At 33.3% G+C, this 72,089-nt stretch overlaps 4 protein-coding genes across 4 annotated transcripts; all 4 read left to right on the plus strand.

The window, feature by feature from the left end:
• LOC18594348 (receptor-like protein 12) lies at positions 9,968–12,846 on the plus strand. The gene is made up of 2 exons (XM_018124599.1): positions 9,968–12,487; positions 12,596–12,846. The coding sequence occupies exon 1, from the start codon at positions 9,992–9,994 to the stop codon at positions 12,464–12,466; it is 2,475 nt and encodes an 824-aa protein (XP_017980088.1). The 5' UTR covers positions 9,968–9,991; the 3' UTR covers positions 12,467–12,487; positions 12,596–12,846.
• LOC18594347 (receptor-like protein 12) lies at positions 21,281–26,931 on the plus strand. Its single transcript, XM_018124865.1, has 5 exons — positions 21,281–21,534; positions 23,944–24,234; positions 24,523–24,594; positions 25,171–26,445; positions 26,555–26,931. The coding sequence occupies exons 1-5, from the start codon at positions 21,474–21,476 to the stop codon at positions 26,572–26,574; spliced, it is 1,719 nt and encodes a 572-aa protein (XP_017980354.1). The 5' UTR covers positions 21,281–21,473; the 3' UTR covers positions 26,575–26,931.
• On the plus strand, positions 29,285–37,618 carry LOC18594346 (receptor-like protein 12). Its single transcript, XM_018124311.1, has 8 exons — positions 29,285–29,621; positions 29,705–29,770; positions 35,496–36,045; positions 36,141–36,307; positions 36,389–36,655; positions 36,902–37,219; positions 37,273–37,481; positions 37,565–37,618. Exons 1-8 carry the CDS (start codon positions 29,285–29,287, stop codon positions 37,616–37,618), a joined length of 1,968 nt encoding a protein of 655 aa, XP_017979800.1.
• LOC18594342 (receptor-like protein 12) lies at positions 53,368–55,798 on the plus strand. Its single transcript, XM_018124312.1, has 2 exons — positions 53,368–53,709; positions 54,923–55,798. The coding sequence occupies exons 1-2, from the start codon at positions 53,368–53,370 to the stop codon at positions 55,796–55,798; spliced, it is 1,218 nt and encodes a 405-aa protein (XP_017979801.1).

The raw sequence follows: 72,089 nt of genomic DNA on the forward strand, positions 1-72,089 counted from the left end.
TCTTTCGGATCATCCAAATCAGGCACAGAAATGGGATCTGAGGGACTTGCTCCTCCAGTTGGCCACTGTTGGGCATAAGTCAGTGGTGGCCCGGTCGGCATTGGCATCCCAAAGTACGGATATTGACCCATTGATGGCATGGGGATAGACGCATTTTTTGTCGGTGGTGGCATAAATCTTGGTGGATATATAGGGTCTGTATTGACTTCTGATGGTTGAACATCTTCTGGTGCACCAGAACTCCCCGCCACTCTCTTCCCTTTATCTGTCGACATCAACTCTAAAATCTTTGACAATTGGCCCATAATCTCTTCTTGTTTCTTCTCAATCTTATCCATTCTCTCCGAGTGTTCGTCCCCTGTGATCTTAGAGCTATTTGTGTTGTATCTGTGTAAAGTTTGTTTTTTTTGAAATTTTATTCTTTTATAGGTCAAATGGATAAGTTAGAATTTCATGTTGATGAATGCATTATTATTTGTTATTATTTTCATATGAATCATGCAATTATGATGCAAGTGAAATGTATTGAAAAGAAAAAATAGGAAAAATATTGGCCATCCAACATTTACCATAAGAAAAACCACATCCATAAAACTAAAATATCTGATTACATCATTGTCTAAAACCATTACATAACTACCAAAAGGAAAAACCAACTTTGCCATATTGATCCCGAACCATCCTGAGGTGATCGATCAACCGCTCACTCAATTCATCCCTCGGAAGAATCTCTCACCTGAGCTCCTCAGTCTTGTCTGCCATCACCAGGGCCTTAAATGCCACTTCTCTCATCTGCCCTAGTATCCATCTCATTTTTGCTTCTTTTCTTTAAAGGCTTTGTGTACACAAATCGTTTCTTTCCCTCATCCGAAAATGCTCTTACCTTACAACTTCGTATTGTGTCTTATATCCCTCAATGGCAATCTCCATCAAGCCGTAGTCATTTCTTAACTCCTGGATCATGTGTTCTTGCCTTTGGACCTTATTCTGCAAAGTGTTATTGATGCTTTGGATTTCTTGCATTCTGGCTATCAGAGAAGAATTTTCTGCGTTTGACCCTTCAAACTTGCTTTGCCATTCATCCCGCTCTTCCAAAGCCATCCGTACCTTTCTTGCTATCTTTTTCTTCATTTCTTCCAGCTCGTCTTCATGTCTCTGTTTCATACTTGCCATCTTTTTTTCAAGTCTCTTCCTTGCCAACTCACTTTCTAACAGGACGTCTTGGGGTTCTGGGTTTATCGGATGCTTTGATGGGTTTTCTGGGGTGCACACGATGTCCTTCACCCTTTGTGCATGCCAGGCAACATATCCTGAGGTGACTTCATCGGTAACCCTTCCTTGATCCACTATGCTCGTTTTCTTCCAATCTTGTGTAATTTCCTCAATCTTCTTCAGGGTTCTCGGCTCCCCATATGTAAACTCTAACTGGTTGAGCTGGTGAGTCATAGGCACGAATTGCTCAGATCCGAATTATCTTCGTACCATTATCGGTGCATAACTAATGGCTCTCCATGGTCCCATAAGCGGCACCCACGGCTTGTCCCCGCACTTATACATCACTTGCATTTGCGGCATCCATAGGGCTCTCCAAGTCACTTCAACACTTATCAACCTCCAGAGCCTTGCGACCCACTCTTCTTTCCTCTTGCAGTCTGGCCATTCACTCTCGTAGAACTCAAGGATAGGACAACTCACAGACAGGTAAGGCTTCCGAAATTTGCTCTCCTTGCACTCGAAATGGCTATTAATCCATATGGTTAGAAGTTGGGCACACCGGATGAAAAGTCCTTCACCTTTGCGCCGACAGTAATTCAATAATTTGAAGGTTTCAACTAAGATGGATGGGGTCGGGTTGATGCTCCTTGTCACCTGATCGAAGAAGTCTATGACTGATACCTCCACGTGACCCAGAACCTTTGGAAAGATCACTAAGCCATAGATTGCCATTGCTAAAGCTAGGAGACCTTGTTCATCCTCCATGTGCTTTTTAATGTATTCGTTCAAGAAACTCCATAAAAGGCATTCTGTGTCTCCTTTCTTCTTCAAATGCTGATCAACCTCTCCAGTAGTCATTCGTAGCAACTTGGCCAACTTCCGTCGGTGTCCCATCATCTGAGCCCTCCAATATATCTTGTCAGGTTGCATGTGTTCTATCCGGAGTAGAGAGGAGTACTCTTCCATGGTAGGGGTCATGTCCACTTTGTTAAACACAAAGCAACGATATGAAGGATCCCAAAATTGGACAATGGCTCGGAGCATCTAGTCATCGACAGGTACATAGAGGAGCCATGCAATGTGTCCATACTTGCTCTGAAAGTTGTCTCGGTGAGCACGTCTCCATTGTTCCCAAATGCCTATCATCTCCGTGAAGTCATTTTGCTGAAGGTCTAAGTGAACTATTTCGGGTAAAGTCGAGATATGTCCTTGGGTCAAACAGTCTCATTTTTCTTGTTGAATCTGCCCCATCTGTAATTCTATCTCGTAGTCATTTCTGTATATGTTGAGTGGACTTGCTGATGATGATGCCATGGATGTAATCGGGATCTCTTAGGTTGGATGTTGTGTAGCCAATATTTCTCCTATATGCAATTACGATGTATGCAAATGGACATGTAAAATACATAGGACAAGCAAAATAAACTTAAGTTAGTATGGTAAAAAAAAAGTGTTAAAAATAACGAGAGAATAATAAGCAATATCATGGGTATTACTAAATGTCATTAGACATTTTTTACTCCACGATATTTTATTATCTCGCGGGGAAATTTAAAATAAAGGGAGCAGAAGAGATTCTTTCATGTGTACCTATTTATAGGGTATATCCTCGCGGGTAAGGCCCTACCTAGGGTTAAGCTGTTCTCGGTATTCTATATGTTGAGCGAGGTTTATAAACGGGGCTAAAGGTTCCCAAATCGTTCCTCACTGTCGTCCACGCGGACTAGTAAGGCACCCCGGTCCTCACCTATTATAGACTTTAAACGGACTAGGTTAGATTTGAGTAGGAGTCTTCACTAGCCCGTACGGAGGTTATTACCTCACGAGAGCGTAGCTACTAAACTCCCTCCTAAAAATGGACATAACCTAGGTGGAGGGTTTATGCATGAATGCAAAAAATGTGTCGTGTGTATGAAGAAAAACATCGAGCTCGGAGTAACAATCTCACATTCTTTTATCCTAAATCCCACAATTATTAAAAGCAAATAAAGTAATAAATGCGAAATAAACGAATGCACCAAACAAAATATGAAGAATAAATCATTAAAACTAAGGAAACATCGAATTATTTAAAGCCTTGGACAACCTATTATTTTTTTATGGTTCGACTTTCGAAATTCCCTAGTGGAGTCGCCAGTTGTCGTAACGTGCGGGTCTGGAAACCCGACAACTAAACGCAAGTGAAAACTCTAAAAATTAGGAGTCGCCACTAATCTTTTTTACTAGGTGCGATTGGCAACCTATTGACTCGATTCTAATCGACGAAGCTTTAAATTAATTTTAAGCCCACCGAAAAGAACCTTAAACTGGTCTACGTTTTTCTAGATCTAAGTTCGGGAGTACGATTACGCCCAGGAAAGGATTAGCACCCTCGGGACCCCCGTTCCATGAACAGTACTATTTTTAGATTATCCTATTAGGCTTTAATTTTTTAAGTTCACTATATTTCCTTAGTTATTATTCTTTTATTTTATCTCCTATTTAACCTAAAATGGAATGCAAATGTGAGGCAAAGTGAAATGCATGGCGTGAGATAAAAAAATATCGGACAAATGACCTTTTATAGAGGATATCCTCCGGGATCTGCCCATCATGCTGGTGGGATTCAGGGTATTCTCTCACCTAGGGAATTATCCAAGAAATTCACCTTCGCAAATTCAACGAATAATTCCCATAATCGGGATCATCATAAGTTTTTCTTTTAAAAGTAATGTTTTCATGCATGATGAACCTAATACGAGCGAAAGTTTTTTATTAAAGATGTTTCTCGAAAGTTTTTTATTAAAGATGTTTCTCGAGCCCTCCCATCATACTAATGGGACTCGAGGATATTTTTTCACCTAGGGAACTTTTCGAGAAATACTCGCCTTCGCAAGATCTCATCATCGGGGCTTAACTCGTAAACAAAAATATTTATATGCAATGATATGCACGATGCAATATATATGTTATGCTAATGCAATTAACTATTCTTATCATTATTATTATTTAATCATTATTTTATTTTTTATTATCATATCTTTTATTTATTTTCCTTTTATATTTTACATTTTTTATTCTAGGTTTTTTCCTTTGATATTTCCTATCTTATTTCTTTTATATAATGTTTATTAATCAATACCTTGTACCACTAGATACTTAATGCATAATTATTTATNTCCTTGATATTTCTTGTCTTATTACTTTTATATAATATTTATTAATCTATACCTTGTACCACTAGATACTTAATGCATAATTATTTATTGTCTTGGATTTTCTTTATTAATAGTTTTTATTATCTGTCTATTTTATGTCATGGATATTACCTTTTCACAAATTTATTATATACATATTTGAATTATCATTATTATTATTTTTTCTTCTTCTTTTTTTTATTTTATTATTTATTTATTATTTTTTTGAATGATTTTGTGTTGTTAAATTTTTACTTATAAAAATTTCGAGATCTCGAAATCAAAGCCTTCCCATCATGCTGGTGGAGCCTTAATTCGGATTATGAACCTAGGAAAATTGGCCCGGGATTGCGACTTCTCGTATCCCGACCAATCATCCCATCATCGGTATTAAATTAAACAATTTTGTTGATAATTTTTTATCTTATCCTAATTTCATTCTCTCTTCATCTATATCCCTCTCCATTTTATATAAAGCCCCCTTTTTTTAATATTTTCATATTTTTGTTTCATTACATTTTAATTCTAATTCTTCCTAATTTATTCTCATTCCTATGGTTTCTATATACATTGACATAACTATGTATCTTATGAATATATTCCACATTTCATCCTTTCCAACACTTATATTTTTTCTAAACAATATTCTAAATCAAAATATACAATCCTATTATATGTATATATTATTAATCTAAATAAATCTATTTCTACCATTCAATGTTTACTTTTCCTATACTTACTACTTAAATAAATCTATTAATCTTTTTAATAATTAAATGTTTATTTATTTCTGTATATATTTTATGCTTGGACCTATTTTTATAGTTAAATAACTATTTCACCATATTTTATTATTATTTATTATATAATCAAATATATATACTCTTATATTTTTTTATCTAATCTCATTTTTTTATCATCATTCATTCATTCATTCATCATTCATTTTTTTTTGTATCATTAAACATCCTATTTTATCCTCATCCATTATTTTTAATTTTTTTTTATTTTCTAATAATTTTTTTAATTTCCATTGCCAAGCACAACCACAGAATCAAAACAAAAAATAAGTGTATACCTTTAGTGGGTTAACAATAGCCCAACACGATTGACCTGGCCCAACAGGTCTACCTCTCAAAGCCCACCGTCTAGTCCCTGGTCTAGCAGCCCCCAAATGCCCAAAACGGCGTCGTTTCACTCTAACCCTAACTATAAAATCCTTCTTTTCTTTCATCTCTCCCCATTTTCCCTTTTTTGTTTCTCTTTCTACCTGTCGGATTCTCTCCTCTCTCTCTAAAAATCTCACCTTTCTCTCTCACACTAATCTTTCTTCACCGGCCACCGCCCAAGACCAGCATCACCGTCGACTACCCTGACTGGCCTTCCCTCCTTTCGCTGATCAGCACTAATACCCAGGCTTCCTAACCCAAAATCCCTATATCTTTCCCCAAAATAACCACCGATTTGCTCTCCCTTCATTGCCGACGGTTAACCCGAAGCAAACCTCCCTCATTTCGCTGATCAGCACTAAGACCCGGGCTTCCTAACCCAAAATCCCTATATCTTTCCCCAAAACAACCACCGATCTGCTCTCCCTTCACCGCCACCTTCCTTGCGCCGACGCCACTTCCTAACCGAACTCCTCTCTCTCATCCAACGGCGGCACAAAATCTGGCCTTCAAATCCCCCCACCAGCAGCACAAACCCCCCAATATATATCCCCTCCAAATCTCCCTAAAACAAGCTAAAGAAAATCCCCCAAAAACAACAACTACTACTTACTCTCCTTGTGTATTTTTTGATTTTTTTTGGTATTTCTTTAGTTGTGGATTGGTTGTTCTTGGTTGCTAGAAGGTCTAGGGTATTTTTTGATTGCGGCTAGGTATTTTGGTTGCTGAAATCCTAGGGTTTTTTTTTATTGCCTAGCTTGATTTTGGTTCTTGATTTCTGTGCTAAAGTGCCCCCTTTATACTTGGTTGAAGGGGGCACGCTCCCACTACTCTGCCAGACGCGAATTTTTCGCGTCTGGCAAGGTGCGGACCAGTCGTACCTTTTTTTTAATTTATTTTCATTCATTTTTTTATTTATGATTTTTTTTAATTAATAAAATTTTATTATAATTTTTATAGTGTCTACAATAATTATCAAAGACACCTGGCCCATGTCAGTATCTAATTGGCTTTTCTTGCACTAAAAGCCCATGTCACTGGATTAGTGTCACCTTTGTTTGCAATTGGATTGGTGTCACTTGCAATCTGATCATCAAAGATTCGTATCATTCTTGATCTTTCTAACATGGGTCTTATACGCACCATCCCACCTCACTTGACAGATCTATCTTTTCTTGTTCAACTTAACATACTATTTAATCATTTTCATGGCTCATTGCCTTAACATACTATTCAAAACTGGAATTTGTCGCAGGGATATTGGCCTAAGGGGGAGTAACCTGCTAGTGCAAAGCTTGTGTGTAGATTGCACAAATCTTCTATGGGCTTAAAAAGGCATTACGGAAGTGGAATTGTAAGTTCATCGAGGCAATACTACATTATGATTTTCAACAGTTGGAATCAGACTATTCTTTGTTTACTTGCACAATTAAAAATACACGTTTTTGAACTCTTCAAAAAAAAAAATACAAGTTTTTGGGGGTTTTCAAATATACTTATTAAGTTGACATATCCGACTAATTTTTCCCTCAGCAGGTATTCTTAAGTATGCTTCAACCGTGGTCTGGCAACAGTTTCTGTTTTGGAACAGCCAGAAAAAAATAATAATAATAGAGTACCTTGGAAATCGTTATGTCAATATTGATTGCCTTGACCAATAAGGGAACATTAAGAAGCTGTGTAATTACTAGTTCATTTCAGTGATGTTGCTGGTGGTTTCTTGAATTAACAATCGAAGATGCAATCCTCACTTCCACTGTTATGGATCCTACATTATTAAGAGATGGGTGAATCTTGGATATATAAACATAAATCTTCCTTCAATTTTCAGTTGAAAACGTAGATCCATGACACTCACCCCGGCCACCCAAAAGAAAAAAAAAAGTGATCACTTTCTGAAATGTGAGCTAGTTAGTAGTCACTATGTTTGATGCTTTTCTATCTAAAAAGACATTACTTATTTTTCTTTGTAACTGTTGGGAATTTCGACCACTCTTTATTGTGTTTTACGTGGAAAACCAACTATAAGTCGGTCACTCATCTCAACACCTAACTTTACTTGACAAGGAGTAACTTTTTTTTCACTCAAAAAAAAAAAGAAATTCAAATTTAACTTTTTGAATAAATAGAGATATATACTAATAAATTTGTTAAATGTTTGATTGCATTAAAAGTAACTTTAATATTTGATAAAGAATGCATTCAACCTTGTCATGGACGATAAAATTATTTATTGTTTTCATCACTTTTCAACTAATCCCTTTATTCTCCATGGTTTATGCCTCTGAAATATCAATTATAAGGATTTTCATGAGGAGATCCCACAGAACTTCCATAAATAGATTGCTCTATATGGAAAAAAAAAAGAAATTATTTGTTTTTGTTTTCTTTATTATGCGAATTACAATCTAAATATAAGGTATAAAATCTGATCTGAAAAAAAACCACTTGTAATAGTAATGGAGGATGAAGAAACTAGCAATAAGACTAGAATGCTTAAGAAATTATATACTAAGAAATCATGTCTACAGAAACATTTCTAACATTTACTTTGAAAGAGAGTCATGACTTCTTGTTGGTTTGCTAGTAACCCTTAAAGTATTAGGAAAAATAAAGCCTTAAATAATTATTAGTAAAAAAGCTTGAAGAATTAGGACCCAATTAGCGGTAAGGAGGTCTCTTCATTATTTTAACACCCAACACCTAGAAAAGAAGTCATATCAGCTGAATAGTCAAGGTAAATATATTAATTTAGCCCAAAGAAAATTAATTATTTTAGTTCGAAATAATGGGAATTCGTAGTAAATTAATTAATTAAGACCAAAGAAAAGCAAAAGGATATATACATATAATTATCAAAGAAACAAAAAATGGAAAGCAAAAGGATATCCCATACTTGAAGTAATCGGTAATTGCTGGGAAAGTTGCCGAAGACTAACTGTATATAAAGCATGAAAAATGCATACAAAGGCCATCTTTTTTGGACTATTATCTCCTGTTGAGTTCTTAAATTTAATAAAAGGAGTTAAAATATTATCGGTGGTGGAGTCAAAATTTCGTATTTTGGGTGAAGACAATGTCTATAAAATAATCAAACTAGAAGTTTAGATGGAAAAAATAAAGTAACTTAGATGAAAAAAATTCATGTGAAAAATTATACAAATAACTATAATTACGTGTTAAGTACAAAATAAATATATTTTTTAACAACTATTGCATGATAAGATTTGGCATCTTTAATTGAGCTGGATAGTCTTTCATAAAGTTAAAGACATCTATCACTGAATTAATGTCAAAGCCTCGAATGATTTCTTTTTCAATGAGATTGATTAACGAATTTTAAGAAAATTATCTAACATTCTACTATGAGTCTCGTTCGTAACGAGTTTCATATTAGAAATTGTACGCTCTAGTGTTGCAGTGGAAACTGAAAGAGTTAAGACAAGTTGGATCAATCTGTCAACAACGAAGTAAACTTTTGATATTCTCGTCTTCTTCAACACTTGACATAGTTTAAAACATATAGATGCATTTTTCAAAACTTGATTGTGAAGAATGTCAAGTTTGAGTAAATCCAATTGATAGCTTAGATGCATTTTATCATACTCAGTAAAGTTATCATCAAGGTAGTATTTATTTGCAAGGTTAGAAATACTTTCAACATCAAATGATTCAAAATCATTTTAAGTGTCCAAAGATATGTCAAGAGTGAGTAACTCCACCACATTCTCATCAAATTTGGAATCTAATTCTTGTAAGAATGAGTCAATATATAGCAACCAGAAACAAGTCAACTTAGCAATAGTGCTCAATTTTGGGTTGATCCTTTTAAAGACAACCTTTACCTAATTCATATCTAGTCCCCATGTCAGGAATCTCAATTTCAAATTTCTCACAAAACTTCTTCACTGACATAAGCAAAGGTTCCCATCCATCCTCCCTCAATTGTTGGATACGCTTTTCAATAAGCGATACTAAACAAATTGTATTTAGTATGTCTTGAGACTTAAATTGTGAAGCTTTCGAGAGGTCATTTGTTATCTCCAACAACTCCCCCATAAGTTGAATTTAATTTTTTGTTTTACAACATTCATTCTTTCAATATACTTTCTCTTGTTGTTAATCATTTTTTTTTGGAATATTTGACCAAACAAGAATCTCATATTCTCTTACTTAGAAAGAAAAAAAGAATCTCATATTTTCTAGTATTTTCATTATATTGTATTACAAGATTATTAAAATTCAGTGTTTATTTGCCAATTAAGAAAAAATCTAATCTTCCACGCAATGAAATTTAAAGAATTTTAAAGGATTTAGGAAAGACTTAAGGTTGACTTGAGAATGATATAAATAAAGGCCTCCAGGAATGCACATTTCATATATCTCTCCAAGCCTCAAATAGTTTCATCGCTTGTTTCTTAGCTTCTAGATATGGGAAGGTTAATCCGGTCGCATCAAATCCTTTGTCTCCTCTTAGTGTTAATCTTGCCTTTTGGAGTCGATTGTTCTCTGAGTTTCTCTTCCCCTTCTCTTAATTATTCAACTCCTTTATGCCTACCAGAAGACAGCTCTGCCTTGCTCCAATTCAAGAACACCATTTCTATTGATGATTCTGACGATCCTTTCTGTCGTGAGTCAATGACTTCCTCCCCCAGGACAAACTCCTGGAAGGACAGCACAAACTGCTGCTCATGGGAGGGAATCACGTGCGACAAGGTGACAGGTCATGTGATCGGTCTCGACCTTAGTTGCTCTTTGCTTGTTGGCTCTCTTCCTGCAAACAGCACCCTCTTCCTCCTTAGAGGACTCCAACAACTCAACCTTGCTCGTAACAATTTCCAGCAGTCACAACTTCCTCCCACTTTGTTCAACCTCACAGAACTTACTTATTTAGATTTATCATTCAATAGACTAGAAGGTCTCCTCCCAAATCATGTAAGTGGGCTTCAGAATCTAAAAAAATTCCGCTTAACTGACAACTTATTAAGTGGTGGAATTCCATCTTGGCTTTTTTCTCTGCCATTTTTAGAATATTTAGACCTCAGCCATAACAGGCTCACTGGTCCAATCGAGCAGATTCAAAAGTCTAATTCAATTCAACGACTTCATTTGGCAAATAATGACATACATGGTGAAATACCAAGTTCTTTCTTTGATCTAGCAAATCTTACTTATCTTGATCTTTCTTCAAACAACTTGAGTGGCAGCATCAAGTCAGATATGCTTCCAAAGCTCGAGAATCTTGAAACACTCGATCTTTCATCAAATAATTTTAGTGGTGTCATCAAGTCAGATCTTCTTTCAAAGCTCAGGAATCTTAAAACACTTCATCTTTCAAATAACAAGCTGCTATCGTTGAGTAGTGGCAGTGATGTTAACCATACTTTTCAAGAGCTGGAGACCTTATCATTCTCTTCTTGCAATGTAAATCGATTCCCGAATTTTTTAAGAACAGGGAAGAACTTGAAAGATCTTGATCTTTCCTGTAACAAAATTCGTGGCTCCATTTTCAGGTGGGAATTAGAAGGTTGGGAACAATTGACCACTTTAAATCTTTCTTACAACTTACTGACTAGTTTAGAGCAATTTCCAGGGAATAATCTTAAAACCCTTGATCTTCGTTCCAACCTACTCCAAGGTCCACTGCTAGTTCCACCCCCTTCATTGCGACAACTCTTCATTTCAAATAATAGTTTGACAGGAAAAATCCCTCCTTTGATTTGTAATATGACTTCACTTAATACTCTTGATTTGTCTATAAATAATTTGGGTGGAATTATTCCAACATGCCTCGGAAATTTTAGCTATTCTCTCTCAACCATAAACCTACGGATGAATGACTTTCATGGCAAAATCCCCGATTACTTTGTTGAGGGTAATTTGTTGACGTATCTTGACCTTAGTGACAACCAATTCGAAGGGTTACTACCACGATCCTTGATTAACTGTACTTTTTTGAGAATTTTAGATTTGGCAAATAACAAATTAAGCGATACCTTTCCCCATTGGTTAGGTGTACTTCCACAGCTGCAAGTTCTTATCCTTGGATTTAATAGATTTCATGGACCCCTGGACAACTCGATAGTTACACCTCCTTTTCTGTCATTGCAAATAATCGATCTCTCTCAAAATGAGTTTAGTGGCCTCTTGCCAACAAATTTCTTCCAAAATCTATATGCTATGAAATCTGCCCGAGAAGGTAGTCTTCCAGACATAGTCAAAAGAATTCGTTATGAAAGTCCAATCGATAGAGATGGTCAGACTTCTGTCAATGTGAGATTTAAAAGGTTAGAGATGAAGCTAGAGCTGGAAAAAACATTGCTCATTTTCTTTGCCATAGATTTTTCAAACAATCGATTATCTGGAAAAATCCCTGGGGTCATTGGAGAGCTTTGCTCATTGCGATTGCTCAACCTCTCTCACAACATCTTGACCGGTCATATCCCATCATCGCTGGGGAACTTGGTAGTGCTTGAATCATTAGATCTCTCATCAAACAAGCTTGGCGGTAGAATTCCTTCCCAAATGACAAACTTGACATTTCTTGAAGTGCTAAATGTTTCGGAAAATGATCTTGCAGGACCCATTCCCAGTGGGAACCAATTTAACACTTTTGATAATGATTCCTATAGCGGCAACATGGGATTGTGTCGCTTGCCATTGTCAAAGCAATGCGGCAACGACGAGAGATCAAAATCTCCTGCACCAAAGTTGATGGAAGATGAAGGTTCTGCAATAGCTTTCATTTGGAAACTTGCAATGATGGGTTACGGATGTGGAGTGGTGCTAGGCTTGAGCACGGGATACGTTGTGTTCACAACTGGAAGACCGTGGGGGTTGGTGAGAATGGTTGAGAGAGATTGGCAAAAGAATGTTTCAAAGTGGATTAAAAGAAGAAGAAACTAGCACTGCATCCAAAATGCTTAGGTGAGTTTTAACTAATTTAAATAAACTGAGTAGAATTGTATTTAGTTTCTCATTGCTTTCATAATCTAGACTTAATTTTCCCATTTTTGTTTCTTCTATTTGTCACAGTGGCGTTTTGAACTGAATCCGAAGGAAGATGGACCCGTGGTTCTGGGTTCATTTCCGTGGCAGTGGTTCGAATAATGGGGGTGTTCTTAGTGGATAGCTTGCTTTATTTGTTCGGCTTTGATCATATTACTTGTGTTCGAATAATGGGTGTCTTTATTTGTAAACTTTTTAACTAGATTATGAGATTATGATAAATTAATGTTTAGACTTTCTGAAATTACTTATCAGTATTTTTTGGGGTATGTTGAAGTTTTATAATAAGAATAGCACAAAAACAATATTTGATTTGAGGTGAAGTTTACTGAAAGAATGATGTTGGATTGAAATTAATTAGTTGAAATAAGTAAAAATATTATTACCTCTTATTTATTTTAATAAAACTGAATTAGGAAGGACATAGAGTTTAAGTTTTTTTTTTGGATAAAATCGGAATTTGAATCCAAATTATTTGAATAGGAAACATACACTTATTATTAAGTCAAATGCATGAACATTAATACAGAATTTAACTTTTAACACTCTCATCTTTTACCAAAATTTTATAAGAAAAGACAAACTATGACAAGTGTATTTCTTTCAAATTATAAAATTTTAAATCGAAGATGATATTGTTTCCTAGCCCCCACTACTTTTCTCCATGTTTATAAAATTTTACGTTGCCAAATGAGCTTCAAATCATGTAAGAAGGTTAAGTGGTTGACTACATTGAAACTTCAGACAAGGCTATTCAACCAAGCTGAAGACTATTGGTCTCTGCCCATGTCATACGTAAAAGCCTTGTAGATGATGGAAGAATTTTCAAAAGCTTGCCGGCCGGCCTTTGGAAAATTCCTAAGTCCAGACGCTTGAGCAAATTTAGTCTCTAGGGGACTAATCAACAATTTTCTCTCTAATCGTGGTGCAAGTTAAATTTTTTATTATTGATTATTTTCTCATATATTCATTTTCTAGCTGGTCTCTGCTTTCATTAGCTTCCACCAAACTGTTGAAAAAATATTCCTAAGAAACTTATTCCCACACGTAGATTAATTTCAAATAGTATTAAAAAGGAATATAAATGAATAAAAATGAAAGTAATTAACTACACAAAAACACATAAAATAAGAAGAAATTAAATTTTGAATAACTTAGAGAATGTATCACTATATATTTGTTTACATCATGTGTAGTTTAATTATACAAGTAAATAAAAATCTTACCAATGATAAAATTTCAAGAAAACTGCAAAAGGTCTTTATTTTTTTTAAATTTTAAAGGAAGAGATATTTTTAAAATTCCACCATTTTAAAATTTTTCAATAGATAAATTTTCATTTGCTATTAAACAAATTGATAAGTGTACAACAAAAGAAAAAAAGAAATAATAAAAGGGGAATAAAATAACCAAGGATAATAAAGCTAGGATCAAAATTAAAATTGTCGCATAAAATCTTAAAACGGGAAAATATAAAAAAAAAGGTATGAAAGTAATACATTTACATTATGCTTAATTAAAATTATTACATTTTAAGTGTTGATGATGATTCACTATATCATGCTTAGTTTTATATTTTTATAAAAATATTCGATAAAGAAAGTCTTGAAAGGAATATAAGCGTTCTAAACCTAATAGATTTCCAATCGTGTGAGATACTTTTGACTATGGGGAAAAAGAATGGTAATTTTCATACCTTTATATGCACGGTAAGTAACTTTCAAAAAGGAGCTGCCATTTTTCTTCCTTTGACAATAATTCATCTCTTGACTTTCTATCACTTCATTCATTCATTTAATAGCCAGTTACTATGAATTCCTATTTCTTAGCAATTTAAAAAAGATGACTTCCACTGACTGGGTCCTTTCAATTAGACTTTGTTAGACTTGGACAGCTTCGGGCTTGTTTTTCTTGGCAAGACAGACAAGTGTAAACACTGGAAAAATGGAAGCATTCAAATATTATTAATTACTTCATCAGCTCATTGCCCACTCTTGTACCGAAGAAGAGAGCGTTAGTCTTCGGTCTTTGTCAATGTTGGAAATTGGCAATGAAGAGGGAAAAAAAAATGTAAGATTCTTATAAGAATTAATTCTTTAATTCCTAATATAAAAATGTTATAAGAAAAGACAAACAATGAATAGTACATTTCTTTTAATTATAAAATTTTAATAATAAAATTTTCTTCCCTTCCAGCCTCCACCATTTTTCTTGATGTTTATTGGCATTACATTAGGCTTGTTATCAGTAATTATGAGAGCAATAAATTATTAAGTTCCCGTGACTTAATTCAAGCAAGCTGAAGACTATTGTTCTCTGCCCATGTAATACGAAAAAGCTTTCTAAATAATAGAGGAATTTTCAAAGGCTTGCCAGCCAGCCTTTGCAAAATTCCTAAGCCTAGACATGACATTTGTTTGCATTATGCATTATAATTATGCAATTAAATGAAAATCTTATCAATGATAGAATTTCAAGAAAATTGTAAACAATAATTTTTTTAAAAAAAAATTAAGGGAGGTGATGTTTTTAAAACTCCACAAATGTGTTGAGTGAATTTGAAAAATTTAATATAAAAATTTTCATTTGCTATTAAATAAATTGACAAGTGTTCAACAAAAGGAATAAAAAGATAATAAAAGGGAATAAAATAAAACACGTATAATAAAACTTGGATAAAATTTAAAATTATTAAATAAAATCTTAAAAAAGAGAAAAATATAAAAGAATGTGAAAATGATACATTTAGATTATGCTTAATTAAAATTATTACATTCTACGTGGTGATGATGATTCACTATATTATGTTTAACGTTTTATTTTTATTATTCATTAATATATAAAAATTGACCACACCTCGAAACGATGCCCAAAGATTTAAAATCTACAAAAACATTTGATAAAGAAAGTCTTGAAAGGAATATAAGCATTTTATATTTAGTAGGCTTTCAATCGCGTGGGATACTTTTGACTATGAGGGAAAAAATGTAATTTTCATACCTTTATATACACGGTAAGTAACTTCCATAAAGAGGTTCAAATACTAGTAAGATTTAAAATCCACATAAATATGTGATAAAGAAAGTCTTTGAAGGAATATAAGCATTATACACTTAGTAGGTCTCCAACCATGTGCAATACTTTGGACTATGAAGGACAAATGTAATTTTTGTACATTTATATACATGGTGAATAACTTCCATGAAAGGGGCTCAAATACTAGTAAGACTTAAAATCTACATAAATATCTGATAAAGAAAGTCTTGAAAGGAATATAAACATTATAGACTTTGTAGGCCTCCAATTAAGTGCAATACTTTTGACTATGGGAGACAAATGTAATTTTCATATCTTTATATACAATGTAAATAATTTTCATAAAAGGGGGCTCAAATACTAGTAAGACCTAAGATCCACATAAATATTTGATAAAAAAAGTCTTGGAAGGAGTATAAAACGTTATGGACTTAGTAGGTCTCCAACCGTGTGCAATACTTTAGACTATGAGGAAAAATGTAATTTTCGTACCTTTATATACACGATAAGTAACTTCCATAAAGGGGACTCAAATACTAGTAAGACTTAAAATCCACATAAATATCTAATAAAGAAAGTCTTGAAAGGAATGTAAGCGTTATAGGCTTTGTAGGTCTCCAATCGTGTGCAATAATTTTGACTATGAGGGACAAATGTAATTTTCACACCTTTACATACAATGTAAGTAATTTTCTTAAAAGGGACCCAAATACTAGTAAGACTTAAGATCCACATAAATATTTGATAAAGAAAGTCTTGAAAGGAGTATAAATGTTGTGGACTTAGTAGGTCTCCAACCGTGTGCAATACTTTAGACTATGAGGAAAAATGTAATTTTCGTATCTTTATATGCACGATAAGTAACTTCCATAATGGGGACTCAAATACTAGTAAGACTTAAAATCCACATAAATATCTAAAAAAGAAAGTCTTGAAAGGAATATAAGCGTTATAGACTTAATGAGTCTCCAATTGAGTGCAATAATTTTGACTATGAGAGACAAATGTAATTTTCATACTTTTATATACAATGTAAGTAATTTTCATAAAGGGGGTTCAAATACTAGTAAGACCTAAGATCCACATAAATATTTGATAAAAAAAGTCTTGAAAGGAGTATAAGCGTTATTGACTTAATAGGTCTCCAACCATGGGCAATACTTTGGACTACGAGGAAAAAATGTAATTTGCGTACCTTTATGTACATAGTAAGTAACTTCCATAGAAGGGGTTCAAATAGTAGTAAGACTTAAAATCCACATAAATATCTAATAAAGAAAGTCTTCAGAGGAATATAAGCGTTATAGAGTTAGTGGGTCTCCAATCGTGTGCAATAATTTTGACTATGAGGGACAAATGTAATTTTTGTATCTTTATATACAATGTAAGTAATTTTCATAAAGAGGGCTCAAATACTAGTACGACTTAAAATACACATAAATATATAATAATAAAAATCTTTGAAAGGAATGCAAGCGTTATAGACTTAGTAGATCTCGAACCGTGTGCAATACTTTGGACTGTGAGGGAATGATAAATAACTTCCATAAAAGGGGCTCAAATACTAATCAGATTTAAAATCTACATAAATATCTGATAAAGAAAGTCTTTAAAGGAATATACGCGTTATAGATTTGGTAAGTATCCAATCGTGTGTAATAATTTTGACTATGAGAGACAAATGTATGACTTCCACTAACTTTGTCCTTTCAATTAGACTTTGTTAGACTCGGACAGCTTAGGGCTTGTTTTCCTTGGCAAGACACAGAACTGTAAACACTGGAACAAAGGAAGCATTCAAATTTTGTTAATTACTTTATCAGCTCATTGCCTACTCTTGTACCGAAGAAGAGAACATTAGTCTTCGGTCTTTGTCAATGTTGGAAATTGGCAATGAAGAGGAAAAATATGTAAGATTCTTAAATTACTTTATCAGCCCATTGCCCACTCTTGTACCGAAGAGAAACTTTATTTTTGTTAGTCTTTGGTCTTTGTAAATGAAGAGGAAAAAAATGCAAGATTCTTGTAAGNTTAATTACTTCATCAGCTCATTGCCCACTCTTGTACCGAAGAGAAACTTTATTTTTGTTAGTCTTTGGTCTTTGTAAATGAAGAGGAAAAAAATGCAAGATTCTTGTAAGTATTAATTCTTTAATTAACAATGCTCATTATAACCTAGTACTTTTACCTTTATTATTTTTCTCTTTGACAATTTCAGAAGTTACAAAAGAGTTGCTTATGGATTGGTTGAGCTAAACAAGATTACCAGTTTCAAGTAATTTATACAAATTAGAATATACACTTTGAGTTAAATCTAAAAATTCAATTTAATTCTAACTTAATTATTAAATATTTATTTTTAATATGAGTTCTTAAAATGTAAAAGTTTTAATTTGTTACATGAAAAAGGCAGTCAATTGGAATATTTTTCCCTTTTTTTCCCATTTTTCATCATCAATTTGATGATATATGGGTAGAGGGGGCCCTCAAAAGGTTACTTTTAAGATCTATTCATTAATATAGAATTTGGTAAAAGAAAAAGTATTAATATAGAAATAAAAAATCAAATGGATGCAATAAGTATAAAACTTGATAAAATGTGGAACATTTATAATTTTGTTCTATTGGTTGACAAAAAAGCTTAAATTCTTGCCTACAAAGCTCACTTGCATTGATTATATTTAAAGGTGCTAGAATTAGTCTAAAGCCCATTGTACTAGTCCATTATAGATATTAAATTAATCTTTCCTAATATAAAAATGAGAATCAATTCATGTTTTAAAGGTTTCGTTTGGTTTGGTGTTTTTATTATCTGTCTTTAATTATTTATTTATTTATTAATTTTTATAAATTTAAGAAAAAAAACAGAAAGCGAAAATATTAACCAAAAGAGCTTAATTGAGCTCCCAAACATGAACTAGAGGGCATGCTTCACGCTTTTCCTCTCGGATGCGGCTATCTGTCCATTCTGCTTTTTGCTTTTCTTGATTTGTAGGAACTTTTTACAATCCAAAATCTATAAAAATATATTTCATTAGGTGTAATTTTCAATGAGATTATGATAAATTAATGTTTAGATTTTCTGTAATGACATGATTTGAGGTGAAGTTTATTGAAAGATGGATGTTAGATTGAAATTAATTAGTTGATATTGTTACCTATTATTCATTTTAATAAAACTGAACTAGGAGGGACATAGTCACATAGTATTTAAGTTTCATTTTTGGACAATCTAGGAATTTGAGTCTGAATTATTTGAATAGGAAATGTACACTTACTATTGAATCAAATGCTTAAACACTAATACAGAATTTAACTTTTAATCACCTCATCTTATACCAAAAAATTTTATAAGAAAGAAACAAACAATGATAAGTGTATTCCTTTCAAATTATAAAATTATAGATGTATGTCTTTAATTATAAAATTTTAATGATAAAATTTTCCTGCCCTTCCAGCCCCCACCAGTTTTCTTGATGTTTATTGGCATTGTGGATCCCAATTATATTATCAGTAATTATGAGACCAATAAATTATTAAGTTCCCATGACTTAATTCAACCAAGCTGAGTACTACTGTTCTCTGCCCATGTAATACGAAAAAGCTTTTTAAATAATAGAAGAATTTTCAAAAGCTTACCAGCCAGCCTTTGGAAAATTCCTAAGTCTAGACGTGATATTTGCTTGCATTATGCTTACAATTATGCAATTAAATGAAAATCTTATCAATGATAGAATTTCAAGACAATTGTAAACAATAATTTTTTAAAAAAATTTAAGAGAGGTGTTATTTTTAAAATTCCACAAATGTGCTGAGCGAATTCAAAAAAAATTCAATATAAAAATTTTCATTTGCTAGTAAATAAATTGACAAGTGTTCAACAAAAGAAATAAAGAGGGAAAAAAATATAACAAGGATAATAAACATTGGATAAAAAATTCAAATTATTAAATAAAATCTTTAAAAGGAGGAAAATATAAAAAAAGTAAGAAATAATACATTTACATTATGCTTAATTTAAATGATTACATTTTACGTGCTGATGATGATTCACTTTATTATGTTTAATTTTATATTTTTATAATTCATTGATAAATATAAATTGACCACACCTCAAAATGGTGCCCAAAGATTTAAAATCCACAAAAATACTTGATAAGGAAAGTCCTGAAAGGAATATAAGCGTTCTAGATTTAGTAGGCTTTCAATCATGTGGGATACTTTTGACTATGAGGGGAAAAATGTAATTTTGATATGCACGGTAAGTAACTTCCACAGAGAGGCTCAAATACTAGTAAGATTTAAAATCCACCTAAATATCTAATAAAGAAAGCCTGGAAAGGAATATGAACGTTATAGATTTAGTAGGTCTCCAATTACCTGTAATACTTTGGACTATGAGGGACAAAGGTAATTTTCATACCTTTATATATACAGTAAGTAACTTTCATAAAAGGGGCTCAAATACTAGTTAGACTTAAAATCCACATCAATATCTAATAAAGAAAGTTTTAAAAGGAATATAAGCATTATAAACTTAGTGGATCTCCAATCGTTTGCAATAATTTTGACTATGAGGGAAAAATGTAATTTTCATACTTCAACATACAATGCAAGTAATTTTCATAAAAGGGGCTCAAAGGCTAGTAAGACTTATAGACTTAGTAAGTCTCCAACCGTGTGGAATATTTTAGACTATGAGGAAAAAATGTAATTTTCGTACCTTTATAAACACGGTAAGTAACTTCCATAAAGGGGGCTCAAATACTAGTAAGACTTAAAATCCACATAAATATCTAATAAAAAAAGTCTTCAAAGGAATATAAGCGTTATAGACTTAGTGAGTCTCCAATCGTGTGCAATAACTTTGACTATGAGAGACAAATGTAATTTTCATACTTTTATATACAATGTAAGTAATTTTCATAGAGGAGGCTCAAATACTAGTAAGACACAAGATCCAAAGAAATATTTGATAAAGAAAGTCTTGAAAGAAGTATAAGCACTATAGACTTAATAGGTCTCCAAGCATGTGCAATACTTTGGACTATGAGGAAAAAATGTAATTTTCGTACCTTTATATAGACGATAAGTAACTTCCATAAAAAGGCCTCAAATACTAGCAAGACTTAAAATCCACATAAATATCTAATAAAGAAAGTCTTCAAAAGAATATATGCATTATAGAGTCAGTGGGTCTCCAATTGTGTGCAATAATTTTGACTTTGAGGGACAAATGTATTTTTTGTACCATTATATACAATGTAAGTAATTTTCATAAAGAGGGCTCAAATACTAGTAAGACTTAAAATCCACATAAATATATAAGAAAAATGGTCTTGAAAGGAATATATAAGCATTATAGACTTTGTCTCCAACCGTGTGCAATACTTTGGATTATGAGGGACAAATGTAATTTTTGTACATTTATATACACGGTAAATAACTTCCATAAAGGGGGCTACATAAATATCTGATAAAGAAAGTCTTTAAAGGAATATAAGCGTTATAGATTTAGTAAGTCTCCAATCGTGTGCAATACTTTTGACTATGAGAGACAAATGTAATTTTCATATCTTTATAAACACGGTAAGTAACTTCCATAAAAGGGCTCCCATTTTTCTTCCTTTGACACTTTATTTCTTTAACTTTCTATCACTTCATTCATTGCCCCACTACATTGGTTTGATAGCAGGTTGCTAAATGAATTCCGATTTCTTACGGTGTCTTTCATGCCTTAGCATTCGAAAAAATATGACTTCCACTAAGTGGGTCCTCTCAAATTAGACATTCTAAGACTTAGACAGCTTAGAGCTTGTTTTTCTTGGCAAGATAAACAAGTGTAAACACCGGAACAAAGGAAGAATTCATGAAACGTTGGTCTTCGGGCTTTGTCAACGATGGAAATTGGCAACGAAGAGGAGAAAACTGTAAGATTCTTGAATTTTTAAGTATTAATTCTTTAATTCTACAATCCAAAATCCATAAAAATATTGTCTTCACTGATTCAACCTATTCATAATCAGACCTTTTGTCTCGTTGGATTACTCTTTTAATGCATGTACTAGTATTAAAGTAACGAGCATCAATCAACACAACGATGCAACAAATTATCTGAGTTGTTTCTTTCTTAATCTGCTCAACCACAAATATAATCTTATGGGAAACATCAACTTCCTCCTCTCTATCATGGTTGTGGTGCTATTGAGTAACACTGTGGCTACTTTGTCTACGGAGTCACTCAACATCTTCCATGACCAATTGGCTCTTCTTGCGCTAAAAGCCCATGTCACTCATGACCCTCAAAATCTATTAGCAACAAACTGGTCTACTACTACTTCTGTTTGCAATTGGATTGGTGTCACTTGCGGATCCAATTCCAGTCATCAAAGAGTCACCGGTCTTAATCTTTCGAACATGCGTCTTGTAGGCACCATCCCGCCTCACTTGGGAAACCTCTCTTTTCTTTCTCAGCTTAACACCCAATTTAACCATTTTCATGGCTCATTGCCCGTCGACTTGGTTAATTTGTCTTGGTTGAAATATATAAACTTTGGTAACAATAACTTTGATGGGCAAATTCCATCATGGTTTGATTCCTTCACTCAACTTCAGAGCTTGTTTCTTAATGATAACAACTTCTCTGGTGTTATCCCGCCTTCTTTGGGCTCTTTGTCAAATCTCGAGAAGTTGCTCTTACAGGAGAATGGTCTGGAAGGGCTTATTCCTATTGCAATCGGAAATCTTTCTAACTTGAAATGGTTGAATTTGTCAAATAATCAACTTTCAGGTTGCGTATCTTTCTCAATCATCAGTATATCTTTTTTACAAATATTGATTTCAACACTAATAATCTCATTGTAGGTCAACTTACACCGGCTATATTTGATCACCTTCCTAAATTACAATATCTAAATTTGGAATCCAATCATCTTTCTGGTAAAATTCCAACCAGTCTATTCAAGTGCCAAGAGTTGAAAATTTTAATTTTATCTCACAATGCCTTGGAGGGAAATGTACCTCAAAAAATTGAGAATATGACTACACTAGACGAGTTGTATCTCAATGGGAACAATTTAACAGGTACGTTTACGATTGGCCTTTAGATAAGTTAAAATAATTAATTAGCTGGCAATTTATTTTTATTTTTAGTTCAGATTTATGATTTTGACAATATATTTTCATTTGTGGCAATTTATGTAAATTAGTTTTCATTTAGATTGCGTTTGAAAATCTGATATTGTGAGATCTCTATTGAGTGGTGGATCTAAAAACAGTATTATTTGATCCATGACAAAATTGCGTTAATAATTCATGATAAAAGGAATTGAAAAAAGTTTTGTGCGTGTACATGTAAACATGTTCATGGGTCAAAACTAATTAACACTTTTAAAATTCAATCCAACTCGTCCTTTTAATTTATATTTATTATTAAAATATTAAAAATATTTATATATTTTAATATATATATTTCAAAATTAAAAATAAATAAAAATAATTATTTATTAACTAATAATATCCCGAGTTAGTCTCTAACCTAAAAAGTCATGTCTAAGCATAGCTTGAGTCGGGCCAAGCTCATGAGCTTGGACAAATAGCTTGGCAAGTGGATAACTCTACTATAAATATCTATATGATATAAAAAGAATGGTAAATTATCCTTACCTCCGTAAGTTTTTAACTTAATTAGTCAAGGTAAACTCATATGAAACCGACAGCAGGCTTTTGGCATTTCCTAAAACCGTTTCTTCTTCTTCTCTCTAAAACTGTTTCTTCTCTTTGAAAATCTCGTCTTTTTCCTCCACTCTCATGGCATTTCATTTCCCTTGCCTTCCCTTCCCATCCTTCCTCCTTGTTCAAGTCCTGACAACCTCAGCTTCTCCTTAGCCATTTTTTCTTGTTTTGGATCAAAAAATTAAGTTGAAAAATTATACATCACTAGAAGTCTAGAACACTCGAATAAGGCTGGCCTTGGAATATCTGTCCAGAAACCTCTTACCATTTCATCTTCACTTTGCAGAAAATGCTTTCACTTTTACGCCTAAGTAGCTATTGAAATCTGCAACATCTCAAGCTAAGCATTTCCGTAATATATATTTTTGTTAATTCTATCTTTATATTTAGGGCTAAGATTTTATTATCTTGAGTTTAATATTTCAATATCTTTATATATATTTCAATATTTTAATAACAAATAGCTTGGAACGTGGATAACTCTAGTATAAATATCCATGTGATATAAGAAGAAGGGTAAATTACCTCTGCCTCCTCACGTTTTGACCATAAGTTTTCTATAAGAAATCTTTCTACCTTACAAAAACTACATTGGGAAATTTCAGGTCCCATTCCTTTCTCAATCTTCAACATTTCTTCACTGCAAATAATTAACCTCGGATACAACATGCTCTCTGGTCATCTCTCCTCGAATACATTTGATCAACTTGCTATGTTACAAGAGTTTTGGTTGGACAACAATCATGTTTCTGGAAGAATTCCCACGAGTTTATTCAAGTGCAAACGTTTGGAATATTTATACTTAGCGGAAAATCAATTGGAGGGGAGTGTGCCGATCGAAATTGGGAATTTGACTTTGCTTAAGTTTTTGGCTCTCCAAAACAACCGCTTCCAAGGTAAACTAAAGTTCCTATTAATTCTTACGCTTAATGCTTAGTGACCTTTTTCTATATAAAAATTTTTATTTTGATCACCTTTGTTCTAAATTAAAATTACATTTTAGTGGACATCATCTGTTAAAAAAAAACATCATCTGTTCAAAAAAACAGCAAAATACTAACAGATGAACTTTCTTGCTACAAAGTAAGTAAATCATTGTTACATGGTAGTTGACCTGAAATAGATAGTAAAATAAAAATGGGCTGCCAAAAGTAAAAATTTAAGGGGAACATTCCTATTTGCAGGTGTAATTCCATCAACTATCAGGCGCTTGACTCTTCTTACATATCTTGATTTTTCTTCAAACAAATTGACAGGTATAATCTTTCTACTGCTTTTTGTCCAATTTATGCATATAGGCAACCTTTTAAATATTTTCATAATGTCTTCATTCATCAATTCAATACATAACCAAACAATAGAACGACGAGAAAGAGGGGAAGAGAGAGAAATCAGGTAGAAGAGAGGGATGGATGATATAAGGAGATGTTTGATGCGTTGCGGTGAGGCTAGGAGAAGGAGAAGGAGAAGGCCACTGGGGAGACCAGGCAGAGTTATTCTATGTCTAACTGCGTTTAAGTGTTACATTAAGGGAGAAAAAAAAACTAGCGGTTAAATGTCACTTTAAACTTAAGAACATATCAAAATATCCGTACATTAATTAACAATGAAAAAAGAAACACAATTTCTTAATAGAGAGTTTCTTTTATTAGATAGAATAAGAATAATTGTTGACTTAAAAGAAAAAAAAAAACTAATGAAGTAATTGATTTCATTGTTTGTACTCAAATATTATTCAGTAATTTCATTGCAAATGTTTCATTTGCATTTTTATAAAACAACTTTTTTTGAAGAATATTCCAACTCCTAACTTTTGTTCTCGTGGCTCCAAGGACGGTTACGAATTCTACCGCCTTCGTTGCTTTGGTTCTTCGCTGCAAGGAACAAATTAGTTGGAAATATCCCTGCCTCAATTTGCAATGTCAGCTCCCTTAAAGATCTCGACTTGTCTGAAAATTCTTTGGGTGGAATTATTCCAAAATGCTTTTGGAATTTAAGTTTCTCTCTCATTGACCTGAATTTACAGAAGAATAACTTCCATGGTATATTATCAGCGGGAATAATATTTCCTAAAAGTTGTTTTTTGAGAAGTTTCCGCATCAATAGCAATCAATTTGAAGGGCCAGTACCACAATTTTTGGTCAACTGCAAGGACTTGGAAATTCTAGACCTCGGGCACAATAACTTCAATGATACCTTTCCTGTTTGGTTAGGAAATTCGAATAACCTACAAATTCTTGTCTTGCGATCCAATAGATTTCATGGTCAGATCATCAATTCAGAAGTTGCATCTTCCTTCTCTCACTTACGGATCATTGATATATCTCATAATGACTTCAGTGGTTGCTTGCCTTCAAAGTTTTTCGAAGGTTTGCTCGCTATAAGCAATGGGTATGAAAAGACAAGTGAACCAAGGTACATAGGCTATGAATATTCTAGCAATATTGCGTATTATGTTGACTCTTTCTTTATCACAATAAAAGGTCCTGAGTTGGAGTGTCTGAGAATCATTATCTTTTATTTGATGGCCATTAACTTTTCAAATAATCAATTTAATGGACAAATTCCCAAGATAATCGGAAAACTTCAGTCACTTACGGCCCTCAACCTCTCTCATAATAGTTTAACAGGTGCTATTCCTACATCATTAGGAAACTTGTCAAATCTTGAATCATTGGATCTCTCGTCAAACAGACTTGAAGGAAAAATTCCAGCGCAATTAATAAATCTTGTGTTCTTAGATGGATTAAACTTTTCTTGGAATAATCTCATGGGACCCATTCCTCAAGAAAATCAGTTTTCTACCTTCTCAAACGATTCCTACATCGGAAATTCAGGTTTGTGTGGATTACCATTATCAAAGATCTGCGATAATGATGAGGGTTTGGAACCACCTCCAGCAATATCGGATGGAGATGATGACATCACCAGAGCATTTGATTGGAGATTTGCTACATTGATAGGGTATGGATGTGGGCTGGTGTTTGGATTTATCATGGGATACATTGTGTTCACAACCGAAAAACCATGGTGGTTCATAAGGATGACTGAGAGAGTTGAGCAAAAATATGGTACAACGATATATACAATACACTTAATGTTCCTAGGTGAGTTTAAGTACTTGTAAAATTAGAACAGTGTTTAAGTACTATTACCTTTTTTCATTTTTACAAGATGGAAAGTCCAGCACTGACAAGTTTTAACAAATGTTCTCAGGTTGGATATGTTCCAATTAAGGATCAATACTCCCAAGGGAAGCTAATTCGTCCACTGAGACATTGGCAAAAGTAGGATTCAAGCCCTGTGTGGTACGGGTTCTATCATTCTGCATATTGTGGTGGACTTTCTCGTAGGATTTTGACAAGAAGATGAGTTTTCAAGCCCTGTGTGGTATGGGTTCTATCATTCTGCATATTGTGGTGGACTTTCTCGTAGGATTTTTACAAGCATATTCTCGTAGCTTTTGTTAGTCAATAATTTCAGTTGTGTTGGTCTTATCCTACTTGCTTATAGATGATTTTCATGTAATTTTGTTGAGATTATGGTATGTATTTTCGACATGATATATATCTTCAACTATCCTATATATAACTCCATGCATTCTCACACTTAGTTGGGTTGTTTATAACCATTTGCAACTTTTCTTAAGCACATTATATCATCAATGTTAATGCTTTAAGTCTCTTGATGCTCACCGTAGAAGAAAAAAAAATGTTTTGACAGTTAATTTCTCAAATTGGATGAATTAATTTCTGAAATTGTTTTAGCATATCTTTTCTTCCAAGAAACCAATCTTTTGCAGTCAAATTACCCACATAGTTCACAGAAAAGAACCTTATTAAAGCTTTGAATCAATTACGAAGCTGTTTCAAATTTTGTAGGTATTTTCTAGAGCAGAATAACTCACACTTCTTGAAATTAAAATTCAAGGATCCGGAAGAACTTCGGCAGGCTGAGAAGGTGTTTGAAAAGTGCTTAGCAAGAATACATACAAAAACATTGAATCAGCACCCCAAATCACCCCAATAAATCAATATGACAATCCAAAATAGTAATTCTTTTCCATTTAAATTAAAGATCCAACAGAAAAACAAGCAGGGTAAGAAGCTCCTAACCATGTAAAACTGTGTTAACTAATTGTTAAATAACAGAAAGGATTGACTGATGATAAAACTGTCTTATGCTTATAATTTCTTTCTTAATTTCCAAGTGGACTTGTAAAATATTAAGACTAATTCACAACAATAAATTTACTAGCAGCATCAGAGGACAACAACAGAGTAGAGGATTGATGGGAATTTTGCCCAGCTGAAGAAATTCAAAATTAAAATCTTAAACCGCCACACAAATTTTGCTCATTTTTTCCAAAAATAAAGCTATTTGTCCTTTGCAAACTGTACTAATAAACTCATATTTTCCTTATTTTTCCAAAAATAAAGTTTCAGGACAACCTTCTAATTATATTTTTCTCCCTTTCAAGTGATCACTTGCTTGTGCAAATTTCATTTGCATTAACAAATTGATCATAACAGGTGACAAGAGATTAAAGGAACGAAATTTTGCAAATTATATGAAAGACTGGCTTGCATGATCGTTGCTTTCTTCTGGTAAGCCCTAAGGTTGGATGATTGACCGGCAAAGACTCATTAACAGAGCCATCAATCAGGAAATGGAGAAATATTTGGTTTCACACCATATCTATGGCAGGATTACCCTGCCATAGTAAACCAAAAGTTTTATAAGAAAAGATAAACAATGATAGGTGTATGTCTTTGAATTATAAAATTTTCGGTGTAAGATGATATTGCTTTCCTACTCCATCCAGCCCCCACCATTTTGTCTTGATGTTTATTGGCTTTTACATTAGGCTTGTCGGTGCTAACTTCATTATCAGTATTTAGGAGACCAACAAATTAGGGTCCTATGACTTAAGGATAAGGTGCATTTAAGTATTGCCTTTGCAAAATTCCCAGGTTCACATACTTCAGCAAACTTAGTCTCTATTACTAACTGAAGGAAAAATAATCAAGGACGAAATAGAAGACAAAGATTTAAAATCCATAAAAATATCTGATAAAGAAAGTATTGAAACGAATATAAACAGCTTCCATATTTCTTCCATTGACACTTTATTTCTTCACTCTTTGTCACTTAATTCATTGCCCCTCTACATTGATTTGATAAACGATTGCTAAATGAATTCCAATTTCTTAACATTTATAAAAAGATAACTTTGCTAGACTTGGACAGCTTAGAGCTTGTTTTTCTTGGCATGAGACATCATACACAAGTGTGAACACTGGAACAAAGGAATGAGCATTCATGACAAGTTGATTAGACTTTATGGCTAATAGAGAAGTCTGAACGCTGGACCAATTTTTGAAATAGCAGGAAGGTTTTACACATTTTCCTCTGCTATAATGTCAAGTTGGTGTTTGTGTTGTAACGTGCCGGGTCAGGAAACTTCTAGCAAATAGAGAAGTGATAGACTTTTTGGCTAATAGAGAAGTCTGAACGCTGGACCAATCTTCAAAGTTTTTTGAAGGTCTGCTTGCTATAAGCAATGGGTATGAAGAGACAAGTGAAGCAAGGAACATAGGCTATGCATATTCTAGCAATATTGTGTATTATGTTGACTCTTTATTTATCACAACAAAAGGTTCGGAGTATATGTACTCAAGAACTATTATCTTTTGTTTGAAGGTCATTGATTTTTCAAATAATCGATTTAGTGGACAAATTTCTGAGACAATCGGAAGACTTCAGTCACTTAGAGCCCTCAACCTCTCTCACAATAGTTTAACAGGCCCTATCCCATTATTGTTAGGAAACTTGACAAGCCTTGAATCATTAAATCTCTCGTCAAACAAACTTGAAGGAAGAATTCCAGCACAATTAGCAAATCTTTCATTCTTAGAGGTATTAAACCTTTCTTGGAATAATCTTATGGGACTCATTCCTCGAGGAGCGCAATTTGATACCTACGACAAATATTCCTACATCGGAAAATTGGGTTTGTGTGGATTACCATTATCAAAGATCTGCGATAATGATGATGGTTTGGAACCACCTTCAGCAATATCGGATGGAGATGATGACATCAAAAGAGCATTTAATTGGAGATTTGCTACATTGATAGGGTATGGATCTGGGCTGGTGTTTGGATTTTTCATGGGTTGCATTGTGTTCACAACCGAAAAACCATGGTGGTTCATAAGGATGATTGAGAGAGTTCAGCAAAAATATGGTAGAAGGATATACACAACACAGTTAATGCTCTTAGGTGAGCTTATGTACTTGTAAAATTATAACAGTACTGTTTAATTACTATTACCTTTTTTCATTTTTACAAGATGGAATGTCCAGCACTGACAAGTTGTAGCAAATGTTCTCAGGTTGGATGTGTTCCAATTAAGGATCAATACTCCCAAGGTAAGCTAATTCGTCCACGGAGACATTGGCAAAAATAGGATTTTGACAAGAAGGTGAGTTTTCAAACCCTGTGTGGTATGGGTTCTATCATTCTATATATTGCGGTGGACTTTCTCATAAATATTCTCGTAGCTTTTGTTAGTCGATAATTTCAGTCGTGTTGGTCTTATCCTATTTGCTTATAGATGATTTCATGTAATTTTGTTGAGATTGTGGTATGTATTTTTAACATGATATAAATCTTCAACTTATCCTATATATAACTCCATGTATCATCACACTTGTTGGGTTGTTTATAACCATGTGCAGCTTTTCTTAAGCACATTCTATCATCAATGTTAATGCTTTACGTCTCTTGATGTTCACTGTAGAAAAAAAAAAGTTGACTGTTAACGAGCACTGTTGTCCTTCAAATTGGATGAATCAATTTCTCGAATTGTTTTAGCATATCTTTCCTTCCAAGAAAACAATCTTATTAAAGCTTTGGAATCGATTATGAAGCTGTTCCAAATTTTCTAGGTATTTTCTAGAGCAGAATAACTCACACTTTTTGAAATTAAAATTTAAGGATCTGGAAGAACTTCGGCAGGTTGTGGAGGTACTTGAAAAGTGCTTAGCAAGAATACATGCAAAAACATTGAATCAGCACCCCAAATCACCCCAATAAATCAAAATGACAATCCAAAATAGTAATTCTTTTTCCCTTTAAAGTAAAGATCCGACAAAAAAACAAGTAGGGTAAAAAGCTTCCAACCATGTAAAACTGTGTTAACTAATTGTTAAATAACAGAAATGATTGACTGATGATAATTTCAAGTGATCACTTGCTTGTGCAAATTTCATTTGCATTAACAAATTGATCATAACAGGTAACTGGAGATTAAAGAAACGAAATTTTGCATATTATATGAAAGACTGGCTTACATGACCGTTGCTTTCTTCTGGTAGGCCCTAAAGTTGGATGTATGGCAGGCAAAGACTCATTAACAAAGCCATCAATTAGAAAATGGAGAAATATTTGGTTTCACACTATATCTATTGTAGGATTACCCTGCCATAGTAAACCAAAAATTTATAAGAAAAGACAAACAATGATATATAGGGATATTGGCCTAAGGGGGAGTAACCTGCTAGTGCAAAGCTTGTGTGTAGATTGCACAAATCTTCTATGGGCTTAAAAGCATTACGGAAGTGGAATTGTAAGTTCATTGAGGCAATACTACATTATGACTTTCAACAGTCGGAATCAGACTATTCTTTGTTTACTTACACAATTAAAAATACAAGTTTTTGGACTCTTTAAAAAAAAAAATACAAGTTTTTGGGGGTTTTCAAATATACTTTTAAGTTGACATATCCGACTTATTTTTCCCTTAGCAGGTATTCTTAAGTATGCTTCAACCCTGGTCTGGCAACAGTTTCTGCTTTGGAACAGCCAGAAAAAAAAATAATAATAGAGTACCTTGGAAATTCTTATGTCAGGATTTATTGCCTTGACCAATAAGGGAACATTAACAAGCTGTGTAATTACTAGCTCATTTCAGTGATGTTGCTGGTGGTTTCTTGAATGAACAATCGAAGATGCAATCCCCTCTTCCACTATCATGGATCCTACATCATTGAAAGATGGAATGGATTCTAGGTATATAAACATAAATCTTCTTTCACTCTTAAGTTGGAAACATTGATCCATGACACTCACCCCGCTCAACCAAAAGACAAAAAAAAGTGATCACTGTCAAAAATGTGAGTACGGTTACATTTTTCTAGATCTAAGTTCGGGAGTACGGTTACGCTCAGGGAAGGATTAGCACCCCCGATACGCTCGTTTCATGAACGGTACCATTTTTAGATTATCTTATTAGGCTTTAATTTTTACTTTCTTTGTATTCCCTTAGTTATTATTCACTTATTTTATCTCCTATTTTACCTGAAATGGAATGCAAATGTGAGGCATGATGAAGTGCATGACGTGTGATTAAAAATGTCGGACGAATAACCTTTTATCGATGATATTTTCTCGGATCCGCCCATCATATTGGTGGGATTCGAGGTATTCTCTCACCTAGGGAATTATCCGAGAAATTCGCCTTCGCGAATTCAACGAATAAATCCCATCATCGGGGTTATCGTACGTTTTTCTTTTAAAAATAATGTTTTCGTGAATATGAACCTATTACGAGCAAAAACCTTTTTATTAAAGATATTTCTCGAGCCCTCCCATCATACTGGTGGGACTTGGGGACATCTTTTCACCTAGGAAACTTTTCGAGAGATACTCACTTTCGCAAGATCTTCGGAAGATCCCATCATCGGGGCTTAACTTGTAAATAAAAATACTTATATGCAATGATATGCATGATGAGATATGTATATGCTATACTTGTGAAATTGACTATTTTTATCGTTATTATTTTTTAATTATTGGTTTTTATTATCATTATATCCTTTATTTTATTTATTTTTTATTTTTTTGTATCTTTTTTTTATTCTAAGTTTCTCCTATATTTTCCTTTCTATCTCTTATGAATTTTCCTTCTCTATATTTCCTTTTTGTAATTTGATACCTTATAAATTATTCATGATTCTATGTTATCTTAGTGAACAAAAATTTCATTTTTTTACCATTTTTATTATTTTCTATTTCTTTACTATTATTTTTTTTTTTGTAAACAATCTTTTATTCAAACCTAATGTCTAATATCTTGTTTTATATATCTATATTTTAATTCCATTTTTTCTTTTTATTTTTTATCTTATTTCTATAATATTTATCAATCTATATCTTATACCACTAGATATTATTTATTGTTTTAGACTTTCCTTATTAATAGTTTTTTATTATTTGTCTATTTATTTAATGTCATGGATATTAACATTTTCACAAATTTATTATATATATTTGAATTATTATTATTATTATTTTTAATTTATTCTATTTTTTAAAATTTATTTATTTATTATTTATTGTGTGTTTTGTTTTTTTTTTAATGATTTTTGTGTAGTTTAATTTTTATTTACTTAAAATAAAATTTTGAGATCTCAAAATTGAGGCTCTCCTATCGTACTGGTGGAGCCTTGATTCAGATCTCGAACCTAGGGAAAGTTAATCCAGGGTTGCGACTTCTCGCGCCTCGGGCAATCATCCCATCATCGGCATGGTTTTGTATTCTTTCCATGGTTAATAGTATGGTACCTTAAGGTTCAATTAATATACTATTAAAACTATTAATATTTGTCCTAAAACAAAGGATTTAATGTGGTGATTAAAAAAAATAATTAAACTTTTATTACCTTCTACTATTATTGTTTCACATTTCCTATCAATTTAAATCCTCTAAAATATTGTCAAAAGGATTCTAAATATCATGCTCAAGCCATTTAAATTTACTAAATATAAAGCTTAATCAAAAAAAGAAGTGGGCTAGCCCACATGATAACCAATCCATCACCAATCAAGAAAAAAAATAAAGCTTTTTACCTGAACGGGCTTGGTTAGCCCAGATTATAGCCGGACCTGGCCTGCCTCAGAGTGGGACTATTTGGGGCTTGGTGTGACAGCTCCTAGACAACAAAGACGGTGTCGTTTGGCGATGGAAAGGCAGCCTTGGCAAAACGGCAACGTTTTACAAGCCTTTAAACACGTTTAAGCTTTCCTTTCTCTCTCTTTTCCCCATTTTCCCCTCTCATTTCTCTCTCTAGATGACCGGCCTCTCTCAACCCTCTTTCTTGCCTTTGCCGCACCTTCCCTTTAACCGGTAACCCCCAAATTGGCTCTAGATCTCTCACTCTCCCTATCCTAGGCGGAGTTTGGTTCTCTCTCTCTCTATCCAAACTCCTACCAGCGCTGGTTTCCTCTCACCCAAAAGCTCTAGATCCCCCTAAATAAAAGCACCAAAACCCCCGAAATCTTCTCTTCTAATCGACAGCAGGAGACCCAAGATTCTTCTCCTGAATCCAGCGGCACAAACCCCAACTCTACCCTCCTAAACGGTGGCACCAAACCTCTCTCTCTCTACCCCTCTAACCGGCGGCACTCAAAACCCAAACTTTGGGCCGGTTACTCAAGCCAAAGAACCCTAAAACTTCAACTTTCTGCAATCAAAAAGAAAATTTTCCAACAAAACTAATCCGCCTCTCTCATTTTCATTGCATATTCTTTTGATTTGATTGATTTTATTTTTATTTTTTTGGTTAAGGATTTGTGGTTGTTTCTGGCTGCTAGACTAGGATTTTTTGGTTTTGATGCTGTTAGGGTTTTCTTTTTGATTGCCGCCCCCTTTGCTGTGCTACAGTGCCCCTTTTATACCTAGTTTTGGCCTTTCAATCGGGTGTCGTCTCCACTACGTGGCCAGATGCGAGTTTTTCGCATCTGGCAGAGAGAGTGGTGCCTGGCAAGGTGCGGACACACCCTGTCAATCATACACATATTTCATTTTTTCTCCTTCTTTTTTTTTTCCTCTTTTTTTCTTTTTTCTTCCTTTTTTTTATTTTATTAAAAATATAGTGTCTACAACTATGAATCTTGTTCTTAACGAGTTTCATAATAGAAAATGTATGCTCTGGTATTGTAGTGGAAACCGTAAGAGTTAAGACAAGTTGGATCAATCTGTCAACAACGAAGTAAACTTTTGATATTCCCATCTTCTTCAACCTTGACATAGTTTAAAACATGTAGATACATTTTTCAAAACTAGATTATGCAAAATGTCAAGTTTGAATAAATCTAATTGATAGCTTAAATGCATTTTATCATACTCAGTAAAGTTATCATCAAGGTAATATTTATTTGCAAGGTTGCAAATACTTTCAATATCAAACGATTCAAAATCATTTTAAGTGTCCAGAGATATGCCAAAAGTGAGCAACTCCACCACACTCTCATTAAATTTGAAATCTAATTCTTGCAAGAGTGAGTCAATATATAGCAACTAGAAACAAGTCAACTTAGCAATAGTGCTCAATTGTGGTATGATCCTTTTAAAGATAACTTTTACCGAATTTATATCTAACCCCCATATCAGGAATCTTAATTTCAAATTCTCATAAAACTTCTTCACTGACATAAGCAAAAGTTCCCATCCATCCTCTCTCAATTGTTGGAGATGCTTTTTAATAAGCAATACTAAACTAATTGCAATTAATATGCCTTGAGACTTAAGTTGTGAAGCTTTTGAGAAGTCATTTGTTATCTCCAATAACTCCCTCATAAGTTGTATTTAATTTTTTGCCTTACAAAATTCATTCTTTCAATATACTTTCTCTTGTTGTTAATCTTTTTTTTTTTTTGGAATGTATAACCAACAAGAATCTCATATTCTCTTACTTAGAAAAAAAAAAGAATCTCATATTTTCTAGTATTTTCATTAGATTGTATTACAAGATTATTAAATTCAGTGTTTATATGCCAATTAAGAGAACAATCTCATCTTCTACATAATGAAATTTAAAGAATAATTTTAAAGGATTTAGGAAAGACTTAAGGTTGACTTGAGAATGATATAAATAAAGGCCTCCAGGAATGCACATTTCATATATCTCTCCAAGCCTCAAATAGTTTGCCTAGTTTCATCGCTTGTTTCTTAGTTTCTAGATATGGGAAGGTTAATCTGGTCGCATCAAATCTTTTGTCTCCTTTTAGTGTTAATCTTGCCTTTTGGAGTCGATTGTTCTCTGAGTTTCTCTTCTCCTTCTCTTAATTATTCAACTCCTTTATGCCTACCAGAAGACAGCTCTGCCTTGCTCCAATTCAAGAACACCATTTCTATTGATGATTCTGACGATCCTTTCTGTCGTGAGTCAATGACTTCCTCCCCTAGGACAAACTCCTGGAAGGACAGCGCAAACTGCTGCTCATGGGAGGGAGTCACGTGCGACAAGGTGACTGGTCATGTGATCGGTCTCGACCTTAGTTGCTCTTTGCTTGTTGGCTCTCTTCCTGCAAACGGCACCCTCTTCCTCCTTAAAGGACTCCAACAACTCAACCTTGCTCGTAACAATTTCCAACAGTCACAACTTCCTTCCACTTTGTTCAACCTCACACAACTTACTTATTTAGATTTATCATTCAATAGACTAGAAGGTCTCATCCCAAATCATGTAAGTGGGCTTCAGAATCTAAAAGAATTCCACTTAACTGACAACTTATTAAGTGGTGGAATTCCATCTTGGCTTTTTACTCTGCCATCTTTAGAATATTTAGACCTCAGCCATAACAGGCTCACTCGTCCAATCGAGCAGATTCTAAAGCCTAATTCAATTCACGACTTCATCTGGCAAATAATGACATACATGATGAAATACCAAGTTCTTTCTTTGATCTAGCAAATCTTACTTATCTTGATCTTTCCTCAAACAACTTGAGTGGCAGCATCAAGTCAGATATGCTTCCAAAGCTCGAGAATCTTGAAACACTCGATCTTTCATCAAATAATTTTAGTGGTGTCATCAAGTCAGATCTTCTTTCAAAGCTCAGGAATCTTAAAACACTTCATCTTTCAAATAACAAGCTGCTATCGTTGAGTAGTGGCAGTGATTGTAACTATAATTTTCAAGAGCTCGAGACCCTATCATTCTCTTTTTGCAATGTAAGTCGATTCCCGAATTTTTTAAAAACAGGGAAGAACTTGAAAGATCTTGATCTTTCCTGTAACAAAATTCGTGGCTCAATTTTCATGTGGGAATTAAAAGGTTGGGAACAATTGACCACTTTAAATCTTTCTTACAATTTACTGACTAGTTTAGAGCAATTTCCTGGGCATAATCTTAAAAACCTTGATCTTCGTTCCAACCTACTCCAAGGTCCACTGCTAGTTCCACCCCCTTCATTGCGACAACTCTTCATTTCAAATAATAGTTTGACAGGAAAAATCCCGCCTTTGATTTGTAATATGACTTAACTTAATACTCTTGATTTGTCTATAAATAATTTGGGTGGAATTATTCCAACATGCCTCGGAAATTTTAGCTATTCTCTCTCAACCATAAACCTACGGATGAATGACTTTCATGGCAAAATCCCCGATTACTTTGTTGAGGGTAATTTGTTAACGTATCTTGACCTTAGTGACAACCGACTCGAAGGGTTACTACCACCATCCTTGATTAACTGTACTTTTTTGAAAATTTTAGATTTGGCAAATAACAAGTTAAGAGACACCTTTCCCCATCGGCTAGGTGTACTTCCACAGCTGCAAGTTCTTATCCTGGGATTTAATAGATTTCATGGTCCCCTGGACAACTCGATAGTTACACCTTCTTTTCAGTCATTGCAAATAATTGATCTCTCTCAAAATGAGTTTAGTGGCCTCTTGCCAACAAATTTCTTCCAAAATCTACATGCTATGAAATTTACCCGAGAAGGTAATCTTGCAGACATACTCACAAGAATTCGTTATGAAAGTCCAATCGATAGAGATGGTCAGACTTCTGTCAATGTGAGATCTAAAGGTTAGAGATGAAGCTAGAGCTGGCAAAAACATTACTCATTTTCTTTGCCATAGATTTTTCAAACAATCGGTTCTCTGGAAAAATCCCTGGGGTCATTGGAGGGCTTTGCTCATTGCGATTGCTCAACCTCTCTCACAACATCTTGACCGGTCATATCCCATCATCGTTGGGGAACTTGGTAGCACTTGAATCATTAGATCTCTCATCAAACAAGCTTGGCGGCAGAATTCCTTCCCAAATGACAAACTTGACATTTCTTGAAGTGCTAAATGTTTCGGAAAATAATCTTGCGGGACCCATTCCCCGTGGGAAGCAATTTGACACTTTTGATAATGATTCCTATAGGGGCAACATGGGATTGTGCGGCTTGCCATTGTCAAAGCAATGCAGCAACGATGAGAGATCAAAATTTCCTGCCCCAAAATTTATGGAAGATGAAGGTTCTGCAATAGCTTTCATTTGGAAACTTGCATTGATGGGTTACGGATGTGGAGTGGTGCTTGGCTTGAGCACGGGCTACGTTGTGTTCACAACTGGAAGACCATGGTGGTTGGTAAGAATGGTTGAGAGAGATTGGCAAAAGAATGTTTCAAGGTGGATTAAAAGAAGAAGAAACTAGCACTGCATCCAAAATGCTTAGGTGAGTTTTAACTAATTTAAATGTACTGAGCAGAATTGTATTTAGTTTCTCATTGCTTTCATAATCTAGACTTAGTTTTTCCCATTTTTGTTTATTCTATTTGTCACAGTGGCCTTTTGAACTGAATCCGACGGAAGATGCACCCCTGCTTCTGTAAGATTTGGCTAGAAAGAGCATATATTCTGGGTTCATTTCCGTGGCAGTGGTTCGAATAATGGGGGTGTTCTTAGTGGATAGCTTGCTTTATTTGTTCAGCTTTGATCATATTACTTGTGTTCGAATAATGGGTGTCTTCATTTGTAAACTTGTATTTATGGGCTGTTGTTACTTTTGGGTGACGATATGTCCTATTTTATTTTCAGGTTTGTTGTTTCTTTTGCAAAAATCCGTGGCTTTTGGTGTTTATTTAATTTGTTTGAATTAAACTTCTCCTCAGTGTTCAAAGAAAAGATTGTTTTTGTCACTTTTATTGAAATTGTTAAAATTTCGAAATCCTTTTAGAGTAATAATTGAGAAAGATTTTTACCCCAGTTAGACCTTATCATTCGGAAATCCTTAGAGGAGACTTTTGATGTCATGCTTATCATTTTGATGAGTCTGATATTCTGCTAGGCCCACTCTGCTATACTTCAACTGTAGAAGCATTAGGTGTAATTTTCAACGAGATTATGAGATTATGATAAATTAATGTTTAGACTTTCTGTATAAGTATTTTTGGGGTATGTTGAAGTTTTATAATAAGAATAGCACAAAAACTGAACTAGGAAGGACATAGAGTTTAAAAGTTTTTTTTAGATAAAATAGAAATTTGAATCCAAATTATTTGACCAGAAAATATATATTTATTATTGAGTCAAATGCTGGAACACTAATACAAAATTTAACTTTTAACGGCCTCATCTTTTACCGAAATTTTATAAGAAAAGAAGAACAATGATAAGTGCATTTCTTCCAAATTATAAAATTTTGGATCTAAGATGATATTGTTTTCCAGCCCCCACCATTTTTCTCCATGTTTATAAAATTTAACGAAGCCAGATGAGCTTCAAATCATGTGAGAAGGTTAAGTGGTTGACTACATTGAAAGTTCAGACGGGGCTATTCAGCCAAGCTGAAGACTGTTGGTCTCTGCCGATGTCATACGTTAAAGCCTTTTAGATAGGGGAAGAATTTTCAAAAGCTTGCCGGCCAGCCTTTGCAAAATTCCTAAGTCCATACACTCGAGCAAACTTAGTCTCTAGGGGAATAATCAACAATTTTCTCTCTAATCGTTGTACAAGTTACAATTTTTTATTATTGATTATTTTCTTAGATAGTCATTTTCTAGCTGGTCTCTGCTTTCATTAGCTTCCCCCAAACTGTTGAAAAAAATTCCTAAGAAAATTATTCCAACACATGGATTAATCTCAAATAATATTAAAAAGGAATATAAACGAATAACAATGAAAGTAATTAACTATAAAAAAGTAAAATAAAAAGAAATTAAATTTTAAATAACTTAGAGATTGTATCACTATATATATGTTTACATCATATGCATTTAATTATACAAGTAAATAAAAACCTTAACAATGATAAAATTCCAAGAAAACTGTAAAAGGTATTCTTTTCTTTTGAAAATTTTAGAGGAGGAGATATTTTTAAAATTCCACCATTTTAAAAATTTTTCAATAGATAAATTTTCATTTGCTATTAAACAAATTGACAAGTGTACAACAAAAGAAATAAAGAAATAATAAAAGGGGAATAAAATAACCAAGGATAATAAAGCTAGGATAAAAATTAAAATTGTCACATAAAATCTTAAAACGGGAAAAATATAAAAAAGTATGAAAATAATACATTTACATTATGCTTAATTAAAATTATTACATTTTAAGTGTTGATGATGATTCACTATATCATGCTTAGTTTTATATTTTTATAATTCATTAATATGCAAAAGTCTTGAAAGGAATATAAGCGTTCTAAACCTAATAGATTTCTAATCGTGTGAGATACTTTTGACTATGGGGAAAAAGAATGGTAATTTTCATACCTTTATATGCACGGTAAGTAACTTTCATAAAGAGGGTTGCCATTTTTCTTTCTTTGACACTAATTTATTTCTTAACTTTCTATCACTTGATCCATTAATTTAATAGCCGGTTACTATGAATTCCAATTTCTTAGCAATTTGCAAAAGATGAATTCCACTAATTGGGTCCTTTCAATTAGACTTTGCTAGACTCGGACAGCTTAGGGCTTGTTTTTCTTGGCAAGACACAAGTGTAAACACTGGAACAAAGGAAGCACTCAAATATTGTTAATTACTTTATCAGCCCGTTCCCCACTCTTGTGCCGAAGAGGAGAACCTTAGTCTTCCGTCTTTGTCAATGTTAGAAATTGGCAATGAAGAGGAAAAAAAGAAATAATGAGATAATAAAAGGGGAATAAAATAACCAAGGATAATAAAGCTAGGATAACAATTAAAATTATTATATCAAATCTTAAAATGGAAAATATACAAAAGTATGAAAACAACACATATACATTATGTTTAATTAAAATTATTACATTATAAGTGTTGATGATGATTCACTATATCATGCTTAGTTTTATATTTTTATAATTCATTGATATATTGACCACACAAGAAAACGGGGTTTAAAAAATTTAAAATCCACAAAATATTCGATAAAGAAAACGAGGCAGAGGGGAGGGGGGTAGTAGAGGCCCGCGCCGCCCAATAATTTTATATTTTTTATAACTTACCTTTATTTTTTAAAAAAATTTATAATTTTGTCTTTATAAAATTTTTAAAAAAATTTTTTAACATATTTTTATTTTTTTGAAATTTTATAATTTTGCCTTTATAATAATTTTTTATTTGGTGAGGTGTCCACAACAATTAGTCAATAATATAGTTTAATAAGACCAAAATAAAACCAATTGCCATAGAATTATTCCCAAACCCTACTTCTCCAAAACTTCACAACCGCCACTCTTGTTCTCTTTCCTTTTTACCAAATATTGTAGAAACAAAAAAAAATCATTTTTTTACACTTTTTTACTTGCTAGTATTCACTGTGCAGAAGACCTCTAATCAGTAACTCAATTTTCATATCATAATAATTAATAAATTTGGCTTATTTACTTATTTTAATTTTAATATTTTCAACTTAAAATTTTTTTATTTAATAATTTCTATTTGGTGATTTTGATTTAGGATTTACCGTTTTAGTCGTTTGTTGTTGAAAGCAGCAAAACAAGGATTTGATTAAGCATCTAAGATTAGTTATTACTTATTTATTTAGGGGTTGCTTCATTGCTTTCCTACAAATTCTTTGTGCTTTTTTTTTTTTCCTTAGATTCTTGTAAACAATTAAGTTTTTTTATTTGAGATTGCTTCCTCATTGAATTGTTTATTGATATTGTATTTAATTTTTATAATTAATTTGAGGGAATTGCTTCCCCATTTAATTTTTTATAGATAACCCTTAATATTTTTAGGAGATCACCTCCCATTGAGATTTTTGTTATTATATTTGTTAATTTTTATTTGTTGTTAAGTTTATCTAGAAATTGAGATTATTATCATTATTAAATCATTTATGATCATACTAGTTAGTTCTTTTAAGAAAATTATTAAGATTGATTCATTTGAATAATTTTTAGAATTTATTTGTGTAATTTTCATATGAACTTTTTCCATTTAAGTTGTTTTATATTTTTGTCAAACATTTAACTGCTAGTATGAATATTTTATAGATATTATGCTCTTTGTCCTCCAAACGTGAAATCTTAGCTCTATCACCGAATATAAGCGTTCTAAGCCTAATAGATTTCCAATCGTGTGAGATACTTTTTACTATGAGAAAAAAAATGGTAATTTTTATACCTTTATATACACGATAAGTAACTTTGACAAGGGGCTGCCATTTTTCTCCCTTTGACACTAATTTATTTCTTAACTATCAATCACTTGATTCATTAATTTAATAGCCGGTTTCTATGAATTCCAATTTCTTAGCAATTTAAAAAAGATGACTTCCGCTAACTGTGTCCTTTCAATTAGACTTTGTTAGACTCGGACAGCTTAGGGCTTGTTTTTCTTGGCAAGACACACAATTGTAAACAATGGAACAAAGGAAGCATTCAAATATTGTTAATTACTTTATCAGCCCATTGCCCACTCTTGTGCCGAAGAGAAACTTTATCTTTGTTAGTCTTCGGTCTTTGTAAATGTTGGAAATTGGTAATGAAGAGGAAAAAAATGTAAGATTCTTGTAAGTATTAATTCTTTAATTAACAATGCTCATTATAACCTAGTACTTTCACCTTTATTATTTTTCTCTTTGACAATTTCAAAAGTTACAAAAGAGTTGCTTATGGATTGGGTTGAGCTAAACAAGATTACTAGTCTCAAGTAATTTATACAAATTAGAATATACTTTGAGTTAAATCTAAAAATTCAATTTAATTTTAACTTAATTATTAAATATTTGTTTTTAATATGAGTTCTTAAAATGTAAAAGTTTTAATTTGTTTCATGAAAAAGGCAGTCAATTGAAATATTGTTCCTCTTTTTTCCCTTTTTCATCATCAATTTGATGAAATATGGGTAGGAGGGCCCTCAAAAGGTTACTTTCAAGATCTATTAATATAGAATTTGGTAAAAGAAAAAGTATTAATATAGAAATAAAAAATCAAAAGGATGCAATAAGTATAAAACTTGGTAAAAAGTGGAACACTTATAATTTTGTTCAATTTGTTGACCCAAAAGCTTAAATTCTTGCCTACAAAGCTCACTTGCATTTATTATATTTAAGGTCGCTAGAATTAGTCTAAAAGCCATTGTGCTAGTCCATTATAGATATTAAATTAATCTTAAGTTAATGGGTAAGTAACTTCCATAAAAGGGCTCCCGTTTTTCTTCCTTTGATACTTAATTTCTTAAACTTTCAATCACTTCATTCATTGCCCCACTGCATTGGTTGCTAAATGAATTCCGATTTCTTTTTCTTTCATGCCTTAACATTTGAAAAAAGATGACTTCCACTAAATTAGACTTTGTTAGATTTAGACAGCTTAGAGCTTGTTTTTCTTGGCAAGATAAACAAGTGTAAACACCAGAACATAGGAAGCATTCATAAAACGTCAGTCTTCGGTCATTGTCGACGTTGGAAATTGGCAACGAAGAGGAGAAGATTGTAACATTCTAGAATTTTTAAGTAGTAATTCTTTAATTCTACAATCCAAATTCTATAAAAATATTGTCTTCATGGATTCAACCTATTCATAGTCATACCTTTTGTGTCCTTGGATTACTCTTTTAATTACCAACTTCGACACATGCATGTACTAGTATTAAAGGAACGAGCATCAATTAACGCAACGATGCAACAAGTTAACTGAGTTAATTCTTTCTTACTTTGCCTCAACTCCAAATACAACTTTATGGGAAACATCAACTTCCTCCTCTCTATTATGGTTGTGGTGCTATTGAGTAACACTGTGGCTACTTTATCTACGGAGTCACTCAACATCGTCCATGACCAATTGGCTCTTCTTGCGCTAAAAGCCCATGTCACTCATGACCCTCAAAATCTATTAGCAACAAACTGGTCTACTACTACTTCTGTTTGCAATTGGATTGGTGTCACTTGCGGATCCAACTCCAGTCATCAAAGAGTCACCGGTCTTAATCTTTCGAACATGGGTCTTATAGGCACCATTCCGCCTCGCTTGGGAAATCTCTCTTTTCTTACTCTGCTTAACACCCAATTTAACCATTTTCATGGCTCATTGCCCGTCGACTTGGTTAATTTGTCTTGGTTGAAATATATAAACTTTGGAAACAACAACTTCAGTGGCCAAATCCCATCATGGTTTGATTCCTTCACTCAACTTCAGAGCTTGTTTCTTAATGATAACAACTTCTCTGGTGTTATCCCGTCTTCTTTGGGTTCTTTGTCAAATCTTGAGAAGTTGTTCTTACAGGAGAATGATCTGGAAGGGCATATTCCTATAGCAATCGGAAATCTTTTTAACTTGAAATGGTTGAATTTGTCAAATAATCAACTTTCAGGTTACATATCTTTCTCAATCATCAATATATCTTCTTTACAAATATTGATTTCAACACTAATAATTTTATTGTAGGTCAACTTACCCCGGCTATATTTGATCACCTTCCTAAATTACAATATATAAATTTGGAATCCAATCATCTTTCCGGTAAAATTCCAACCAATCTATTCAAGTGCCAAGAGTTGAAAATTTTAATTTTATCTCGCAATGCCTTGGAGGGAAGTGTGCCTCAAAAAATTGGAAATATGACTACACTAAAGGAGTTGTATCTTAATGGGAACAGTTTAACAGGTACGCTTACGATGGGTCTTCAGATAAGTTAAAATAATTAGTTAGCTGGCAATTTATTTTTATTTTTAGTTCAGATATATGATTTTGACAATATATTTTCATTTGTGGCAATTTATGTTAATTTGTTTTCATTTAGATTGCGTTTGAAAATCTGGTATTGTTAGATCTCTAATGAGTGGTGGATTTCAAAACAGTATTATTTGATCCATGACAAAATTGCTTTAATAATTCATGATAAAAGAAATTGAAAAATGTTTTGTGTGTGTACATGTAAAGGTGTTAATGGGTCGAATCCAATTAACGCTTTTAAAACTCGATCCAACTCGTCCTTATAAATTATTTTTATTATTAAAATATTGAAAATATTTATAAATTATAATATATTTCAAAATCAAAGATAAAAAAATAATTATTTATTAACTAATAATATCCTGAGTTAGGCTCTCACCTAGAAAGCCATGTCTAAGCATAGCTTGAGTCGGGCCAAGCTCATGAGCTTGGAAAAATAGCTTGGCACGTGGATAACTCTAGTTTAAATATCCATGTGCTATGAGAAGAAGGGTAAATTACCCCCACATCCTTAAGTTTTGATCATAAAATTTCAATAGGAAATTTTCCTACCTTACAAAAACTACATTGGAAAATCTCAGGTCCCATTCCTTTCTCAATCTTCAATATTTCTTCACTGCAAATAATTGACCTCGGATACAACAAGCTCTCTGGTCATCTCTCCTCGAATACGTTTGATCAACTTGCTATGTTACAAGAGTTTAGTTTGTACCGCAATCAAGTCTCTGGAAGAATTCCCACGAGTTTATTCAAGTGCAAACACTTGGAATATTTATTCTTAGATGATAATCAATTGGAGGGGAGTGTGCCGACCGAAATTGGGAATTTGACTTCGCTTAAGTTTTTGGCTCTCCAAAACAACAACTTGGAAGGTAAACTAAAGTCCCTACTCATTCTTATGCTTAGTGCTTAATGATCTGATCTGTTTCACAAACAGTATATATAACATTTTAATTTCTGAAAAATGAAATTAGTCAAATTTATATAAAAAATTTTATTTTGATCACCTTTGTTCTAAATTAAAATTATGTTCTAGTGGACAACATCTGTAAAAAAAAAGAAACAGTAAAATACTAACAGATGAACTTTCTTGCTTCAAAGTAAGTAAATCATTGTTACACGGTAATTGACCTGAAATAGATAGTAAACTAAAACTGGGCAGCCAAAAGTAAAAACTTAAGGGGAACATTCCTATTTGCAGGTGTAATTCCATCAACTATCAGGCGCTTGACTCTTCTTACCTATCTTGATTTTTCTTCAAATAATTTGACAGGTATCACCTTTCTACTGCTTTTTATCCAATTTATGCATATAGGCAACGTTTTAAATATTTTAATAATATCTTCATTCTTCAATACAAATTACATAACCAAACAATAGAACGATTTGTAATTAATCGAATGAGAAAGAGGGGAAGAAAGAAATTGGGTAGAAGAGAGGGATGGATGAGATGAGGAGATGGAGACGAGGCTAGGAGAAGGAGAAGGAGAAGGCCACAAGGGAGACAAGGCAGAGTTATTATATAAAACACTAGCGGTTAAATGTCGCTTTAAACCTAAGAACATATGAAATTATCCGTACATTAATTAACAATGAAAAAAGAAACACAATTTCTTAGTTGAGAGTTTCTTTTATTAGATACAATAAGACTAAATGTTGACTTAAAAGAAAAAGAAATAATTAATGAAATGATTGATTTTATTGTTAGTACTCAAATATTATTCAGTTTCATTACAAATGTTTTATTTTCATTTTTATAAAGCAACTTTCTTCTAAGAATATTCCAACTCCTAACCTTTGTTCTCGTTGCTCCAAGGACGGTTACCAATTCTACCACATTCGTTGGTTTGGTTCTTCGTTGCAAGAAACAAATTAGTTGGAGAAATCCCTGCCTCAATTTGCAATGTCAGCTCCCTTAAAGATCTCGACTTGTCTGAAAACTATTATTTGGGTGAATTCATTCCAAAATGTTTTTGGAATTTAAGTTTCTCTCTCTTTAACCTGAATTTACAGAAGAATAACTTCCATGGTATATTACCAGCTGGAATAATATTTCCTAAAAGTTGTTTTTTGAGAAGTTTCCGCATCAATAGCAATCAATTCGAAGGGCCAGTGCCACTATGTTTGATCAACTGCAAGGACTTGGTAATTCTAGACCTTGGTAACAATAACTTCAATGATACCTTTCCTAAGTGGTTAGGAAATTTGAATAACTTACAAATTCTTGTCTTGCGATCCAATAGATTTCACGGTCAGATTGTCAGTGCTGAAGTTGCATCTTCCTTCTCTCTCTTACGGATCATTGATATATCCCATAATGACTTCAGTGGTTGCTTGCCTTCAAAGTTTTTTGAAAGTTTACTTGCTATGAGCAATGGGATTGAAAAGATAACTGGACCAATCTACATGAGATATGAATATTCTAGCAATATAGTGTATTACGATGACTCTTTCATTTTCACAATAAAAGGGTTTGAGTTGGACTACATGAGAGTCTACACGTTTTTGGCCATCATTGATTTTTCAAATAATCGATTTAATGGACAAATTCCTGAGATAATCGGAAGACTTCAATCGCTTTTTGCCCTCAACCTCTCTCACAATAGTTTAACAGGTCCTATCCCATCATCGTTAGGAAACTTGTCAAATCTTGAATCATTATATCTCTCGTCAAACAGACTTGAAGGAAAAATTCCAGCACAATTAATAAATCTTGAGTTCTTAATGGTATTAAACCTTTCTTGGAATAATCTCATAGGACCCATTCCTCCAGAAAAACAATTTGGTACATTCTCAAATGATTCCTACATCGGAAATTTGGGTTTGTGTGGATTACCATTATCAAAGATCTGTGATAATGATGAGGGTTTGGAACCACCTCCAGCAATATCGGATGGGGATGATGACGTCACAAGAGCATTCAATTGGAGATTTGGTACATTGATAGGGTATGGATGTGGGCTGGTGTTTGGATTTATCACGGGATACATTGTGTTCAGAACCGAAAAGCCATGGTGGTTCATAAGGATGGTTGAGAGAGTTCAGCAAAAATATGGTACAAGGATATATACAATAAAGTTAATGCTCTTAGGTGAGTTTAAGTACTTGTAAAATTATAAAGTAGTGCTTAATTACTATTACCTTCTTTCATTTTAACAAGATGGAAGGTCCAGCACTGACAAGTTTTAACAAATGTTCTCAGGTTGGATGTGTTCCAATTAAGGATCAATACTCCCAAGGGAAGATAATTTGTTCACTGAGACAATGCCAAAAATAGGATTTTGACAAGAAGGTGAGTTTTCAAGCCCTGTGTGGTATGGGTTCTACCATTCTATATATTGCGGTGGACTTTCTCATATATATTCTCGTAGCTTTTGTTAGTCAATAATTTCAGTTGTATTGGGCTTATCCTATTTGCTTATAGATGATTTTCATGTAATTTTGTTGAGATTATGTATGTATTTTCAACATGATATATATCTTCAACTATCCTATATATAACTCCATGCATTCTCACACTTAGTTGGGTTGTTTATAACCATTTGCAACTTTTCTTGAGCACATTATATCATCAATGTTAATGCTTTAAGTCTCTTGATGCTCACTGTAGAAGAAGAAAAAATGTTTTGACAGTTAAGGAACACTGTTGTCCTTCAAATTGGACTCATTAATTTCTCAAATTGCTTTAGCATACCTTTTCTTCCAAGAAAACAATCTTTTGCAGTCAAATTACCCACATAGTTCACAGAAAAGAATCTTATTAAAGCTTTGGAATCGATTATGAAGCTGTTCCAAATTTTCTAGGCATTTTCTAGAGCAGAATAACTCACATTTCTTGAAATTAAAATTTAAGGATCCGGAAGAACTTCGGCAAGCTGAGAAGGTGCTTGAAAAGTGTTTAGCAAGAATACATACAAAACATTGAATCAGCACCCCAAATCACCCCAATAAATCAAAATGACAATCCAAAATAGTAATTCTTTTTCCCTTTAAATTAAAGATCCGACAAAAAAACAAGTAGGGTAAAAAGCTCTCAATCATGTAAAACTGTGTTAACTAATTGTTAAATAACAGAAATGATTGACTGATGATAATTTTATTCAATCATATTCTACAGGCAATCTTATGCTTATAATTTCTCTCTTAATTTCCAAGTGGACTTGTAAAATATTAAGACTAATTCACAATGACAAATTTACTAGCAGCATCAGTGGACAACAACAGAGGAGAGGATTGATGAGAAAGAAGTTGTTGCCAAGCTGAAGAAATTCAAAATTAAATTCTTGAACAATGTTGAGCCGGTTGAATTGATGAATAAACCACCGCACAAATTTTGCTCATGTTTTCCAAAAATAAAGCTATTTGTCCTTCGAAAACTGTATTAATAAACTCAAATTTTCCTTATTATTCCAAAAAATAAAGTTTCAGGACAACCTTTTAGTTATATTTTTCTCCTTTTCAAGTGATCACTTGCTTGTGCAAATTTCATTTGCATTAACAAATTGATAATAACAGGTAACTAGAGATTAAAGGAACGAAATTTTGCAAATTATATGAAAGACTGGCTTACATGACTGTTGCTTTCTTCTGGTAAGGCCTAAAGTTGGATGATTGCCACGCAAAGACTCATTAACAGAACCATCAATTAGGAAATGGAGAAATATTTGGTTTCAAACCATATCTATGGCAGGATTACCCGCCATAGTAAATAAAAAATTTCATAAAAAAAAACAAACAATGATAGGTGTATGTCTCTGAATTATAAAATTTTGGGTGTAAGATGATATTGTTTTCCTACCCCATCCAGCCCCCACCATTTTTCTTGATGTTTATTGGCTTTTACATTAGGCTTGTGGGTACTAACTTCATTATCAGTATTTAAAAGGCCAATAAATTAGGGTCCCCTGACTTAAGGATAAGGTGCATTTAAGTATTGTCTTTGCAAAATTCCCAGGTTCACATACTTCAGCAAACTTAGTCTCATTACTAAATGAGTGAATAATAATCAAGGGCGAAATAGAAGACAAAGATTTAAAATCAACAAAAATATCTGATAAAGAAAGTCTTGAAAAGAATATAAACAGCTTCCATATGTCTTCCATTGACAGTTTATTTCTTCACTCTTTGTCCCTTCCTTCATTGCCCCTCTACATTGTTTTGATAAAGGATTGCTAAATGAATTCCAATTTCTTAACATTTATACATCATACACAAGTGTGAACACTTGAACAAAGGAAGAAGCATTCATGACAAGTTTATTAGACTTTATGGCTAATAGAGAAGTGTAAGCACTGGACCAATTTTTGAAATAGCAGGAAGGTTGTACAGATTTTCCTCTGCTATAATCACACATGGCAGAAGGAAACTAAAACTCGATTCAACTGATCCGATGAAAATTGATAATATGTATTTTGGACCGTGAACTGAATAAAAAGTTACTTTAATTGTCGAAATCCGAGACAGTGAGGGTTCATATCCGGCACATATTATTTCTTGTCCCCAACTTAATAATTGTCAATTTTCTCAAAAGGTCCAAATCTTGATGAAGAATGAACAATTAACACTATTTACACCAAACCAAATTGTTCTGTTTTTCATTTTTTCTTAATTTGCCTCACCCAGACATCCTCAGGGATGGATTCAGAAATTTTTTTTGAGTGGTGTCAACAAGATAATAATCAATAATTGGACAAATTTCTATTCATTGATTAAAATTAAATATAAGCATCCACAAACCATATAAAGTTAAATACCAAAATTAAATAACCAAATAATATATCTACAAAATAAATAAAAAAGGCTCATAATTTCAAGATATTATTTGACATGCAATACTATTTTCTATGAGTTATATTCTGTTTAGGTCACAAACTATCAAATTAATCAAAAAATATTTTAACACAAAGTATTTAAAAACTTAATTTACATTGAAAATTACTAAATAAGTTGTTTTAAGAAAGTGAAAAATGCAGCCAAGGACAGAGGAAAAGAAACCTCACTACAAGTCTCAAAAGTAGGGCTGAAATTTTTGGGAGGGAGAGGAAGACTAATTTGGGTTTTGACTCTTTTAATAAAATCGTAAATTATAGAGGAAATCTTTTTTATCATTTAGTATTTAAATATTAGAGTATAAATTAGTTTTTGATAAATTTACTTAGAGTCTTTGACCCCACTCCTTACAAAATTATAAAAAAAAATGAGTTCATTTGTATCAACAACAATATTAAACTCTAAATAAGTAATATGCTTGTACAGATTTTTAGCAATAGATGACACCACTCCTAGAAGGTTGGGTCAGCCCATGTTCATCCTCCCTGTTATCATTGTGGTGCTGTTGCATAATGTTTTTGTTGCAATATTTTCAAAATTATGTCTTTTAATATGAAAAGTTGTAAATGAAAAGTTATGTTTTTTCATATAAAAAGTTGTGACCATTCGAAAGCCACATCAATAGAAAGGTTATTGTCATATAGTGTGACATATTGTGACTATTGGATTGTAGGCGATTTTCATATGAATAGTTATGTCTCTTGCTAAAATAAAATGTTGAAAAAATACCTCTAAATCCAGAGGTTATGAAAAGTTATATTTTCATAGTTCAAAAGTTTGGATATGAAAAGTTATATTTTGATATTGTAGCTAAAAAGTTATATCTTATGGAATGAATTGTCCTTCATAAAGTAATTATTAGAATAATACCTTTATCTAAGAATTGTATCTTGCAACATGCAGAGGTGTTTTAAGGCATAAAGGTACCTTAATGAAAAAGTTGTGTCCTTAAAAAAGATTCACTTGTAAGTCTATATAAAAGACTTGCTGCCAACCATTTTGACACATCAAAAATAAACAAGACAAGCAAAAAATAAGAGCAAGAGCAACGTTATGTTTTGATTAAAATTCAAGAAAAAAACATAAACACTTGAGCTCCCATCATCTTCAGAAAGAGTCCAAATTCCTTATAATCTACTTGCTGCAAAAAGTATACTCTACGTCCAAACAGTTTTGAGACCCTCGAGTCTGTCTAGCCATCTATTCTCGTAAAGTGCAAGACAAAGTTAGATGTTGACTTCATTGTATCCAAAGGCTATTCGCATAATTTTCTTTTGTATACCGAGTGGTGAAGGTGAAATAAGTTGTAAAGATAACGTCTATTAAAGGAAAAGCTTGAAGTCAATTTTCCTAATTCCCTTTGAATTCCAACTAAACCCAACATACAATAATAATTTTAAAACTTATTTTTTGTGCGATTGGAATTCAAAATAACTTCACTAAAAGAGATGGCTACCAACATTGTCAAGTTAGACCACTTTGAAAGATGAAACTTTATTCAGTGGTAGCAAAAGATGTACTTCCTCCTTACAACTCTCAAGGTTGCTTATGTTCTAGGCACACCAAGATCTACCTGACGGTTTACCACCCATGAGGAATATTCAGCACCATATTGATCTAATTCCTGGTGCTAGTTTGCAAAACTTGCCTCATTATAGGATAAGTCCAAAGGAGAGTGAAATTCTCAAAGAGAAAGTAAAGGAATTACTGCGTAAAGGACATATCCAAGAGAGCATGAGTCCATGTGCAATTCCCGCCTTACTAACCCCAAAGAAAGATGGGAGTTGGAGGATATGTGTGGATAGCCAAGCCATCAACAAGATTATTGTTGGATACAAGTTTCCAATTCCTAGGCTAGATGACATGCTTGGTAGGTTACATGAGTCTAAGATGTTTACAAAAATTGATCTTCGTAGTGGATACCACCAGATTTAAATTAAACTTGGGGATGAATGGAAAATAGCTTTCAAAACGAATGAAAAATCATATGAGTGGCTCGTAATGCCATTTGGGTTGACCAATGAGCCTAGTACTTTTATGCGATTGATGAATCAGGTACTGAAACCTTTTATTGGAAAATTTGTTGTGGTTCATTTTGATGATATCTTGATTTATAATCGATCAAAAGAAAAGCATCTTTTGCATTTGCTCGAGGTATTAACGTTCTTACAGGAAAATAAGTTGTATGTGAATTTGAAGAACTACAGCTTCTTAACAAATAAGCTATTATTCCTAGGCTACATAGTTAGTGCAGATGGAATTCAAGTGGATGAAGAGAAGATTCAAGCTATTAGAGAATGGCCAACCCCAAAAACAACAACAAAAGTCAAAAGTTTTCATGGGTGGGTGACATTTTATGGTCATTTTATCAAAAATTTCAGTAGTATTGCAGCATCTATTACAGAGTGCCTAAAGAATGGGAAGTTTCAATGGAACAAGGAAGCTGCAACTAGTTTTGCGGTGCTAAAGGAGAAGTTAAGTATAACTCCCATTTTAGCATTGCCAGATTTTGATACATTATTTGAAGTTGAATGTGACGTTAGTGGTGTGGGGATAGAAGCTGTTCTTTTACAAAAGAATAAACCAATAGCTTACTTTAATGAAAAGCTTAGTGACGCGAGATGTAAGCGGACCACGTATGATAAAGAATTTTATTCTGTTGTGCATGCTTTGAAGAATTGGGAGCATTATTTGGTCAGGGCAAGAATTTGTTCTGTACTTAGATCATGAGGCATTAAAGTACTTGAATAGCCATAAGCAAATCAATAAAGACATGCATGCCAGGTGGTCTCAGTTTCTCTAGAAGTTTCCTTTTAAGTTGAGGCATAAGGCGAGAGCACAGAATAAAGTAGCAAATACATTGAGTAGACATGCAAATTCGATGATGACTATGTGACAAGAAGTTGCGGGTTTTGATACAATTAGGGAATTATATCATACAGATGAGGATTTTCAAAATACATGGGAAAAGTGTATCACAAATCAGCTCGTTGAGGACTTTTACAATCATGATGGTTTTCTAATGCTAGGTAACTAGTGTTGCATTCCTAAAACTTCATTAAGAGAAAAGTTGATTAGAGACTTGCACGGTGGAGGTCTTGCTGGTCATTTAGGTCGTGATAAGACGATTGTTGCTGTTGGAGAAAGATATTATTGGCCACATTTAAGAAAGGATGTAATAAGATTTGTGCAGCGATGTTACATATGCCAAATCGTAAAAGGACAATACCAAAATACTGGTTTGTATATGCCTTTACCTGTTACAGAAAACATTTGGGAAGATTTATCCATGGATTTTGTGCTTGGATTACCTGGAACACAAAGAGGCATGGATTCTGCTTTTGTTGTTGTTGATAGGTTTTCTAAGATGGCACATTTTATCCCTTGCAAGAAGACTTCAAATGCAAGCAAAATAGCCAAATTATTTTTCAAGGAGGTTGTTCGTCTAAATGGTGTGCCTAAAACCATCACTTCAGATCGAGACAGCAAGTTTCTTGGCCATATTTGGAGGACTGTGTGGAAGATGTTTAATTTATCCTTGAATTATAGTAGCACAGCTCATTTACAAACTAATGGTCAAACTGAATCAGTAAATAAAACCCTTGGTAATTTTATTCGTAGTATTTATGGAGACAGACTAAAGCATTGGGATTTTTCATTGACATAAGCGGAGTTTGCTTATAATAGTGTTGTTCACAATGCCACAAGAAAATTACCAATTTTTATTATGTACACAAAGTCGCCACAACATGCTTTTGACTTGATCAAGTTACCTAAAGTTCCTAGATTTAGTGTAGCTACTGAAAATATGGCTAATCAGTGGCAAGATGTTCAAGCAGAGGTAAAACAAAAATTAGAGCCAGCTAATGCCACATACAAGAGAGCTATAGACCAACATCGCAGAAAATAGATTTTTGAAGTACGAGATCAGGTGATGGTGTTTCTACGAAAGGAAAGGTTTCCAGTGGGAACTTATAGTAAGTTGCAACCTAAGAAGCATGGACCATACCAAATTTTGAAGAAGATTAATGACAATGCATATGTTATGGATATGCCAGACACAATGAGAATTTCTAAGACATTTAATGTGGCGATATTTACCCATTTCATTCATCAGATGAACCCTTATATTTAGATGTACCAGTAAACTCGAGGTCGAGTTTTTCTCAAGTGGAGGGGCATGACATAGATAGTCTAATAATTTAACAAGTAATTTTAATATTTTTCTTATTTACTATTTAGTATTTAGGGTTTTCCTTTTATTTCATTTTACTTGGACGACAAGTAAATATGGGCTTAGGAATTTACGTTTGTACTCCAAGGAAGCCTAAGGTAGAATACTTCCTTATTTTAATTTACTTTATTTGCACTTCAAGTTTAGGTTAAGTAGGATTAGACTATTATAAATAGCACATTTAGGCTTAGTTTTTAGACAACTTAACTTATTTTCTTTGAATTATTGAATAATATTCTATTTTTCTCAAATTTTGAGTGTAAGTTTCTGTGTTGGAAACTTGGTTATCTATCTTAAAGGCTTTGTCAAGTGCAAGCCTTTGTTTTTCACACTAACTTGCTGCGTCACTCTCTCAATCATAAACCTACGGATGAAAGACTTTCATGGCAAAATCCCCGATAACTTTGTTAAGAGTAATATTTTGGCATATCTTGACCTTAGTGACAACCAATTGGAAGGGTTACTACCACGATCCTTAATTAACTATACCTTTTTTAGAATTTTAGATTTGGCAAATAACTAGTTCAGAGATACCTTTCCCCATTGGTTAGGTGTACTTTCAATGCAGCAAGTTCTTATCCTTATGTTTAATAGATTTCATGGTCCCCTGGATGACTCGATAGTTACACCTTCTTTTCAGTCATTGCGAATAATCGATCTCTCTCAAAATGAGTTTAGTGGCCTCTTGCCAACAAATTTCTTCCAAAATCTACATGCTATGAAATTTACCCGAAAAGGTAATCTTGCAGACGTACTCACAAGAATTCGTTATGAAAGTCCAATCGATAAAGACGATCAAACTTCTGTCAATGTGAGATTTAAAAGGTTAGAGATGAAGCTAGAGCTGGCAAAAACATTACTCATTTTCTTTGCCATAGATTTTTCAAACAATCGATTCTTTGGAAAAATCCTTGGGGTTATTGGAGAGCTTTGCTCATTGCGATTGCTCAGCCTCTCTCACAGCATCTTAACCGGTCATATCCCATCATCGTTGGGGAACTTGGTAGTGCTTGAATCATTAGATCTCTCATCAAACAAGCTTGCCAACAGAATTCCTTCCCAAATGACAAACTTGACATTTCTTGAAGTGCTAAATGTTTCGAAAAATAATCTTGCGGGACCCATTCCCCATGGGAAGCAATTTGACACTTTTGATAATGATTCCTTTAGTGGCAACATGGGATTGTGTGGCTTGCCATTGTCAAAGCAATGCGGTAACGATGAGAGATCAAAATCTCCTGCACTAAGGTTTATGGAAGATGAAGGTTCTGCAATAACTTTCATTTGGAAACTTGGAATGATGGGTTACGGATGTGGAGTGGTGCTAGGCTTGAGCACGGGATACGTTGTGTTCACAACTGGAAGACCATGGTGGTTGGTAAGAATGGTTGAGAGAGATTGGCAAAAGAATGTTTCACAGTGGATTGAAAGAAGAAGAAACTAGCACTACATCCAAAATGCTTAGGTGAGTTTTAACTATTTTAAATAAACTAAGCATAATTGTATTTAGTTTCTCATTGCTTTCATAATCTATACCTAGTTTTTCCCATTTTTGTTTCTTTTAATCATAGTGGCATTTTGAACTAAATCCGAGGGAAGATGCACCCCTGCTGCTGTAAGATTTGACTAGAAAGAGCATATGTTCTGGGTTTATTTCCGTGGCAGTGGTTCGAATAATGGGGGTGTTCTTAGTGGATAGCTTGCTTTATTTGTTCGACTTTAATCATATTACTTGTGTTCAAATAATGGGTGTCTTCATTTGTAAACTTGTATTTATGGGCTTTTGTTACTTTTGTGTGACAATATGTCCTATTTTATTTTCAAGTTTGTTCTCTCTTTTGCAAAAATCGATGGCTTTTGGTGTTTGTTTAATTTGTTTGAATTAAACTTCTCCTCAATGTTCAAAGAAAAGATTGTTTTTGTCACTTTTATTGAAATTGTTAAAATTTTGAAATCCTTTTAGAGTAATAATTAAGAAAAAATTTTACCCCAATTAGACCTTATCGTTGGAAATCCTTAGAGGAGACTTTTGATGTCATGCTTATCATTTTGATGAGTCTGATATTCAGCTAGGCCCACTCTGCTATACTTCAACTGTAGAAGAATTAAGTGTAATTTTCAACAAGATCATGAGATTATGATAAATTAATGTTTAGACTTTCTGAAGTTACTTATAAGTATTTTTTGGGGTATGTTGAAGTTTTATAATAAGCATAGCACAAAAACAATATTTGATTTGGGGTGAAGTTTACTGAAAGAATGATGTTGGATTGAAATTAATTAGTTGAAATAAGTAAAAATATTGTTACCTATTATTCATTTTAATAAAATTGAATTAGGAAAGACATAGAGCTTAAGTTTTTTTTTTTGGAAAAAATCAGAATTTGAATCCAAATTATTTGAATAAGAAACATAAACTTATTGTTAAGTCAAATGCTTGAACAGTAATACAGAATTTAACTTTTAACAGTTGCATCTTTTACCAAAATTTTATTAAAAAAGACAAACAATGACAAGTGTTAAGCACAGGAATCGATTGAAGTTACAGTTAGCAAATAGCAAGGTAAGAGGAATAAGTGAAGCAAAGATGTCTAGATACATTGAGGAAAAAGGTACTTGTAAGTAAAAAAGGGAATAAATATTGAAACACATCGTTTCAGTATTGTTTGAGGAAGAAAAAGAGAAAAACACAAAGTGCACCATTTCATTAAAAGGATGATGTGGAGAAGCTAGCCATTTGTTACTGTTAAGCATTTTTTAATTTGTACTTAGTTAGTTAATACTGTAATTAGTTACATCTCTTTTGTCTTGTTCTTATTCCTTTATAAAGGCAAAGTATAAAAGGCCTTCTTTTCTATACAGTTTTTTTTTAGGTGAATAGAATGAATCATTCCCTAAAACATTCTTTGCACCACTTTTCATTGTTTATCATGGTATCAAAGCTAGTAGGGCTCTTGTAGAGGTCGATTTGGGGAAATCATTGAAGTTTTCAGCCACTGATTACAATATTCATCTCCTATTTCAGCCTCCATCATCGATCATATCTCTCAGTAAGTTGGATCAGTCTTATTCTTCATATTGTTTCTGTTTTTCTTAGTCAAGGCTGTAAATCATGTCAAAATCAACAAATTTGAGACCTCAAATGTCTCAAACTTCAATAGATTCTAGGTCACCAATATCACTTATTGCAGATCCTCAATCACCTTACTTCCTACATCACACTGATCATCCAAGATCTGTTGTGATCAACCCTAAGCTAACCACCAATAATTATGTAGTATGGAGTCGGTCATTCCTGTTAGTATTATCAATCAGAAATAAGATAGGATTCATGAATGGAACCATCCCAAAACTTGATGCTACAAAACCTATTTTCCCTTCTTGGACTCGATGCAATAACCTACTAGTAGCATGGCTTCTAGACTCCATCACACAACCTATTGCGTCGATAGTTTTCTACGTGGAATCAACTATGGAGATATGGAATACCTTTAAGCAAAACTTTGCTTAGACGGATGATACCAAGGTATGTAATCTACAATATACCTTAGGTAACATAAACAACGTTCTAGATTTGTTGATACCTACTTTTAAGAGCTTAAGGGAGTTTGGGAGGAATCAAGAAGTTTTAGACCTCTGCCCTACTGTGAGTGTGGTAGATTCAACGTGAACTCTTTTAAAAGGTATAGTGATCAATACCAGAAGGATATGGTATACAGATTCCTTAATGGTTTAAATGACACTTTTTTTGCTGTGAGATCTCAAATTATCCTTATGGATCCTATACCAAGCTTGGACAAGGTATATAGTCTTGTTTTGAGAAAGGAAACCCAGAGGAACTTAATGCTTTAGACACAACATGTGCTAAAATCTTCAGCCATGTTAACTGCTAGTGATATAAGGAAGAAGTCCAGAAAAGACCTTTTGTGTTCACACTATGTTAAGAAAGGGCACATTAAAGAAAAATGCTATAGGTTGGTGGGGTTTCCAGAGGATTTTAAGTTTACAAAGACCAAGGCAAGTTACAAGAAAGGAAAGGTAGTGGCAAACAATATTATTGGTGATCAGTTTGCAAGTATACAACCGGATCATGAGGATGATGCTGCTAGTACAAGTTCTATGTCCCAAATGTCCATCATTAAGCAGCAAGTCAACAAGCTGATGAAACTCTTGAATGAGAATGGAATCATTTGCAATGATGGTAAAGTTTCTTCACCAAACAGTTCACAAAATAAGCCATCCTTAGTCAACTCTGCCTTTGCAGGTATAGTTTCAAACCAGCCTTATTTCAATACTTCAAATAATCTGTATATAGTTTTAAACATATAAGTAACCTTATGATTAAAAAAGATTGTTGGATAATGGATTCTGGTTCTACTGATCATATTTGTCACTCTTTAGACAAATTTATCTTAGCTAAACCAATTAATGATTTTTTGGTTCATCTACCAAATAATGGTAAAGCCCTTGTTTCTCACATAAGAACATTTAGGTTAACACCTTTGTTAGTTTTCAACAATGTTCTATATGTTCCTAGCATCAAATTCAATCTCATATCAGTAGGTGAATTAACCAAATCTAAGAAATCATGTCTTCTTTTCACTAATTCATACTGTGTTATCTATGACCTACCTTCATGGAGAGTGACTAAGGTTGCTAGGGTGTCATCAGACCTTTATATGGTGCAGGATAGCCATGTTGAACAAAACTTGTCTCAGTTTTGTTTTGAAAACTTTGTTAAAAATCCTTTTGCATTTTCTATTAATTCCTTCAAACCAAAGTATAAAAACTTTGATCTTTGGCACTTTAGGTTGGGGCATGCCTCTATGGAAAGAATCAACGTATTGAACAAAAGTTTTCCAAAAATTAATTGCTCAAGTGATTTGTTATGCGAAATCTGTCCCATGGCAAAACAACAAAGATTGCCATTTCTAGTTCACACTCAAAGCTCCAAAACTGCTTTTGAAATAATACATATGGATATATGAGGTCCATAAAGGTTCCTACTAGAAATGGTCATAGATATTTCCTGACCATTGTTGATGACCACACGCATTTTACATGGATATATTTAATGAAAAACAAGTCAGAAGTTTCATCCATTATTCCTGTTTTTAGTAAACTTGTTCAAAATCAGTTTAACAGTTCCATAAAGTGTTTAAGGTCTGATAATGGTCAAGAGTTTAGGCTTATTGAATTTTACAACAAAACTGGCATTGTTCATCAACTGTCCTGCACTGGTACACCACAGGAAAATGGTGTTGTAAAAAGAAAACATCAACCCATTTTAGCTGTGGCAAGGGCCCTGAGACATCAAACAAATGTTCCACCTGTCTTCTGAGGGGATGCAACTTTAACTACAATACACATAATCAACAGAGTAACAACTAAAGTTCTTCATAACAAGTCACCATATGAACTGTTGTTTAAAAGACTTCCTTCATATGATCACTTTAAAGTGTTTGGATGTTTATGTTTTGCTTCCACACAAACACAAAATAGAGAGAAATTTAAGAGTAGGGCCAATAAGTGTATCTTCATAGGGTATCCAAATCATGTCAAAGGGTACAAATTGAATGATCTTAAAGTACAAAAGGTCCTAATATCTAGGAGATGTTGTTTTTCATGAGGATACTTTTCCATTTCATTCTTCAAAGCATGAAAACCAAGACTTAACATTTCATCAAACACCTAGTATGCACAGGGCTGGCCCTTGGGTGAAGCCACCCAAGCAAGGGCTTTAAGCCCCCAATTTGGAGAGGCCCCAATTTTAAGAAAGATTTATAATTTTATAATAATTATAATATAATGAATTATATTAAAAATATATAAAANAATTAATTATATTAAAAATATATAAAAATAAAAAATAATTAATAAAATTATTTGTTCTTTCACTTTTTTAATTATGTGCCTAATTAATCTCAATTTTCTATTACTTCCTTATTTCTAGAATGCTATTAATTCTCAACTATATTCTCTTATTTTCAATAAACTAATAGTCATATGTATTTAATCATCTCCAATAGCTTTTTTTTTCTCACTTATTTCTCTTATTTTCAATTAAGGCATTAATGATTGCCAACAGCTATTTTTTTCCTATATATAAAACCAATTATTTTTTTTCAATGTATAATATCTACTTTTGAAATCTTCCTTTCTCATTTACTCTTTCTTCTTTTAACTTCAATTTTTCTCCAAAGAATATACAAGAAGTTTGTTCTTTTATTATCTTCATAAAGTTGTGAGCCTTATTTGCAGTTTGTAATAAATATTCAACAATTAGGTACTATTGTTCTAATCTTTACAAATTTTTTTACTTTAATTTAGAGTTTATATTATATTGTTATATTATTTTTATTTTATGTGATAGTTGATTTATTTGAATTAGAAATTTTGATTGTTGATTTTATATTAGCCATTTAAAAAATATAAGATAATTATAATAGTTAAATATTTTTAGAATAATGTTAACAATTCCAGTTACTATTGCTTCAGGAGAAAGAAATTTTTCAAAACTAAAATTAATAAAATCTTATTTAAGATCAACAATGTCTCAAGAAAGATTAAATGCATTGACTATATTATCAATTAAAAAAGAAATATTACAAGAACTTGATTATAAAAGTTTAATTAAAAATTTTGCATCTCAAAAAGTTAGAAGAATAAAGTTTTAATAATTTTTTTTAATTTCAATAAAAAAAGCCTCATTTAAATATTTCGCTTTAAGCTTTTGAACTTATTAGGCCGCCCCTGAGTATGCACATTGCTTCTTTTGATCCTCTTGATTTAGATTATATAAATTGTTACCTTTCTGACCAAAATCAAGCTGAATTACACCAAAGAGAGTACCCGTCAAGCTTAAATCAACCTTCCACATCAAGAAGTGGTGAAATTTCTCATAATTCATCACAAAATAACAGTCTGCCTAGTGAAAACAGTTCTAGTCAACCAATGATAGACCCTAATGTTGATTCAGCGTAACCAATTAGGAAAAGTTTAAAAGTTAGAAACATGCCAAAATATCTAAAAGCATATCAGGTTGATTTGCCATCCCAAACAAACAGTGTTACCTCACATCCTATATCCAGACACCTTACTCACCATAATTTATCACCAGCACACAAGGCATTCACAGTTTCATTATCTAATGTCCAAGAACCTAAAACTTACCATCAAGCTATGACTTATTCACATTGGAGAGATGCAATGGCTGTTGAACTAAAAGCTTTGGAGGACAATGGCACATGAAGCATACTACCATTGCTTGCAAATTCTCACACTGTTGGTTGTAAGTGGGTGTATAAGACCAAGTTGAATGCCAAAGGAGAAGTGGAAACGTATAAAGCAAGACTCGTTGCAAAATGGTACAGTCAAGTAGCTGGTTTTGACTACCAAAAGACCTTCAGCCCTATAGCAAAGCAATCTACAGTCGGAATCTTTCTTACCTTAGCAACTGCAAAGACTTGGTCATTATCCCAATTAGATGTGAACAATACATTCTTGCTTGGAGATCTAAATGAAAAGGTCTACATGGAGCTGCCTGAGGGTTACACAATTGATGGGGAGTGTCTTACTGGTTCAAAACTAGTTTGCAGGCTGCATAAGTCCCTATATGGACTCAAACAAGCTTCAAGACAATGGAATGCTAAGTTGACAACATCCATTCTTCAGTATGGTTTCAAACAGTCCCTATCAGACTATTCATTGTTTACCATGAAAATAGCTGAAGGGAAATTCATAGCCCTGTTGACATATGTTGATGATATCTTGGTAAGAAGTACCTCCACTCAAGCAACAGCTGCCATAAAAGATTACTTAAGTTCAAAGTTTAAACTTAAAGACCTAGGCACTCTGAAATACTTCCTTGGACTTGAAGTGGCCAGATCACCATATGACATCTCAATATGTCAAAGGAAATATGCACTTGATTTGTTGGAAGAACATGGATTACTTGGAGCTAAACCGACATCAACACCCATTGATTGTAGTGTCAAGTTGAGAAAGATAAGCTAGGAGGAAGAGATTGTAAACCCTACTGTAGACACCCATTCAAAATTAACCAAAAAAAATAAATAATAATATAATATAATAAAAATAAAAAATAAATAAAATAAAAGAAAAAAAAATAGAGAGGCTTCCATTGTCAAATCGCCTTCAGAGCATTCAATGCTTTCTAAGGCAACTGATCTGGGGGTCACCTCCCAGTGTTTTTCTTTGACTTGAAAGCCGCCCATTCGGAAATAATGCTGAGAAGAGCATGATTGCCTTGGACAATTGGGTTCTATAAAAACCTTAAAACTTTTGTTCAAAAGGGGGATTTTGTGGGAGAAGCCAAGAAACAACCCAGAAAACGTAATCTTTCAAAAGAAACCAGATCAAAAAAAAAAAAAACAATCCCATTCTCTAAACCAATAAAACCACAAAATCAGATAAAAAAAAACTACCATCCGACTACCTAGCCACAATCAAAGAATCACAATAGAAAAAAGAAACCAAAACACTCAAAGAAAACCAAAAATGAGAAATGGGTTTTTTGGGTTTTGAGAGAGAGTAGAAGAAAGTTGAAAATCTGAGGGAAAGAAAGGAAGATCTGAAAAAGAAAGGAGAATAGAGAAGAAGAAGGAGAGAGGAAGAGAAAGGAAGAGTCAACGGCGGTGAGAGAAGACGCCATTGAGGAAGAAAGAGGAAGACAGAAGAAGAAAGAGGGAAGAAAAAGAAAAAAGAAAAAGGGGAAGAAAGGACGATTAGGAAGAGAGAGAATGAAGAAAGAAAAAGAAAAGAAAGAAGTGATTGGAAGAGAAAGAGGAATAAAAAAAGTAAAAAAAAAATAGCTTGGGAGAGCACCTAAACGGTGCCGTTTCAAAGGAAGAAAATGTTTCCTTTTGGGCCTACCACGGTGCAATCGGCAAAGTAAGCTTGGTGGGTTATGCACAGATTATTTGGGTCAGTATTAGAACCCAAGTAAGGTAAAAATCCAATCCTTTTCTTTATGGACTCATTATGGATTATGTTGTTTGGATTGAGTCCAACTCATTGAGTTGAATATGTAATTAGATGATATAAAATTAAATTAGATTACTTAGTATAGTGTCCTAAAATTTTTAAATAATTTTTTTTTTAAATATGGAAGTTAGTGTAAACAAGAAACATAAAGGTGAATGTTGATAGTGAAAATAATATAAATTGATCTAAATAGTTTGTTAGTCATAAAAAATTAGGATTTAGAAGAATATATATATATATATATATGTAAAAATAAGTAAATAAATAGTAAGAAAACCAATAATAGATTTAGTTTAGTTAAAAAAAATCATAATAATAATAAGTGAATGAGAAGAATAAGATAAAAAAAAGAAAGAAATAAATGTTTATATTATAAATATATTTAAATACTTGTAAGTATAATATATAAAAAAAATAATGCATGACACAACTGTAAAATTATAAGAAAAATGAAATGATTATTCGAGAGATTCCACCTAAGAAGGGCAAAGAGTTACCTTTTTCGGGTGGATTTCTTAGGTGCAGAGTTCGAGACGGATTTTCACCGAAGCGTCGGGATAAATCCGAATTCTAAACTCCAATACCCGTTAACTTAAATAATCGTTGTCAAAATATAATAAATAATAAAATACATGATGTAAATAAAATTATTATAAAAAATTAATGAAATGATTATTTTGAGTGATCCGATGATAGAATTTCACCTAAAAAGGGGTAAAGAGTTGCCTCTTTCGGGTTGATTTCTTAGGTGCGAAGTTCAAGATGGATTTTCACCGAAGCGTCAGGATAAATTCGAACTCCATACTCCATTGTTCATTAACTCAAAAAATTGTTGTTTAAAATATACATTAGAAGAAAAATAAAGTTACATAATATTGCATTTAAACTTAAATTAATATAGCTAGATAATTAGTTTAAATAAACATCATTAAATAAAATTAATTTAACCAATAAAAAATAAATTAATTGTTTGATAAACTATATAATTCAGTAAAATACTAATCAATAATGTTAATTAAAGAATATAGATTTAAATGGAAAACTATAAGAAAACAATAAATTAGAAATTAATTAAACCAGGTTTAAGCATGTACCTGTAGATATCATCGATAATTTTATTCTCTCATAGCATGCCACATTTATCTTGTTAATAGGGCGGGAATTCCAATGATGGGATTTCCTCGAAGAGATCGTAGAGACGAGTCCTTCCCCGGGATATCCCTAAGTGAGGAAAACTTCGAGACTTCACCAAAGTATTAGGATGGTCTACGAATGATTTTTCAATAAAAGATTGCCAACCTCATCATTTAAAATTGGACAAATCATAACATCATTTTACGACTACATCACATGCATCAGTGAAACAGACTAAAAGATTCAATCAGATAACATAATAAAGAATTAATTAATAAGAAAGATTAAGGAAATATAGGAATAAATCAAGATAGGCTACAATAGGATAACTTAAGATTAAATGGTATCGTTCGTGGAACGAGCGTCATAGAAATGCTAACCCTTCTTCATGCGTAACCGCACTCCCGAATCTATCTCTGAAAAACGTGAACCAGTTCTCGTTCTATCAACAGACCTAAAATTAATTTAGGACTTCGTTGATTAGAATCGGGTTAATAGGTGGCCAATCACACCTAAATAAAAAATACATTGGTGCCGACTCCAAGATATTTTATTTTCGTCGACGTCTAGCGGTCGGGTTCTCGGACTCGACACGTTACGACAGCTTAGCGACTCCACTGGGGACAAAGAGAGTCAAACCATTAATTAATCATAAGTTATCCTAAGCCTTAAATAATTTGGTGTTTTCTCTAGCATCAAGTATTTATTTTGCATATTTTTGTTTAATGCATTCATTTATTTTGCTATTATTACTTTACTGTTTTTAATAATTACGGAGATTTTAGGATAAGGGGAGTGTGAGATTATTAGTCCAAAGTCGGTATATTCTTTCTCACACATGACACGTCTTGCATTCATGCACAAGCCTTCCACCCAAGCTTTGTCCTTAATTAGGAAGGGGTTAAGTAGCTATGCTCTCGTGAGGTGATAACATCTGCATGGGCTAGTGAAGACTCTCACTCAGATTGAACCTAGTCCGTTTAAAGCTTGTAATGGGCAAGGACTAGGGTGCTTTCACTAGTCCGTGTGGATGATAGTGAGGAACGATTTGGGAACCTTTAGCTCTATTTTCAACCCAAACTCAGCATGTAGAATACCAAGAGTCACCTTTGCCTAGGTAGAGCTATACTTGTGAGAATATACCCTCTAACTAGGTACACATGAAGGAATTTTCATAGTCCCATTATTCTAAATTTTTCTTTGCAAAGTAATGAAAGTATCATGTTATTAATTATTTTCATCAGAATTACTTTTGGAATTTCTATTTACTGTACTAACTTGAACTTGTTGTTATTTTTATTTTGCATATGCACATTTGCATCATAATTTTGCATATAGGAAAAAGTATTTGTCACTTGACAACCATTTTTTTATGGATGTTATGTGACAAATACATTTAGCACATGACCATTCATTTATACACGCATAAATACTAATTTCATGATTATAGGTATTTTCACTTGTAAATAATAAGGGGTTCATTTCTTCATTCATGCATCAATAATGCATCTAATTCATATTTATGATTACCAAAATGTTTCAAAAATAGCTCATCCACCTAAACCAAGTGATTATCGTGTCCATCACATTCGTCGACGAGTAAAGATCATGGAAGAAGAGCAAAGGGATCAAATGGATAGAATGGAAAAAGCCCAAGAAGAAATGAGAGAACAGTTAGCAAAACTAATGGAATTGATGACAAGTTTAAGTAAAGGAAAACGAGTGGTTGAAGAGTCAGCTCCGACAGAAAACCCACAAACACAAGACATCGGTAACCCGAGAGAGGATTTACCTTATCCCTCAGGGTTCACTCCACCCCATGCCTAAACTTTCCAAAGGGTTCACCCGCAAGTCACACCACCTGCTTATTACAACATACCACCCTCAATAGGTCAGCAATTCATTCATGGGCAATTTGGGTCGAATTTCGAAATAAATCCCGCTGAACCAATACACGTTCCGAATTTAGACGATCTAAAAAAGCAAGAGAAATTAAGAAAGAGCTCATCACAAATAGGAGAAAACGAAAAAGTTAAAAAAAAGTACGATTTGTTGGAAGAACACCTTCGGGCTGTGGAAGGAGTGAATAGGTTCGGAACCATGGATGCAGCTGAGTTATGCTTGGTTCCCAATGTGATAATCCCTCTCAAATTTAAGGTGCCAGAATTTGAAAAATATGATGGGAAAAAATGCTTGATGGCACACATTACCATGTACTACCGAAAGATGGCTGCACAGTCACATAATGATAAGTTGTTAATTCACTTCTTCCAGGATAGCCTAACTGGATCGGTAGCCAGATGGTATGTACAGCTTGATCGGAGTTATATCAAAACTTGGAAGGATTTGGCTAGGGCCTTTATGGCACAATACAAGCATGTTGCTGAGTTAGCCCTTGATCGTTTATCACTTCAGATCATTGAAAAAAAGACTAGTGAGAGTTTCAAGGAATATGCCCAAAGATGAAGAGACATAGTGGCACAAGTGCAACCACCCTTGACAGATAAGGAAATGGCTGTATTGTTTATAAATACACTTAAAGCTCCTTTCTATGAACGGTTGATTAGCAATGCCACAAAAAATTTTGCAGATCTTGTCCTCTCAAGGGAGATAATTGAAGAGGCAATCAAGAATGAAAAAATTGAGGTGAACGAAACCACTAGCTCCAAGAAAGGGACCACATTTAAGAAAAAGGAAAGGGATATACAAGCAGTTGCTTACACTAGCCCACAAACCCATAATTTCAATCCTTACCATCCATATCATCCATATCCACCTTTCTATCCAAGTATAGGCAACATTGCCCAGAATCCTTATCCCTATCCACTGATTCCACAACCAATTTTTCATCCGAAAGCACCCACACCTCCACTTATGCCTCAATCATTGTGAAAACCCAACCTTCAACAATTGCCCATGCCAATCTCTAAGCTTTTGCCTCTACTAATTGAGAATCATTATTTCAGTCTTGTGCCAATAAAGACAATTCCAAACCCATCGGCAAAGAATTATGACCCTAATGCTAAATGTGACTATCATATAGGGGCAATTGGACACTCCACGAATAAGTGTAGGCAATTGAAAGAGAAAATTAAAAATCTCATCAAGGATGACACTTTGACCCTTGAGCTTATGGAACATTGGAAATCGACTTTGTCATAGATTGAGGTCTTGTTAAGAAGTTGAAGAAAAGCCTCAAGTCTCAAACAAATTGCTTGCAGGAAAAGTGGATGATTTGAAGTTTTTATTTTTCAAGGGTATGGCAGGAGTAGGATTTTGTTGAAGCTTTAATGTTTTTGTTGGATTAATTTTTTTTTTGAAGCTTCTGTTTAATTTGCAAAACGATGTGATATAATTGATTTGGTCAAGGTTTCTATAACATGTTTTCAAGATAAGAAAAAAAAAAGGGTTTAGGCAATAAAGTGTACACATGTTCTTGAAAGAATTGATGGTTACTGTTGGGAACAAACTTGTCCTTTCAAACATTCTCCAACCATTTCTCCAAACACTTGGGAACCGAAAATCACTCAAATAAAGGCTATTCAAGAACTTAAGATTCAAAAAGAAGCAAAGTTTTGAAAATGCATCTACCCTACCTTGTGATACCAAAGGACAATGATCTTTGTCTAGGCAATGATCGATGTTATAATTGATTGTTTTGCAAAATTCTTTCTTTAGAAAGCAAGCAAAGCAGACACTCTTATAAAGACCTTGAATGTAGTAAGTTAATAAATGTCAAGACTATGCTAAAGTCTCAAATATGTCAATACCTCTCAAATTCCTTCAATTTGGATACAAATTGTGAACCTTGAACCCATTGTCTAAAGCATCCTTCACCCTTATTCTGGGGCATGATGACTAAAGAACAAGATTACCTAATACCTCCAAGATACCTTGTTTCAAAAAAATAATAACCTTTTTTTCCTTTCTCATCTAGCAAAAGTATTTCTTGTTATAAAGAGTTAATCATGATGAGGAATCTTGATATTAGATCTTTAAAGGCTTCTAAGGAGTTTTTATTGTTAAGGGTGGTCCCTTGAACCTTCATTTGAGTGGCTGATTAAGGAAAAAAAACATTCTTGATGAATCCTTTCACTTTGGAAAGGTTGATTCAATCTTAAGTTGTGAAAAAAGAAAGAAAAAAGAAGAAACAAGAAAGTGAGAGAATGGCGAGGAAAGTCGATAGTGACATTATGCACTTGAAATACTCAAATGGTGTTAAAAGTGAAAAAATGAAAACAAATTAACCTTTGATATTAAATTATTCCTTTTTAGGGAATTGATCTTCAATATAAATAACTGTAGTTGAGAGGATAAATGGCCATGTTTCGTTTTCCCTTCACAAATGAGAAATTATCCACTTGCTACCCTTTTGAGCCTATTAAATTGTCTTTAAAATGCACCTCAACCAAGGATCACCTCCCATATTGGGGGGGCAATTATGAAGGAAAATTTTTATCAAAAGCATGGATGATAGAAGATTTATTCTTATGGAAAAATGAACGTTTTATATACTATGGGGGTAGATGCAAATTTGAGTTCTTGAAGATTTCGAACTCAATCCATCAATATGAAAATTGAAAAATACAAAAAAAGAAAAAAGAAAAAAAGGAAGAAAGAAAAAGCATAGAAGGGAAATGGTGGAAAATGCATGCTTTGAAAGGGACAAATGTCTTTAAAGAGTCCTTTGCGAGGTAATAAATGATCCTTGGTTTAATCACCTTTAAATACATGTTTTGGGCCTTTGTATCCATTTTTTCAGAACCCTTAACCATAGCCTACATTACGTGCTTGGAGAAGTCCATTTTGATCAAGTGTGGATACTTAAATTGAAGAGCTATCTTATAGAAAGAGATCATACATAGAGAAAGAGATCATCACATAGAGAATGAGACCTTGACTTCTCTTATTTGCCAAAATTACCTTTTTGAATCCCTTAAGTGATTTCGAACCAAGTTTGAATTTTTCAAAGTGCATGATGGAACAATCAATCAAGAAAAAAAAAGAAGAAAAATAGAAAGAAAATGTAAGTGAAAAAGATGAAGCTCTAGAATGAAAACCCGAAAGGGCAATCTAGAGCGAAGATGGGAACTTATGAAGTCACTCATGATTTTAACTCAGGTGATAACAAGAAGCATTAGAGAGAGAGACCATATCAAGGCATCTAAAGTTTGTTGGACACTTTTTAAGTGTATAAAACTCTCAAGCACCTTAAAGATTCAAGATCTATTGGAAACATCCATACTGAATTTTGAGCCTACCACTTTCAAAATAGTCTTCTGCAATATAAACTTGTAATGGCTGGTCTTGACATTTATCATCTTGCCACACATCATGAGACTTAGAGAATGTCAAATTTGATTGTGATTTGAAAGGAATCTTTTTACAAAATTTGATTCTAAATCACCATACATTTGTGAGCTTAGACAAAGAAACTTCAACTTTTCTTCTTTTCCCCATGAAATGGTGAGAAACCTTTATTGTTGACCAAGATCTCGATGTGTTAAACCATCCCATCTTTTTAAAAGACCAAATTATCATTTGGCTCATCCAAAATCATTTCAAACAGTAATCATCAATTTTTAAGAGATTTAAACATCACATGTTTTTTCCAACTTAGATATTTTATCACTTCAACAAGAAAAGTGTGGAAGTGATCCATTCCTGCTCCAACATTCAGCTACTTTGATCATGAAAATAATTGCATGGGGCAATTTTGTTATGATTTTATCAAAATCAAGATGTCTTTGAAAACAAAAGAAAAATAAGAGTCTTTACGATCTTTGTGAGGAAAATACTTCAATCATTTTTTAAAAAACAATGTGAGGAAGAGCTTTCATGATCAAAAGGCATGGAAGCATTAAAACCCAATTTGAATTGGTGATCTTTTGTCGACAAGGAAATTGGCAACTGCACAAGAACGTCGTCAAAAGATGCAAAGCCAAGAATAATGATCTTCCAAGTGAGGAATGTGTGGTGCAAAACAAAGGGAAGCAATGCATCATTTGTCCATCATTCAATCATGTATACATGTCCAATCATGCACATGACCAGGCATCATCAAAATTAAAAATTTTCAAACAAATGTCAAGACTAATGCATTCAAGCAATTAAGTGAAGAAAGATTTGAGTTTTAAGCCCAATTTAGCTGACATCCAAGATGTTTAAGCCTAGTTATATTGGCACTGAGATGTTTAAGCCCAATTTAGCGGGCATCCAAAATGTTTAAGCTTAGTTATATTGGCACAAAGATGTTTAAGCCCAATTTACCTGGCATCCAAGATGTTTAAGCCTAGTTATACTGGCACCAAGATATTTAAGCCCAATTTAGCTGGCATCCAAGATGTTTAAGCCCAGTTATACTAGCACCGAGATGTTTAAGCCCAATTTAGCTAGCATTCAAGATGTTTAAGCCCAGTTATTTTGGCATCGAGATGCTTAAGCCCAATCTAGCTGGCATCTAAGATGTTTAAGATCAGTTATATTGGCATTGGGATGTTTAAGCCCAATTTAGCTAGCATCCAAGATGTTTAAGCCTAGTTATATTGGCACAAAGATGTTTAAGCCAAGTTATACTGGCACCGAGATGTTTAAGCTCAATTTAGCTAGCATCCAAGATGTTTAAGCCTGGTTATATTGGCACTGAGATGTTAAGCCCAATTTAGTTGGCATCCAAGATGTTTAAACCCAATTATATTGGCACAAAAGATGATTAAGCCCAATTTAGCTGGCATCCAAAATGTTTAAACCCAATTATATTGGCATAAAGATGTTTAAGCCCAATTTAGCTAGCATCAAAGACGTTTAAGCCCAATTATCTTGGCACAAAAGAATTTAAGTTACGTAGCCTCATTTTGAGATGAGGAACAACCTTTTCTTCTAAAACCTTAGGGTACATCTTTAAGACCTCCGGGTAATTAGTTTTAAGATTTCTTCAAAGTTACACTGCCTCATTTTGAAATGAGGAACAACCTTTTCTTCTAAAACCTCTAGGTATATTTTTAAAAACTCCAAGTTCATTCCCAAAAACTTCGGGTAATTAATTTCAAGATTTCTTCAAAGTTACAGTCTCATTTTGAGATGAGGAACAACCTTTTCTTCTAAAATCTTCAGGTATATTTTCAAAACCTCTGGGTACATTCCCAAAACCTCTGGGTAATTAGTTTTAAAATTTCTTCAAAGTTACGTGACCTCATTTTGAGATAAGGAATAACTTTTTCTTCTACAACCTCCGAGTAATTAGCTTCAAGATTCTTTTTAAGTTACATAGCCTTGTTTTGAGATAAGGAGCTTTTCTGATTATTTTAAAAGAAAACAGAAACTTAATCTGATCCAAGGAAGGTGTCTACATTTTTGCACTATTCTTGATTCTGAAGAATGTACAAAGAGGGGCAACTGTAGACAACCATTCAAAATTAACCAAAAAAATAAATAATAATATAATATAATAATAATAATAATAAAAACAAAGAGGCCTCCATTGTCAAACCGCCTTCGAAGCATTCAATGCTCTCTAAGGCAATTGATTTGGGGGTCACCTCCTAGTGTTTTTCTTTGACTTGAAGGTCGCCCATCCGGAAATCATGCTGAGGAGA

Source organism: Theobroma cacao, chromosome 7, assembly GCF_000208745.1.
Source record: "Theobroma cacao cultivar B97-61/B2 chromosome 7, Criollo_cocoa_genome_V2, whole genome shotgun sequence".
In the NCBI taxonomy this organism is placed as follows: domain Eukaryota; kingdom Viridiplantae; phylum Streptophyta; class Magnoliopsida; order Malvales; family Malvaceae; genus Theobroma; species Theobroma cacao.

What these genes read in the sequence shown, in the direction of transcription:
- LOC18594348 (XM_018124599.1), top strand. Translation starts at nt 9,992, where the DNA reads ATGGGAAGGTTAATCCGGTCGCATCAAATCCTTTGTCTCCTCTTAGTG.
- LOC18594347 (XM_018124865.1), top strand. Translation starts at nt 21,474, where the DNA reads ATGAAACGTTGGTCTTCGGGCTTTGTCAACGATGGAAATTGGCAACGA. An exon ending in GCAACGAAGAGGAGAAAACT is followed by an intron (nt 21,535 to 23,943) that starts GTAAGATTCTTG and finishes GGGAAATTTCAG; the next exon opens with GTCCCATTCCTTTCTCAATC. An exon ending in AATACACTTAATGTTCCTAG is followed by an intron (nt 26,446 to 26,554) that starts GTGAGTTTAAGT and finishes AAATGTTCTCAG; the next exon opens with GTTGGATATGTTCCAATTAA.
- LOC18594346 (XM_018124311.1), top strand. Translation starts at nt 29,285, where the DNA reads ATGGGACTCATTCCTCGAGGAGCGCAATTTGATACCTACGACAAATAT. An exon ending in AAAAATCCCGCCTTTGATTT is followed by an intron (nt 36,656 to 36,901) that starts GTAATATGACTT and finishes TGAAAATTTTAG; the next exon opens with ATTTGGCAAATAACAAGTTA. An exon ending in CAAACTTGACATTTCTTGAA is followed by an intron (nt 37,482 to 37,564) that starts GTGCTAAATGTT and finishes TGATTCCTATAG; the next exon opens with GGGCAACATGGGATTGTGCG.
- LOC18594342 (XM_018124312.1), top strand. Translation starts at nt 53,368, where the DNA reads ATGCCTTTACCTGTTACAGAAAACATTTGGGAAGATTTATCCATGGAT. An exon ending in CTAATGGTCAAACTGAATCA is followed by an intron (nt 53,710 to 54,922) that starts GTAAATAAAACC and finishes CTTTCAATGCAG; the next exon opens with CAAGTTCTTATCCTTATGTT.